General features: G+C 42.0%; 2 protein-coding genes across 4 annotated transcripts; both read right to left on the bottom strand.

The window, feature by feature from the left end:
• Positions 1 to 8,777: 8,777 nt before the first annotated feature.
• LOC109872305 (transcription factor HES-1-B) lies at positions 8,778 to 10,780 on the bottom strand. Its single transcript, XM_020463495.2, has 4 exons — positions 10,135 to 10,780; positions 9,924 to 10,019; positions 9,694 to 9,781; positions 8,778 to 9,520 (listed from the first exon to the last, which is right to left on the bottom strand). Exons 1-4 carry the CDS (start codon positions 10,240 to 10,242, stop codon positions 9,012 to 9,014), a joined length of 801 nt encoding a protein of 266 aa, XP_020319084.1. The 5' UTR covers positions 10,243 to 10,780; the 3' UTR covers positions 8,778 to 9,011.
• A 14,513-nt stretch (positions 10,781 to 25,293) lies between these two features.
• Positions 25,294 to 67,121, bottom strand: LOC109872169 (probable cation-transporting ATPase 13A3). 3 transcript variants are annotated; one of them, XM_020463293.2, is made up of 33 exons: positions 66,801 to 67,121; positions 56,798 to 56,874; positions 56,202 to 56,378; positions 55,242 to 55,421; positions 54,915 to 54,985; positions 54,665 to 54,748; positions 54,125 to 54,194; positions 53,442 to 53,576; positions 52,978 to 53,050; positions 52,361 to 52,492; positions 51,942 to 52,109; positions 51,053 to 51,210; positions 50,466 to 50,654; positions 50,043 to 50,104; positions 49,136 to 49,286; positions 44,032 to 44,154; positions 43,908 to 43,925; positions 43,614 to 43,767; positions 43,320 to 43,440; positions 42,986 to 43,110; positions 42,487 to 42,653; positions 42,080 to 42,220; positions 39,602 to 39,681; positions 39,364 to 39,406; positions 38,654 to 38,763; positions 36,559 to 36,655; positions 36,383 to 36,455; positions 36,008 to 36,185; positions 35,387 to 35,568; positions 34,939 to 35,027; positions 34,725 to 34,805; positions 34,308 to 34,409; positions 25,294 to 28,936 (listed from the first exon to the last, which is right to left on the bottom strand). In XM_020463293.2, exons 2-33 carry the CDS (start codon positions 56,846 to 56,848, stop codon positions 28,757 to 28,759), a joined length of 3,765 nt encoding a protein of 1,254 aa, XP_020318882.1. In that variant the 5' UTR covers positions 56,849 to 56,874; positions 66,801 to 67,121; the 3' UTR covers positions 25,294 to 28,756. The 3 variants fall into 3 exon arrangements, with proteins under 3 accessions (XP_020318882.1, XP_020318883.1, XP_031662669.1); XM_020463294.2 differs by lacking the exon at positions 34,308 to 34,409; XM_031806809.1 differs by lacking the exons at positions 25,294 to 28,936; positions 34,308 to 34,409; positions 34,725 to 34,805; positions 34,939 to 35,027 and having other exon boundaries at positions 35,454 to 35,568; positions 36,008 to 36,093.
• Between the last annotated feature and the right edge of the window lie 4,968 nt (positions 67,122 to 72,089).

Here is a 72,089-nt window from a genome sequence, read left to right as displayed (position 1 = left end):
AGTCCTTCACTTATAGGCTAGTTAGTGCTGGGCACCATACTTCACACAGCAACTCTTCAGCTGGGAGGGTGGGGATTGTATGGAAGGGAAGCGGGATCTCAAAGTGGGGGCATTATCTCCCAGGACACACAATGTCCAGATGACACAAATGTGCTGAAAGGTTTCCCACAGAGTTTAGGACAGCCAAGGAGAGGAGAGTGGCTGAGAGGGAAGACCAGAGTTCAGGGGACAAAGGGGAGAGGTCGTCTGAGATCTACAACCTGAGGAGAGGGTTTTGGTTATGGCCGTCATTTGTGGTCAGAGGCTTTGAGACGATACACAACTGGGGCAGTTATAGCCTCTGGGGCAGTTGTAGCCTCTGGGGAAGTTGTTGCCTCTGGGGCAGTTGTAGACTCCGGGGCAGTTGTAGCCTCCGGGGCAGTTTTAGACTCCGGGGCAGTTGAAGACTCCGGGGCAGTTATAGACTCCGGAGCAGTTATAGCCTCCGGGGCAGTTGTAGACTCCGGGGCAGTTATAGCCTCCAGGGCAGTTGTAGACTCCGGGGCAGTTATAGCCTCTGGGGCAGTTGTAGACTCCGGGGCAGTTGTAGACTCCGGGGCAGTTATAGGCTCCGGGGCAGTTATAGACTCCGGGGCAGTTGTAGCCTCTGGGGCAGTTGTAGACTCCGGTGCAGTTGTAGCCTCTGGGGCAGTTGTAGACTCTGGGGCAGTTGTAGACTGGGGCAGTTATAGCCTCTGTGGCAGTTATAGCCTTTGTTGTGAGACTGTAATTTTAACAGGTTCAAGTCAGGACATCATAGAGATAAGACCCAATTTTATCAACAAGGTCATATATCAATTCACTCGTATAAAAGACAATAGGTCTACATTACAGGCTAAAACAATTTTGCAAGGCAGTCATGTTTTATATCTACAATGTTTACCCTCATCATCTCACTTACAAAGTCAGTTGTCGACCGATTCTGTCAATGGCGGATTGAGAGCCAGCCCTGTGGATTCAGTGCCATTTTAAACATTTAGGTTATTTAGCAGATGCTCTTCTTAAGTGCCTTGCTCAAGGGCACATATACCTATTTTTCACCTAGTCAGCTCAGGAATTCAAACCAGAAACCTTTCGATTACTGGCCCAATGCTCTTAACCACTAGGCTACCTGCCGCATTCTACCACAGGTCTCTCCCTCATACTCATGCACCATGATACAATGATGAGCCCCATCCCCCTAAACACAAACAGGCCTATTTACCCTTCATTCATGGAGGTTAATATTACTCCCACTTTATGTATCCAAACGTCCAAGGCATGAGACCATGAGTGTCGCTGACCAAATTAGGAACAGCTGATGCTGATGTGAAGTGGACGAGGAGAGCAGGCCCAAATGGTAATCTCTTCTAGCTGCACCGCTCTTCACCCAGTCTCCTCTGTGGGAGGATAACAAGAGAATTTAAGCTTCTTATCATCAAATTACAATTATTGAGGAGGAATGAATCTGCATCCCTGGACAGAGGGACCTGAGGGACCTGCTCTTATAACGGAGATCCTGGTTTTGTTTGTGACACTTGGGACACTCCAGATGGAGTGTTTGTTATTATGCATGCAACCCATGCTTTGTTGTATCTCAATGGAGATTCCCCATTTCAATATTTTTATTGTTGTTTTCAATTATACACTGAGCAAAAGTATAAACACAACATGTAAAGTGGGTCCCATGTTTCATGAGCTGAAATAAAATATCCCAGAAAAGGTCTCTCAAATTGTGTGCACAATGTGTTTACATACCTGTTAGAGAGGATATTTCCCTTGCCAAAATAATCCATCCACCTTACAGGTGTGGCATATCAAGAAGCTGATTAAACAGTATGATCATTACACAGCTGCACCTTGTGCTGGGGACAATAAAAGGCCACTCTAAAATGTGCAGTTTTGTCACACAACACAATGCCAAAGATGTATCAAGTTTTGAGGAAGTGTGCAATTGGCATGCTGACTGCAGGAATGTTCACCAGAGCTGTTAACAGAGAATTTAACGTTCTTTTCTCTACCAAAAGCCGCCTCCAATGTCATTTTAGAGAATTTGGCAGAACATCCAACCGGCCTCACAACCACAGACCACGTGTAACCACGCCAGCCCAGGACCTCCACATCCAGCTTCTTCAACTGCGGGATCGTCTGAGACCAGCCACCCAGACAGCTGATGAAAGAATTTCTGCACAAACTGTCAGAAACCGTCTCAGGGAAGCTCATCTGCACGTCGTCCTCACCAGGGTCTTAACCTGATCCTTAACCTAATCCTTAGTTGCTACATCCAATTTTGGACTTATAAATGATATACACCCATTGATTATTGAAGAATATAACTTATAAATAATGTCTCATGAGCTTAGTTCAAGAGTCGTACCCCATCAAAACCCAAAATATAAACTTGTTTTACTCCAATGTTTGTAAGCAATGTAAACACTATAAAGCCTAAAAACATGGTTAAAACTACACATTTGATATCATGGATGGTCAGTCCTTGCATCCATAACGCTGTCTATGAACTTGAAAGTGGTTACATTTCTCCAGAACCATCCCTCATCTTTTTACTGAAACAGAGACTGTGGAGCTGTAAGGATTCCAGCATTACAAGACTACGAAGTCTGTGGAGGAGTGATTGACATGTTGGTGGCTTCTGAATAGGAATATCCACAGCCTGGTCCCAGACCTGTTTGTGCTGTTTTGCCAACTCCTGGTGGTCATTGTCGTGCTAACACCATATGAGTTGGACACAAACAACACAAACGGATCTGGGACATAGGCTATAATTACCATGCTTCAGGTGAGGATCCAACAAACAGATACAAAATCATATGATTATATTTTCAGAGAATGATAACATGATCAGAAAGTCCTGTTTCTAGTCAGGATGCCTTTTGGACCACAATAAGCCAGGATGCAACAGGCCTGCAATATTTTGGGCCAGGCATTCACAAGTCCACATAAACACCCCTAAAACCCCCTCTAAACCACACCTTGGGTCAGGGATACATACACACCGCTAAAATCCCCATACAACTTTTTGCAAGCCTTCTCAATGGTCACCCTCAGATGCCTCGCACGTGGTCCTTCAGTCTCCTGTCTGCCTGCCCCGTCAGAAAGACCGACAGCCTAAAAGGCCACGGTTGTAACTGAACCATCCTGAGTTATGGGGCTGTCTTACTTTGAAGGGACACCTGCCGTGAAAGTGTATCTTTATGGCACTGGCCGTAACCCCAAATGGGCAGAGAGCCAAACGTAATAAGAACAGGAGTAGAAAGGAGCCCTCAAACGAGACCGGCAGACACCAAAGCCAACATCTTTGAAGATCTGGTAGCTAGTGATAATGTGCAGTAGTCATATCCTTGATTTCAGACATGTGACATCATTCCACAGCAATGGTTGTCTCTACAGCGAAAAACTCAACCATTGATATGTCAGATTGTCATGTTGCCACTTGACAACATTGTTTAAAAGCTAAGTAAACACAGCATAGGACCTTCAAAAAGTGTCTCAGAGGAGGAGTGCTGATCTAGGATCTGTGTTTGCCTTTTGGATAATAATGAACAACATTATATGGACACTAATAGTCACCGACGCATTATGCATGTACAGCTAGAGAAATCTAGGCATTCATACCCAAGCATGAAAGGGTTTTCTGGCCTGTGATGGTACACATTCATGTATCTGCACAACCTTCATGTCCAAGTATGTAAGTCCTTAAGAATAATTATCTTGTTTTCAATAACAAGCTCATAACTCAAAGACAAGAGAATAGGATGTGTTGACGAGGGGCCATTCTCTAGTTCACAAGTATCTGAATTCATTCACCACTGATGTCAAGTGCATAATCTATGCATTTGTTTAGCGTCACCATTGCATGTGAACTATTTGCCCATAGAGTTCACCCTTGGAAACATTGTTACAGCCCCCAAGAAAAATACAGGCCAATTCACCATAGAGGCAGTCACAGCGGAGGTTTCCGATACATGTCAGGAAGATCAGTTTCCCATAGCAGGGTTCCTGTCACCATGTCACTGTCTTTGTGACCAACAACTCATCCATCACAGATTACACTGAGGGGCCAGGCCAAGCTAACTTAAAGCTTGTCATACTCCCTTTTAGAAGGTATGGGAAAAACGAGCATCAAACCCAGGGGGCGAGATGGAAGGCCTGGAATAGAAGAAAAGAGGCAGGAAGGAGGGGAAAGGAGAAGAATGACTGGCTGGGCCCATGTCTTAGCTAGCACTGGTAAACAGTGTTGATATTTCTCTGAGTAGAGTGACCCTCAGCTGTTGTTAAATCTCGGGCCGGCCTCCACCCAACACCAGTCCAAATGCATCCATTATACTTCAGGTGGTCCACAGGAAGGAGTTGAGAGAGGAGCTGACGATTGGCTAGAAGAAACTCAAACCTGAGCAGAGACTCAGTAGTAGCCCTCTTGTCTCTGAAGAGAGTAGACTGGCCTTAGAGGAGTCTTGGGACCTACTCAACAATGAGCCTCTAGTCCCAGCTTGGTGAAAGTGACAGCATGGTCCTCCCCCCTGTGGACCATTAAACCTCTTCCTGGATAAACAAGAGCAGGGTCCTTTATGAAGAGTGAGAGGGCCACACAGAGAGGAGTCATTGAGCTATTGAGGGGCCTGCCTTTGTTTTTGTGTTGTGGGGCCCTTTCTCAAAGGCCAGTTCTGATCAGGGAGGCTCTATTTGGCTCTTAGGGCTCTTACACATTGCCAGGATGGTACGTTTTGGTCAAACAGAGATGTACTGTAAACTTAATTAACTGCATTATGAGCAGGAGCGGGTTTGACTGACATTATTTGGGAAGAGAGAGGGATTTTGCTGTGTTTCCAAGTTGAAAATATGTTGAGTTAGAAAGTTGTTTGATAATGAAAATACCTTTTATGATGGAACATAATTATGTTACTGAGCCACCAAAGTTGAATAAAGCTAATCTATTTAACCCAAAGTCTTAAGTGTGACAAAAATGCCCAATTGCCCTGTATCACTTCAAATACTACACATTGGAAATTATTTTCAGACAAGTTTGTAATGCAGACCAATGTCTGCACTCTTACAATAAGACCATGGAGGTAAATTGCAGATTTTTTAGTTTTTTTTATAGATCAATTCAATCACATACACTCAGATTATTGCTCTCTCATTTTCCACCAGCTCTACCTTCTTCATGTTGTCAAAATAGTGTCCTATAGTGACAGAGGGATTAAAATATTTCAGACTGCATGTTGTATTGGAGCTGTCCAGTCCAAGCCTGGTCCCAGATCTGTTTGTGCTTTTCTTGCCAACTCATATGGTCATTGTCATGCCAAACAGAGTTGCAAGGCAACACTAACAGATCTGGTTCTAGGCAACACAAACAGTTCTGGTTCTAGACTAGTCCAGTCCTGTGAGGCAGAGTGACAGGCACCTGTGACCCCTGGTCAAGCTCTCCTTATGGCCCTCTGTGGGAGCATTCAACCCTGGACACACACTGGACACACACTGTGCTTGTCACTCCATTAGCTGGGTGCCAGACCGTTAAATAGACAGCAGCGCTATTACCCGCCTGTCGCTAAGATAAGCCGCCAAGATCCCATGTGCAAACATGCACTTCCTGTGTGTAAATCAAATAGGGATTCAGGTCACTTTGAATAATTTAGCTATTAGTCTGAATTGCCTCCATCCAGTTACATTCAAAATGCATTGTGATTTTTGGGTGTATCCCTTTAATCTTAATGACAAGCTTGACTCACAGTCACGAGTGTCAGTCATAATTTGAGCGGAGCATTGTCACACCTTGGGGAGCAAAACGCAAGTTACCTTGTTTCTGTATAATTTCTTACCACTACCTATGTAAAAGCATATCTAGTTTGAAAAGCACATAAGAACACTCCCGAACCTCATAAATTTAATGTAGTATACTTAAGCAATGAGGCCTGAGGAGGGGCTGTTCTTATGCACAAAGCAATGCAGAGTACCTTAGCCGTGGTATATTGGCCATATACCACAAATCCCTGTGGTGCCTTATTGCTATTATAAACTGGTTACCAACGTAATTAGAGCAGTTAAAATAAATATTTTGTCATACCCGTGGTATACGGTCTGATATACCACAGCTTTTAGCCAATCCGCATTCAGTGCTCGAACCACCCAGTTTAAAATGTAGCTTGACGTTACTTTTGTTGTCGTTTAGCCCATCACTCACACCCTAGATCTGTCCCCTCTGGTAACCTCTACCCGGAGCAACAGCATGCATGGAGGGGGTCACCATAAAGTCATTGCGTGGTCACATGTATATAGTCATTGGCTATTGGTAATAAGCTAGGAACATTTTGTCTGGCCCTCCCAACTCTCTCCCTACCTTCCCTCCAGAACCTTCTCTCCCTTCCCTCCAGAACCCTCTCTCCCTTCCTTCCAGAACCCTCTCTCCCCTCCCTCCAGAACCTCTCTCTGTTCTCTCTTCTCTCTCCACCCTCCCTTCCTCTGGAACCTTCCCTCCCCATGTTCAGGTCCTGTCCTGTATGTCAAGACTTCCTCTGTGGCAGGCAGCCCTGCTCATGTCCGACAGACTCTCCACCTCTCCCACCCCTAACCTGGCTGTTGCCTGCTGGGCTGAGAGTCATTCTCACGACCTCTCAGGTTCCTCACCTCATCTAGGAGTTATTTATTTCCAGCCGGGGGAGAGAAAAAAAGAAGTAGAAGACAGATGAGGCTAACAGGGATGAGATGGGAAGATAACACTAGAGTCAGAGCACTAGAACATGACCATGGGTTGGTGTACGTCTACAGTACCGGCTTGAATCTTAATTCATAGAACTCCTGCATGCCCCTTCACCAATCAATGTTAGCTCAGAGGTGAGGTTGGATGAGAAGGAAGATGTCAACAAATGGAAGTATTTGAGTTCGCTCGGCAGAAAGAGCTGTTCTGTGTTCGGTGCCATAGCCCAAGATCCGATAATTCTGTGTTTCATTTATTTCTGCCTTAATAGGGTATTCAATCACAGTACACCCACATGACAAAATACTAGTATACTATGGTTAAATACTATTGTATTGATTGTGTTGTTTTTTGTGGACTTTACTGTGGTTTTCACTATAGTGTTTTTGCAGACTAAAATCCCCCCAAAACACTACAGTGAATACTTTGCAGACATGACTATAGTATACTGTAGTATTTACTGTAGTGTTGCGGACATCACCATAGTATACTGTAGTATTTACTGTAGTGTTGCAGACGTGACTATAGTATACTGTAGTATTTACTGTAGTGTTGCGGACATCACCATAGTATACTGTAGTATTTACTGTAGTGTTGCGGACATCACTATCGTATACTGTAGTATTTACTGTAGTTTTTTTGCAGACATTAGTGTTGTATTTACTATAGTACATTTTTTACAATTATCTTTGACATAGTAGTGGGGGCTTTGTCCTCATCAAAATACTCAAATAACACATTTTCCTGTAAGTAAGTAGGTAGGCAGGCAGGCAGGCAGGCAGGCAGGCAGGCAGGCAGGCAGGCAGGCAGGCAGGCAGGCAGGCAGGCAGGCATGCAGCTAGGTAGGTAGGAGGTCTGAATGGATAGTTCAGAGCTTCTGCTCTTTTTTATAACCTATATGGAACAATATGTGATCTATACCTGTCATGTAGGTTTCTCACTTATGAGCTGAACAAATTGGGATGTAGGGGAGGGGAATGGGCAGGGTATATGCAAATTAATTACTGTAGTATATATTATAGAAATTACTGTAGTGTTTTTGCAGATATTACTATAGTATTTACTGTAGTGTTGTTGCGGTCTGGAGTATATTGTTGTATTTACTTTAGTATTCTACAGTATACTGTATACTATATACTACCGTTCAAAAGTTTGAGGTCACTTAGAAATGTCTTGTTTTTTAAAGAAAAAAAATTTTTTGTCCATAAAAATAATGTCAAATTGACCAGAAATACAGTGTAGGCATTGTTAATATTGTAAATGACTATTGTAGCTGGAAACTGGAGATTTTTTTATGGAATATCTACATAGGCGTACAGAGGCCCATGATCGGCAACCATCACTCCTGTGTAACAATGGTACGTTGTGTTAGCTAATCCAAATGTATCATTTTAAAAGGCTAATTTATCATTAGAAAACCCATTTGCTATTCCATGCTAGAAATTGCCAAGAAAATAAAGATCCCGTACAACACTGTGTACTACTCCCTTCACAGAACGCCGCAAACTGGTCTAACCATAATAGAAAGAGGAGTGGGAGGCCCCGGTGCACAACTGAGCAAGAGGACAAGTACATTAGAGGGTCTAGTTTGAGAAACAGACACCTCACAAGTTCTCAACTGGCAGCTTCATTAAATAGAACCCGCAAAACACCAGTCTCAACGTCAACAGTAAGGCGACTCCGAGATGCTGGCCTTCTAGGCAGAGTTCCTCTGTCCAGTGTCTGTGTTCTTTTGCCCATCTTAATCTTTTCTTTTTATTGGCCAGTCTGAGACATGGATTTCTCTTTGAACGCTAGTGTATATATATTCTATAGTAAGTACAACACATGATCAAGATATATTACTGTGTAGCATAGTACTCTACAATATACTACAGTTTACAACATAATTCTAAGTGCTGTAGTATTCTATAGTAAACTGTAGTAGATTTTCATGTGGGTATCATTAGGTCAAGGATAGACAATTATTTTAAATGTAGTTAAGAAGTCACAATTTTCAGGTGTTAAACATTGCAATTTCATTTGAAGAATTTATTGATTTCCTGAAGGAAGGCATTTGAGGGCATTTGAATAATTGTTGTATCACAACAATAAAACATGATCATGACATCACTGAAAATATATCTCATGGAAAAGTGTATTCTCCATCAAAGAACAACACCATGTGAGTAAGCATCACTCTTGACTATTGCTTTGAACAGCCTATACAAAAATATACAAAAACTCATATATCAGAAAAAAAATGTGTTATGGTGCATAAAAGTCCTTCAGTCTAATGACCCTACCATGGTCTCCACACGGAGTCTGCAGTGATGGGATGTGCAACAGGTGACACCGCCACCGCAACTGTTGGATTGCCATGTAGGGCGTTTGGCACACTCATTTGCGCAAGGGCCGCGCTTGGAATCAGAAAGGCGAATTGTCCATCTGTCGCTGAAACAATCTGAAGTCCGCTGTAGAATTTAGCCACTTCGGACGTGAAGTTGATTGGCGAGCCACTTTTGCAAGGCATGATTACATTCAACTGAGGCGACGCACTTGGGATTTGCACAATGGCTTGGCCAAGCGTTGGATGCGCTGGATGCGCAGGGTAGGTGAGGCTCTGGCGATGAGTTGAGTAGTTTACGGTGTTGATCTGTGACACACAACCGGCTAAGTGGCTGAGAAGTTGGGACATGACCTCCATGTTCATCCCTTCACGTGTGGACAGAAAACGGGTGACTTCACTCATGCACTCGCTGAATCCCGCTCTGTATTTGCCAAGGACTGATGAATCCGTGCTTATAGCACCTGTAAAGTGAAATAATATGATGTATTTGAGGATATATTGTTCAGAAAATCCTTTAAATGTAATTAAATAATACTCAGTAGGTCTATCAATAGGTTTGATGGACTTATGCATATAGTACCTTGGGAACAGTCACAGATGCAATTTAAACATGCACGTCTAGAATGAAACCTACCAGTCATTTGAAGACGCTGCATATTCCTTAGGTGCTTCACAGTCATCTCAAGGATGTCTGCCTTCTCCAGCTTCGAATGCCTGGAGTTCTAAATAGACATAAAGAAGAATATTACACATGATTAATAATCTATTTGAGCGTCATTCCAATCCATCAAATTAACATAATTATTGAAGGATATGTCGTAGACATACATTTCTATGATTATAAAAAAATGTTTTTAAACGTACATCTTTCTTTAGAGCATCCAGTATGAGGGTCTTGAGCTGTCCAAGGCTTTCGTTGATTCGCGCGCGTCTTCTCTTCTCCATAATTGGTTTAGAAGACTTTAAATAAAACAAAAGAACGCCATGATTATTAGACATGTAACGTAACTTATTAACAACAATTGACATGTAAAAAAAGGAATCGTTTTATTTCTGTGTTTTTCTGTAGGCCTACCTTTCTGTGCTCTGAGGCAGTCCTTGGTTTATCCGGATTTCCATTTACGCTCGACGGGGTGGCTGCAACAGAAGATGGGGAAGTTTTCTCCAAAATATCAGCCGGCATCTTAAATTTTTAATATCCCACAATCGTCCAGTCAACTTCAGCAAATCATTTGTCCCAAAATTGTTCAATAAAGTCCAGCCTATTGAGAAATATTCAAACACCGGTCATGTACTTTTTTCCTGACCAACGCTGTTCGTTACAGGTGTTTATTACAACGTAGCTATTGCTGAGGCTGCATCCTGCAGTTAACGACCTTCCAGTACGGTGTTGATAACAAGTCAACACTGTCACTTTCACCTACGGTCATATTTATAGAGGAAGCTGCACGCGAATGGCTCGTGTGAATCGTCCCAATGTTGAATTCTCCAACCTTCTACCAATGAGCGCGCGGGACACGTTGCCAGGGAGTCGGTTGGCTCGTGCAAGGAGGCCCTCCATTGGCTATCTGGTGTCTTGGGTGTGATAAGGTGGTCCACGGCACACAATACAGATAGGCTACTACGTGATCAGAAACTTCCAACAGGTTCAATTTGATGAAACGTATTGATTAAATATGAAGGTTTCAGTTGCCATATTTATTAGTAATAGTCAATTAATGTGAATAAAATAAATGTATTGGCCCTTTCCCCAGTTTAATTGATCCTAGAACAAAAACTCAAAATAACAATACGTTTTTGTTGTACACTATTGACAACCCTCCCCTCAGAGGGTTGAAACACACACACACACACACACACACACTCTTTGGATGTGTTTACACAGACAGCCCAATTCTGATATTTATGCCACTAATTGGTATTTTGACCAAACAGATCAGATCTTTTTCCCAATTAGATCAGAATTGGGCTGCCTGTGTAAACACAAAATTTATCCCGCACACAAGCGCACTCCCCTACATACAGTGACAAGAAAAAGTCTGTATTTATGCATAAATTGGTCATAAAATTTGATCTGATCTTCATCTAAGTAGACACAGTCTGCTTAATCTCTAATAACAGACAAACAATTATACGTTTTTATGTCTTTACTGAACACACCGTGTAAACATTCACAGTGGAGGCTGGGAAAAGTACGGTATGTGAACCCTTGGATTTAATAACTGGTTGACCCTCCTTTGACAGCAATAACCTCAACCAAACGTTTTTTTGTAGTTGCGGATCAGACCTGCAAACAGTTAATAGGAATTTTGGACCATTCCTCTTTACAAACTGTTTCAGTTCAGCAATATTCTTGGGGAGTCTGGTGTGAACTGCTCTCGAGGTCATGCCACAGCATCTCAATCGGATTGAGGTCAGGACTCTGACTGGGCCACTCCAGAAGGCATATTTTCCTCTGCTTAAGCCATTCCGTTGTTGATTTACTTCTGTGTTTTGGGTCATTGTCCTGTTGCATCAACCAGCTTCTGTTGAGCTTCAATTGGCGGACAGAGCCTTACATTCTCCTGCAAAATGTATTGATAAACTTGGGAATTAATTTCTCCATTGATGATAGTAAGCTGTCCAGGCCCTGAGGCAGCAAAACAGCCAAAACCATGATGCTCCCTCCACCATACTTTACAGTTGGGATAAGGTTTTGATGTTGGTGTGCCTTTTTTTTCTCTCCACATAGTGTTGTGTGTTCCTTCCAAACAACATAATTTTAGTTTCATCTGTCCACAGAATATTTTGCCACTTGTGGAACATCCAGGTGCTCTTTTGCGAAATTCAGACATGCAGCAATGTGTCACGCCCTGGCCATAGAGAGGCTTTTATTCTCTATTTTGGTTAGGCCAGGGTGTGACTAGGGTGGGCATTCTATGTTCATTTTCTATTTCTTTGTTGTTTGGCCGGGTGTGGTTCTCAATCAGAGGCAGCTGTCTATCGTTGTCTCTGATTTTGAACCATACTTAGGTAGCTTTTTCCCACATGGGTTTTGTGGGTAGTTGTTTTCTGTTTTTGTGTCTGCACCAGACAGAACTGTTTCGTTCGTTCTCTTTGTCGTTCAGTTCTATTATTAAATCATGAACACGTACAACGCTGCACCTTGGTCCTCTTCTTCAAACAGCTGTTACAGAACTACCCACCACCAAAGGACCAAGCAGCGTGGCCAGGGACAGACGGCGGTGCCGAGGATGGAACCAGAGCCAGTCAGGGTGAAATTGGAGGTGAGCGAAGGAAGCAAAGCAGAGACAGTGAAGGAGTTGATGGGGAGATTGGAGGAGAGAGTAATGAGAGAGTTGCTGTGTTGGTGCATGAGGCACGACATCCGCCCGACGGAGCGTGTCCTCGATTTGATGTCACCTGAGTCAGCTCTCCATACTCGTCCTGAGGTGCGTGCTAGCTGTCTGGTGAAGCCTGTGCCAGCCCCACGCATCAGGCCTCCTGTGCACCTCCCCAGCCCTGCACGTCTTGTGCCAGCTTGGCACAACAGATCCAGTACACATTCTTAACACGGTGCGCTAAATTCCAGCTCCCCGCATCTGACGGGCTAGGGTGAGGATCCAGCCAGGACGGATGGTGCCAGACCTCCAGTGCGTCTCCTCGGGGCAGGATATCTAGGCATGGTTTCCCCAGTTCGCCAGGAGATCCCAGTGCGGCCTGTTCCAGCTCTCTGCACGTGCCGGGCTAGAGTGGGCATTCAGCCTGGAAGAGTGGTGTCAAGGCTACGCACCAGATCTCCAGTGCTTCCTCACAGCCCAGTCTATCCTGTGCCTCCTCCACAGACCAGGCCTCCAGTAGGTCTCCCCAGCCTGGTGAGTCCTGTGCCTGTGTAGTGTCCGGAGCTGCCAGAGTCTCCCGCCTGTCCGGAGCTGCCAGAGTCTCCCGCCTGTCCGGAGCTGCCAGAGTCTCCCGCCTGTCCGGAGCTGCCAGAGTCTCCCGCCTGTCCGGAGCTGCCAGAGTCTCCCGCCTGTCCGGAGCTGCCATAGTCTCCCGCCTGTCCGGAGCTGCCAGAGTCTCCCGCCTGTCCGGAGCTGCCAGAGTCTCCCGCCTGTCCGGAGCTGCCAGAGTCTCCCGCCTGTCCGGAGCTGCCAGAGTCTCCCGCCTGTCCGGAGCTGCCAGAGTCGCCCTCCATTCCAGACTCGCCCTCCAGTCCTGAGCCGGCAGTGCCGCCCTTCAGTCCAGAGGTGCCCTTCGTTCCAGTGGTGCCCTCCAGTCCGGGGCTCTCTACGAGGGCTTTCAGTCCGGGTTCGGCGGTGAGGGTCTCCGCTCTAGGGGCGTTACCTAAGTGGGCCGGACCAGAGGTGGAGCGGGGACCACGTTCCGCACCAGAACCGCCGCCGTGAGAAGGCCCACCCGGACCCTCCCCTTTAGAGTCAGGTTTTGCGGCCGGAGTCTGCACCTTTTTTGGGGGGGGGGGGGGGGGGTACTGTCACGCCCTGGCCATAGAGAGGCTTTTATTCTCTATTTTGGCTAGGCCAGGGTGTGACTAGGGTGGGCATTCTATGTTCATTTTCTATGTTCTGTATTTCTTTGTTTGGCTGGGTGTGGTTCTCAATCAGAGGCAGCTGTCTATCGTTGTCACTGATTGAGAACCATACTTAGGTAGCTTTTTCCCACATGGGTTTTGTGGGTAGTTGTTTTCTGTTTTTGTGTCTGCACCAGACAGAACTGTTTCGGTTTCGTTAGTTCTCTTTGTTGTTTTGTTAATCAGTGTTCAGTTCTATTATTAAATCATGAACACGTACCACACTGCACCTTGGTCCTCTTCAAACAGCCGTTACACAATGTTTTTTTTGGACAGCAGTGGCTTCTTCCGTGGTGTCCTCCCATGAACACCATTCTTGTTTAGTGTTTTACACATCATAGACCCGTCAACAGAGATGTTAGAAAGTTCCAGAGAATTCTGTATGTCTTTAGCTGATACTAGGATTCTTCTTAACTTCATTGAGCATTCTGCACTCTGCTCTTGCAGTCATCTTTGCAGGATAGCCACTCCTAGGGAGAGTAGCAACAGTGCTGAACTTTCTCCATTTATAGACAATTTGTCTTACCGTGGACTGATGAACATCAAGGCTTTAAGAGATACTTTTGTAACCCTTTCTAGCTTTATGCAATTCAACAATTCTTAATCTTAGGTCTTCTGAGACTTATTATTGGACCATGCTGGTCATTTATGAACATTTGAACATCTTGGCCATGGTCTGTTAATCTCCACCCGGCACAGCCAGAAGAGGACTGGCCACCCCACATAGCCTGGTTCCTCTCTAGGTTTCTTCCTAGGTTTTGGCCTTTCTAGGGAGTTTTTCCTAGCCACCGTGCTTCTACACCTGCATTGCTTGCTGTTTGGGGTTTTAGGCTGGGTTTCTTTACAGCACTTTGAGATATCAGCTGATGTACGAAGGGCTATATAAATAAATTAGATTTTTGATTTTCTCTCTTTTGTTCAAGGCAGGATTCACATCAGGCAATGCTTCTTGTGAATAGAAAACTCATTGTGTTTGTTTTTAATAGGGCAGGGCAGCTCTAACCAACATCTCCAATCTCGTCTCATTGATCGGACTCCGGGTTAGCTGATTAGTGATTAGCCTAGGGGTTCACAGAATTTTTTTCAATATAGAAGAAAAATACAATAATTTGTGTGTGTTATTAGTTCAAGCACACCGTGTTTGTCTGTTGCTGTGACTTAGATGAAGATAAGATCAAATTTTAGGACCAATTTATGGAGAAATCCAGGTAATTCCAAAAGGTTCACATACTTTTTCTTGCCACTATTTACTATATCACTTACTGAGGTCAGGGATTGATTTTTCAATTCTATTACATTTCAATTCATTTCTCGACTTTTTTTTACCCTTGGTTCAAAATAAAATAAATTCACAGAAATGCATTTACATTTTCTCTAATTGAAGAGTAACTAGTCAATGTTCTTGATTAACATCCTCATTGTTTTTAAGAAAGAAAGCCTTTTCAGGTCATCGTGCCTTCAAAGACAATCTCTCTGCAAACTACCATCACATTTATGTGACTAATAGATACCAAGTTGCACTCAATGACCTTCACGTCTCAGTTTTAACATGCAGAAGAAATTAACTATCACCCCAGAGTACAAGGTTATCAGGTTGCTCTTATTATCACCTTCTTGACAGACTTCAGGTGCCCTAACGTCTCATTTTAAAGCTCCTAAAACCTCTCAGGTCAAATGACCCCAAAAGGTCAGGGCCCACATCACAGAAGAGGGAAACAACAATACAGGTCTGAGCGCCTTCTCTATTTTTCAAAGAAGCTAGTCATCTGTAACTTCAAATACTTTGTTAATAATGTGAATATAAATAAAGACCCCAGTACTGACCTCGAAAACACTTCATTGTCTTCATTTTTGGACACATAAGGAGCCAAAAGCCAGGGGCATCCGCCATGTAATCATGTTTTTTCTGTTCATGGACACTGTTTTACACCCAATGTGTAAAATTACCAGTCCCCCCCCCCCTCCCCCCAAAAAACATGATTCAACGCTGATACGAGGATTCTCACAGGTGCCTTTCTCTGCGAGTATCTTCTAAAGACTACATGGTGTGCAGAGAATATTTAGGTGTCCAGAGGTGATGCTATTTTTTTTCAATGTACACAATTCTTCTTTCTTTCACAAACAAGGGCTATGGGTTCTGGGACAAGACAACAGAGAGAGGGAGGGGAGGCGGCAATGTGTTTCCCCTTATCAGCTCCATGCTCAGTAAGCCTGCTTGTCTGGCTGGAGACGTGCCTTTATTGTGCACTGTGATCTATACCAGTGCTTTATGGCACACTCCAGATCAGTATCAGTGTGGGAAACACAGAGGAGAGAGAGGCACAGAGGCCCAGGCCGCCATGGGAGAGGGTTAGAAAGCTATCGAGGGCCAACAGTGTCTGATAACAACCCACAACAGAAGGGCGGTTGAGTTAGACTGATTAGATTAGAATAACCTTCTGGATATATTTAAAGAAAATATATTGCTACTTTAACTTACGCATGTTCTAAACATTATGGCACTTTGTTCACGTCAATGACTGTTGATGATGATTGACATGTTGTGTCCACAACATTACATTTAAACAAAGACAGCACCCTGGGGCTGTTTGCTCTTGGCCACTTTTTTTTTTACACTAACCTATCTTCACATTTACCTGCTTTGAGATGGACCGCTGCACATATTTCCAAGACTAAATGGGCAGTGGAATGACCATCTCAATCACCAAATCCCAGGAATTGACCGTTTTAACTGAGTGGCGCAGCGGTAAAAGGCACAGCATCTCAGTGCAAGAGGCGTCACTACAGTCCCTGGTGATTGGGAGTCCCATTGGCCCAGTGTCGTCCAGGTTTGACCGCCATTGTAAATAAGATTTTGTTCTTAACTGAGTTAAATAAAGGTTACATAAAAAAAAATGTACTGGGCTGTGTGACACCGAGAGCAGGGACAGCCAGATGGGTATAGAGGGATCACTTAAACATCTCAGCCAGGCCTCCGCTTGTTCTCCCCACCTCCTCCCTTTGAGACCTTCTTAAAGAGGAGGGCCTCTCATAGCAACTCCTGGCAGTGGCCCGCCTGCCTTTTGTTCCCCTCCCCAACAGAAGTTTCTGCTCCAGAAGCCTTAGACAAGGCCCCCATTAATTGTGAGTCTGTGTGGAATACACACGGGACAATGAGCCCAACAGAGTGTTCGGCCCTCAGACAAGGCTGGAAACAAATGGTACAGGAATCCGGCAGAATAGAATCATCCTGGCTGATGTCACTGAATACATTTACCTACCTCAGAGACTATTCAACACCACGCTTTGTTTTACTTGGACAAAAAAGGGGGGAGGTTTCGATAGTGGGAAAGTAGGAGGGAGAGGCTCTGTGACGGGAAATCACTGATCTCCATGGTCACCATCCGTCCCAAAAATATGGTAGAATTTATTGGAGATGAAAAGGAGAGGCCATAAGATTAAAGATTAAGGCTCTCTTTCCCGCCCTCTATGATAATCAGATACAAAGAAAGCAACCCTAACGCACAGGGGTGGTTTTATTTAGCCAGACACGCTCAAATGTTGAGTAACCTTGCCTGAGACCTGAAGACTTGTGTTAGATCTTAGAGCTATGCATAGCCTTTAGCTCAAAGGGCTAACCATCCTGTGGCATGATGCAGAAGAACTGTGTTCGAACCCAGTGGGTCACACCAACCAAATAAAAAGACCGGAGATCCAATCTCCTGTTCGTCAACAACCGGAGCATTTTCAAGTCTGCTCATCCCAGGTCAATAAACAGGAAGGATGCTTAGCTCTGGAAAATGAGTTGAAGAAGAAAAAGGGGACCATAGCAACAAGCATTTTGCAATTGGTCAGACCACAACAAGCCGCCATCTGTCATCTTCCTTAAGCTTTAGGTCTTAAAAAGCCAGCATTTAGAGAGCTTCAACTTGGAGCAAAGGAAATGAGACTGACGTCTTATTGAACTCTAGGTCCTTCCTTTCAAAAGGAATTGAGGTCCTCCTTCTTCCTCATCAAATTGAAAAGGTAGGTGTAGGTTCTGGTTAACTATGATGTCTTTCTCTCTATGGAACATAGGAATTGTATTTATTTGTGCCATCGTCGTTCAAACACATTCCTGCAACGCCATAGTTATCATGTAAACCGTTCCACTAACTTTTTACTGTTTAAAACAGGTTATTTGGTTTTCGACTATATGGCTGTCCTAAGAATAGTAAAAACCCCTTTACTGGCTCAAATAGCTGACCAATCAACCTGTTACCAACCCTTCGTAAAGTTTTGGAAAAAAAGGTGTTTGACCAGATACAATGCTATTTTACAGTAACCAAATTGACAGACGTTCAGCACGCTAATAGGGAAGGACATGCAACAAGTACAGCACTTACACAAATGACTGATGATTGTCAGAGAAATTGCTGATAAAAGATTGTGGGAGCTGTTTTGTTAGACTTCATTGCGGCTTTTGACATTATCGATCAGTCTGCTGCTGGAAAAACATATGTGTTATAGCTTTACACCCTCCGCTATACTGTGGATAAAGAGTTACCTGTCTAACAGAAGACAGAGGGTGCTCTTTAATGGAAGCCTCTCCAACACAATCCAGGTAAAATCAGGAAATCCCCAGGGCAGCTGTCTAGGCCCCTTACTTTGTATGAGGATGGCTCAACACTGTACACGTCAGCTACTACAGTGACTGAATTGACTGTAACAGTTAACAAAGAGCAAGTCTAGCAAGTTGAGCTCGTCGAGCAAGTTGAGTTAACAAAGAGCAAGTTGAGCAAGTCGAGGAGACTAAACTGCTTGGAGTAACCCTGGATTGTAAACTGTCAATGGTCAAAACATATGATACAACAGTAGCTAAGATGGGGAGAATTCTGCCCATAATAAAGCGCTGCTCTAACTTCTTAACAGCACTATCAACAAGGCAGATCCTACAGTCGTGTGGACAGGTGCCACAAAGAGGGACTCAGGAAAATTGGAATCGGCTCAGAACAGGGCACCACGGTTGGCCCTTGAATGTACACAGGGAACAAACATTAATAATATGCATGTAAATCTCTCTTGGATCAAAGTAGAGGAGAGATTGACAGCATCACCACTTGTCATTGTGTGTTACTGTTTTTATCATGGAGGGCTACTTTGGAAACAAGCATTTTAATTAATACTTTCAGGTGATATCCTCTAGGTCCACATTGTACATTTTGTTGAAAACAGTTGAAGTCGGAAGTTTACATAGACTTAGGTTGGAGTCATAAAAAAAAAATGTCAGCCTCTCCACAAATTTCTTGTTAACAATCTATAGTTTTGGCAAGTCAGTTAGGACATCTACCTTGTGCATGACACAAGTAATTTTTCCAACAATTGTTTACAGACAGATTATTTAACTTACAATTCAATGTATCACAATTGCAGTGGGTCAGAAGTTTACATACACTAAGTTGACTGTGCCTTTAAATAGTTTGGAAAATTCCAGAAAATTATATCATGGCTTTAGAAGCTTCTGATAGGCTAATTGACATCATATGAGTCAATTGGAGGTGTATCTGTGGATGTATTTCAAGGTCTACCTTCAAACTCAGTGCCTCTTTGCTTGACATCATGGGAAAATCAAAAGAAATCAGCCAAGACCTGAGAAAAGAAATTGTAGACCTCCACAAGTCTGTAATGAATATATTATGTTTTAAAAATGGTTTAACTGACTTAATTATTCCGGACCCTAGGAAGAGTAGCCGCTGCCTTGGCAGGAACTAATGGGAATCCATAATAAATACAAATACACAGAATGGCAGCTTATGTTTTTGTCAGTACCCAGCCAGTACCCAGCCAGTACCCAGCCAGTACCCAGTCAGTACCCAGCCAGTACCCAGTCAGTACCCAGTCAGTACCCAGCCAATACCTAGCCAGTACCCAGTCAGTACCCAGTCAGTACCCAGCCGGTACACAGTCAGTACCTAGCCAGTACCCAGTCAGTACCCAGTCAGTACCTAGCCAGTACCCAGCCGGTACCTAGCCAGTACCCAGCCGGTACCTAGCCAGTACCTAGCCGGTACCCAGTCGGTACCCAGCCGGTACCCAGTCAGTACCTAGCCAGTACCCAGTCAGTACCTAGCCAGTACCCAGTCAGTACCCAGCCAGTACCCAGGCAGTACCTAGCCAGTACTCAGTCAGTACCTAGTCAGTACCCAGCTTCTCCAAGTCCATATCCGTGAGTGTGTCTGCTGAGGGATTTATGATTGTGAAGAAGGCCATTCTTACCAGTGAAGATGACTCACAAGACCCCTATTTTGGCCACTTACGCTTTGAAAGAGACTTCTGGGACTGCCCTTTCAGCACTTGAGGACCTCTAGCTGAGCCCCCCCCTTCACAAGGTAGATCAGCCTCACTGGGGGAGCTGTCCTGAAGGATGCCCTTGTCCCCGGGCCTCCCTCCCTTCTTCACCTGCCGGCTTAGTGTCTCATCACTTAGCTATGCACATAATCCCTGGTTAGTGCATGTGAGCCACTAGGCCTGGGCTCTGGCTCCCGGCCTCCCGTTCTCACATGCTTGCTGGGTGGCTCCATGGTGACCATGGCAACTCTCATCTTCTCATGACACTTGGGCCTCAGTCATAGGTCTACATTCTCTGGTCCCTGGGCGTTGTTTTCAGTCAGCTTTCTGTCTCTTTCTGTCAACCCCCCCACCCCCCCCCATCTATGTCCATTTGTATCTCTGACTCTTTATTTAACTATTCACCCCTGCAGTTTTCTCCTGTTCGCATGCTATGCTCAAAGCCTGCGAGAATGGTCAGGGTTAGTGAAGTTATAAGTGATAGTTCACTCCAAAATGTCAGTTTGTCAGTGGTTTACATACCTCAAAATAGGTCTAATGTTGAGATGAGTCCATGCCGTGTGTGTATATGTCGTGATGCAATGCTAGTTGTAGCATTTGGAACGTGCATTTGGTAATCCATGCCGTGATTGGGAGTCCCATAGTGCGGCGCACAATTGGCCCAGCGTTGTCCAGGTTTGGCTGGGGTAGGCCGTCGTTGTAAATAAGAATTTGTTTTTAACTGTCTTGCCTAGTTAAATAAATCAAATAAAAATGTGCCATCCCATCCATTTAAAATGTAACCGTTTTTTTTTGTTGCCCACACTGAACTTTTTTTAGCATGAGGACAATGTTGGCCACAGTACAACATCAACTACTGGTTTACTTTAATGCAACTGGTCGTCAAATGAAATTCGGACCAATTTTTAAAATTTTGAGTCGGAGGTGTAAAATGAGAGCGTAAAACATACTGCAATCATTCATTGTGGCCCCTAAGTGCAGATCAGTTTACCCAACGGCTAGCCTTAACTATTAGGAGGGGGGGGACTAAAAACCATCAGCCCTTGAGCAGGGTAACCTACAGCTCTGTTTGGACCCACACTAACAAGTGTCAGTGATACCAGCCTGTCCTCCCCCTATGTGAATGCCATGTGAGAGGCGGCCCCATCCCTGCCCTGCCGCCTGAACACAAGGCCCTCCATTGACTTCTAACCTGTCGAGGGACATGAGGAGACAAAAGGGCCCGGGGCGGGGCCCGTCCCTCCAACAAGGCGGTGAACAAACGCTAACACGGCTGCAACTGTCCACCCCCTGAATCACTGAATTCATTAACCAACCGCAGAACCCATTCAGGCCCATATCCCCCTGATAACAGAAGGGGACAGAGATGGCCATAAAGGATGGTGGCAGGAGCCTTGCTAAGGGGACAAGAGGGAGGAGAAGAGGCTTTGTGTCCGTCTGCTGGCCTACAGATCGTTGCAGGCCCGCTACCAGACATGGGCGTCTTTGTGTCATTGGTACAATGGGGCTAACCATAAGTGAGCAGCGGGCTAGCCTTGTGGCCCGAAAATCAATCACTGTGATGGCCTTATGAGCGGGCCCATAGTTCCAAGTGAGGGTATCTTACTGTGACTTTTGATACTCTTATCCTTGGAATAATGGGACCAATGTCGTCCAATACGTTGTCTCAAGATTGCCCAAAAGCACCTTGAAGAACCTGGATGATCATCAAGACTCTTGGAAGAATGTTCTATGGACAGATGATTCAAAAGTATAACTTTTTGAACAACATGTGTCCTATTACGCCGGGTGAAAGCCAAACACTGCATTCCACAGTAAGAAATTCAGACCAACGGTCAAGCATGGTGGTGGTAGTGTGACGGTTTGGGATGCTTTGCTGCCTCAGGATCTGGACGACATTTCTAAATAGAAGGAACCATGAATTCTGGCATCGGTCAGTCATGTAACTATAGGCAGGACATTCCACAAGGCGTCCCAAGCCTCCAACTTTGTGAGAACAGTGAGAAATAAAGCCTGTGTTTGTGTGTGTTATTTAGGTCTTTCTATCCATCTTCATCTGTTACTGTCTGGAAACAAAATAATACAGGAAAGACTTACACCAAACATCTAATTCCACATGTGAGGCAACACCAGCCAGAAACCACACTGCTCTAAAGCAAGAGATCCTCATTCCAAAATGCCACTGTTGACCAAAAAGATGATCTACAAGTGGACACATCAATTCATGACTCCTCCACCTCCTCATCCCCATCACCATGAATATCCCTCAATGGCCTCTTCTTGCCCTGATCTCTGGGAGATTCCATTCCTTTCACTGGCACTGAGCAGCCAGGCACCCCTCTCTTCTCTTTCAGGGTCCCCTTCTAAACTCTAAATCCACCCATTCACTGCTATGGGCCCTGATCTCCACATGAAATACACTGTCTGGGCTTTAAAGCACCACATGAAATACACTCTCTGGGCTTTAAAGCGCCAGGCAGCGAGGTGGCTGGGAAAGCTCATAATTGATCAGTAAGTGTGATCAGTAACTTGTGACCGTGGTCAGCCCCCCATGAAGCCCACAGGAGTGTTTTAATATACAGATTTATTGGCAAATGGAATGGTTGAGTTAAGTTGTCAGAATGGAAGAAGGCATTTAAGCAATCCTCTGTACAGAGCAAACACAAGAGAAAATATCAATATTATTGTAGACATTTTCTGCAAATCACACATTCCTTGTGAGTTGTATCACAAAGGAAAGGAAGGAATTAAAAGTAAACAATCGTTACAATTAATTTTCTTTCTTTTTTTGTGGTTCTGACTATCAGTAAGGCATTTAAAGGATAGTTTGTTTTCTTACCTTGAAAGTTGTATATGGAAAAGGAGACTGCAATCCACACTGTGGTTTTCTTAAACTAGCCACTGCCATCAAAGGCTAATAGTAGCATATTCAGACAAAAAATCAATGAACGTCAATCTCCCCCGTTTATTGATGCCCAAATCATCTTAAAATAATTTCAAACCAAGTCGTTGAACAATAAATTCTATTTAACAGATGATTTGAGCATGACATTTAAAAAAGGTAAGGAAACAAATATGGAACTATTTAATTTCACTGAACTATCCCTTTAATACTTCTGGTGAGACCTTTACAGAGAGATATATTCCAAGTAATTGTTGACAAATGTTTAGGTCAATATTAACAAGCTTGGATGTTCACTACCGTTCAGAAGTTTAGGGTCACTTAGAAATGTCCTTGTTTTTTAAATAAAATCACATTTTTGTCCATAAAAATAACATGAAATTGATATGAAATACAGTGTAGACATTGTTAATGCTGGCAGCTTCATTAAATAGTTCCAGCAAAACACCAGTTTCAACATCAACAGTGAAGAGGTGACCCCGGGATGCTGGCCTTCTAGGCAGAGATGCAAAGAAAAAGACATATCCCAGACTGGCCAATAAAAATAAAGGATTAAGATGGCAAAAGAACACAGACACTGGACAGAGGAACTCTGCCTAGAAGGCCAGCATCCCGGAGTCGCCTCTTCACTGTTGACGTTGAGACTCGTGTTTTGCGGGTATTTAATGAAGCTGACAGTTGAGGACTTGTGAGGCGTCTGTTTCTCAAACTAGTCTATCTAATGTACTTGTCCTCTTTTGCAGTTGTGCACCGGGGCCTACCACTCCTCTTTCTATTCTGGTTAGAGACAGTTCGCGCTGTTCTGTGAAGGGAGTAGTACACAGCGTTGTACAAGATCTTCAGTTTATTGGCAATTTCTCGCATGGAATAGCTTTCAGTTCTCAGAACAAGAATAGACTAACGAGTTTCAGAAGAAAGTTCTTTGTTTCTGGACATTTTGAGCGTGTAATTGAACCCACAAATGCTGATGCTCCAGATACTCATCTAGTCTAAAGAAGGCCAGTTTTATTGCGTCTTTAACCAGCACAGCTGTTTTCAGCTAAAGGATTTTCTAATGATCAATTAGCCTTTAAAATGATAAACTTGGATTAGCTAACACAACGTGCCATTGGAACACAGGAATGATGGTTGCTGATAATGGGCTTCTGTACGCCTATGTAGATATTCTATAAAATACAGCTGTTTTCAGCTGGAACACAGGAGTGATGGTTGCTGATAATGGGCTTCTGTACGCTTATGTAGATATTCTATAAAATACAGCTGTTTTCAGCTGGAACACAGGAGTGATGGTTGCTGATAATGGGCTTCTGTACGCTTATGTAGATATTCTATAAAATACAGCTGTTTTCAGCTGGAACACAGGAGTGATGGTTGCTGATAATGGGCTTCTGTACGCTTATGTAGATATTCTATAAAATACAGCTGTTTTCAGCTGGAACACAGGAGTGATGGTTGCTGATAATGGGCTTCTGTACGCCTATGTAGATATTCTATAAAATACAGCTGTTTTCAGCTGGAACACAGGAGTGATGGTTGCTGATAATGGGCTTCTGTACGCTTATGTAGATATTCTATAAAATACAGCTGTTTTCAGCTGGAACACAGGAGTGATGGTTGCTGATAATGGGCTTCTGTACGCCTATGTAGATATTCTATAAAATACAGCTGTTTTCAGCTGGAACACAGGAGTGATGGTTGCTGATAATGGGCTTCTGTACGCTTATGTAGATATTCTATAAAATACAGCTGTTTTCAGCTGGAACACAGGAGTGATGGTTGCTGATAATGGGCTTCTGTACGCTTATGTAGATATTCTATAAAATACAGCTGTTTTCAGCTGGAACACAGGAGTGATGGTTGCTGATAATGGGCTTCTGTACGCTTATGTAGATATTCTATAAAATACAGCTGTTTTCAGCTGGAACACAGGAGTGATGGTTGCTGATAATGGGCTTCTGTACGCTTATGTAGATATTCTATAAAATACAGCTGTTTTCAGCTGGAACACAGGAGTGATGGTTGCTGATAATGGGCTTCTGTACGCTTATGTAGATATTCTATAAAATACAGCTGTTTTCAGCTGGAACACAGGAGTGATGGTTGCTGATAATGGGCTTCTGTACGCTTATGTAGATATTCTATAAAATACAGCTGTTTTCAGCTGGAACACAGGAGTGATGGTTGCTGATAATGGGCTTCTGTACGCTTATGTAGATATTCTATAAAATACAGCTGTTTTCAGCTGGAACACAGGAGTGATGGTTGCTGATAATGGGCTTCTGTACGCTTATGTAGATATTCTATAAAATACAGCTGTTTTCAGCTGGAACACAGGAGTGATGGTTGCTGATAATGGGCTTCTGTACGCTTATGTAGATATTCTATAAAAAATAAAAGATAAAAGCTTTTTCCACCTACAATAGTCATTTACAACATTTACAATGTCTACACTGTAATTCTGATCAATTTGATGTTATTTTAATGGATTTTTTTGTGTGCTTTTCTTTCAAAAACAAGGACATTTCTAAGTGACCCCAAACCTTTAAATGGTAGTGTATACTAGACAATACATCAGTTGTAAACCATGTACAAATTGAAAAAACAGATTAAAATTAGCTGTTAATCTCAGAGAATATAAAATACAATAAAAATGTGATTTCTTTTCAAAATAATTCCCTTTAATAAAAGCAGCAATTAGGTCAGGTGCAATGGTTTATAAATGTTACAAAATGTTACATCACCTCATTCCCACCCGTCACCTCACTTGGATACTCTAGGTCCGCTATTCTACAGAGATCAATTGTTTCATATGAGGAGATGGTACAGAATGTCACCTTTTTATTTGAGGGTATTCTCATACGTATCCGTTTTATCGTTTAGAGATGAAAGCCCTTCATGTATTTAGTCCACCTATTTGAACGTTTCAAGTATTTGACGCCTTTAAAATGGGAGGACTAGATACATGAAGTGCTTTCATTTCTAAATGGTTAAAGATATATATGAAAATACCTGACAATAAAAAGGTGCCATGCTGTACTGTCGCCTCATATGAAACATTTGATCTTAGATCCAAAATGCTAAAGTATAGAGCTGAATTAAAACGTTTTAGCTTCAGCGTCCAAATAAATACGTACAGGAATGTACGTGCACACACACCCACCAGGTTTTTTTCTGGAGCAAAATTAGGGTTAGGATCGTGGCTGTGACGGGGGCGTGGTGAATAGTGCGGTTGCCGACTGAACATTTTAGAGGCCCTCTTGGCCGCAGAAAAAAATGTCCTGCAATTCTACACATATGTCATGATGTGAGAGAAGAATAATTTTCAATATACATTTTCAGCAAATCTACACATTTTGCCATGTCTTATGTGTTGTTATGCTATCGGAGTGACTCAAACATAACAAAATCAAAGGGGGCCCCATGCCATGACAAAAATACTGAATGCATAATTTTTCTAATTTTTGATTCTCCCTAACGGGCTAGATTTTATTTGGGGTGATTGTTAGTTCTCAAAGATCATCATATTTATATATATATATATATATATATATATATATGGTTTAAGTCATTTAAGTTTACACTGAAAATGTTTTCCCATCCCAATAATTTTTTATTAAGTCTTGCCCAAGACTTTTCTATGCAGAAAAAACCCTGCACACACACACAGGCATCAGATCAACTCAAGTGTTCAGGTTTCACAAGAGTCACGGACACTCACATACTTCCACAGGAAGAATTACATTCATAAAGCGTAGCAAATTCTCAGAGAAACACAGCAATATATTATTGGTGCATTGGAATGTTATTCAATCTTGGCAAATACAGTAGTACCACTCACGCTTAAAACACACACACAGTGCTTTCAAAATGCATAATCTGGGTGTGTTGATAAAAAATATTTAAAAATCCCTCCATTTCCCTCAGTACGGTCCTGTTCACACGTTCTCTTTAACTCTTGACATTTCGTTGGAGCAGCAATCAAGGCAGGTGAGAAAGTGTTAGTGGACGATTCCATAGTTCTTAGTCTTTGTGAAGCTGAAAAATCAACCAGTGGTGAGTGCAAGGCAAGCCCTGTATTGGAAAGACATAATCTCTGGGCCTCGACACCAAGGCTAAACTAATAGCAAAAAGAGGGTAATATGTGCCCAGTATGGGGCAACCTGTCAGTAGTCACATTGCTGGGGTTCTATGTGTGGTTTGGGGGTTATGGGTAAGGACAGAGCAGTTAAGGTCTAGTTAGGGTCAAGAAGTTGACAGGATCACAGTCTGATTGCAAGCTCATGATGTGATTTCACATGATTCTTTTTGTTTAGTCCTGGATATGGGGCTAGTTGTCCAGGCAATGGAAGGTTCTAGACTCGATATTGGTTATAAACCAGGTCAGTTGTCCAGGCAAATGGAAGGTTCTAGACTCGATATTGGTTATAAACCAGTCAGTTGTCCAGGCAATGGAAGGTTCTAGACTCAATATTGGTTATAAACCAGGCCAGTTGTACAGGCAATGGAAGGTTCTAGACTCGATATTGGTTATAAACCAGGTCAGTTGTCCAGGCAAATGGAAGGTTCTAGACTCGATATTGGTTATAAACCAGTCAGTTGTCCAGGCAATGGAAGGTTCTAGACGCGTTGTTGGCGCGTTGTTGGTTATAAACCAGGTCAGTTGTCCAGGCAACAGAAGGTTCTAGACTCGATATTGGTTATAAACCAGTCAGTTGTCCAGGCAATGGAAGGTTCTAGACTCGATATTGGTTATAAACCAGGTCAGTTGTCCAGGCAATGGAAGGCTCTAGACTCGATATTGGTTATAAACCAGGTCAGTTGTCCAGGCAATGGAAGGTTCTAGACTCGATATTGGTTATAAACCAGGTCAGTTGTCCAGGCAATGGAAGTTTCTAGACTCGATATTGGTTATAAACTAGGGACGGGACGATATCAGTATTGCGATACTTGTTATTATCTTGGATAGGAAAAACAAAGCAGATTTAACTTCTTTAGGAAAACAGCCCTTATGTTGGAGTCACATTTATTTATTTTCCTAGCTATAGATGGGTTAGCTGACAATGTCACGAAAACGATGCACACACATCAAATGGGGCAGAAGTCTGCGTTGTTGTGATTCTGGATGGCTAGATAGATACCAAAAATTACAAGAAACTGCCATGTGGGGAATCGCAAGTGACTCATTTCAGCTAGTTTCATCTTCTTGATACCATGTCTTGTTTTGAGGTGTTTTGACTGATTTCATGTCAATGCTAATATGGCTCAAATTCGCTAGCTAGCTAACAACTTTTACAATGTATTTGAGAGACAAGTGCTCATTGTGCAAATGGATTTTGGTTTTCAATAAACATTGGAGAATAAATATAGTTGACATGTTGTCAACAATCTAAGCCAACCCATCTGTTTTTCCTCATAGTTACGCACGCGTCCGTTTTGTTACTCAACAACCAACCTGCCTATTGCAAACAATATTTTACTTACAGCAGGTTTTTAAAATACTTAAGAGTTTGGTCTGCTTCATGTTTTCATTTTTGCCATGGAAAAAATATTGCTATACTGGTATCATCACAGCCCTACTTGTCCAGGCAAAGGAAGGTACTATACTTGATACTGGTTATAAACCTGGTCCGGGGAATGGAAGGTTCTAGACTAGGTACTGTATGCCTCCCCAGTTGCACAGTGGTCTAAGACACTGCATCTCAGTGCTAGTGGCATCACTAGAGACCCTGGTTCGATCCCAGACTGTATCACAACTGGCCATGATCATGAGTACCATAGAGCGGCGCACAATTGGCCCAGCGTCATCCGGGTTAGGGGAGGGTTTGGCCGGGGTAGGCCGTCATTGTAAATAAGAATTTGTTATTAACTGACATGCCTGGTTAAATATATTTTTTTGCAGCTATATGTGGGTGTGGCCATGTGTCACATGCTGACAGTGTGGTGGCGGGTGCTGGTGGTGTAGGTGACGGTAGCAGGTTTGGGGGGCCAGTCGGGGTCCTCCTGCAGCTCCTGGGCGACTTGCATGTAGCGCACTCTGGGGGTCTTCCCCTTCCGACAGAACAGCCAGGAGAGGAACGCCGTGCACCAACGCTCATTAGCAGACTAGAAATAGTACATACACAAATCAAACAAGAAAACAGCAGACCACAGTAGGGTGATTCCTCACCAAACTAGGACAAAACAAAAAGACTTGGTTTGGGGGATTTTCACGAAATTTGGCGACATAGAAAGGTCTTTTGGAGGAAGGATTTGACACAGTGGGGTGTGAAATTACTGACACCCTTGATAAAGATGAGCAATAATGACTGTATGAAATAAATCATTCAAATACTGAGCTATATTGTATGTTCCAAAAAAGTAAGTAATATTTTTTTTCTCCCCAAAAGGTAGGGGTCAAAATGATTAACACCCCTAAAGATTCTAATGAATAAAGTAGTCAAAAGTTAAGTATTTGGTCCCATATTCCTAGCATGCAATGACAACATCAAGCTTGTGACTCTACAATTGTGTAGGATGCATTTGCAGTTCGTTTTGATTGTGTTGCAGATAATTTTGTGCCCAATAGAAATGATTAGAAAATAATGTATTGTGTCATTTTGGAGTCAAAATGAAACAAGAAACAAGAATATTGTTTCTAAACACTTCTACATTAATGTGGATGCTACCATGATTACATCTGAATCAAAGTTGTGAATTGTGAATAATGAGCAGTGAGAAAGCTAGAGGGTCAAAGATCATACCCGCAAGACATGCTAACCTCCAGTTATTGGTAATTGGGAGAGATTTGAATTACTTATTTTATAGTCATTATTGTTAATCTTTATCAAGGGTGTCAATATTTTCAAACCCCAATGTCTATTTGACATTTGTATCTTAAAGCATGATTGAGAAATAATTAATTGAAGTTGGAATAATTATTATTACCCAGGCCTCCTTTAAGACTCCATAATGTTTCATCTGTACGGGCTACAAAGCAAAAAATGGGTGTCATATGAAGCTTTACTGCTTGCTATGTAATATGAGTAGTATTTTGATTTTAATAACAATTAATTACATTCATGAATATTAAAAAATATCAACTTTAATATTTAATAAATATAAACTGGGTGGTTTGAGCTACATTTAGAGTTATGATCCAATTTGTTACATGCTGACCAGACCGGACACGTCGCGTGCGTCGCAAATTAAATGTAGAAATCCATGTTATTAAATTATTGCACCCACACTGCTCGCGCGCGCCAACGAGCGTCTGTGAAAACAAGGGCTAAAATAGAACTCATTCCTATTACTGACGCAGATTGCGCTGAAAGACCTGCCTCTCCCATCTCCTCATTTGTTTATAGAAGCAGGTACCCACGTGCCATCTCCTAATACAATGAAAGTTTAGATGCGATCACCATATAAGTTAAACGATAAAAAAGCCTGGAAGGAGGAGAGATGACTAGAAACGATTCGGTTGGCCGTTTTTTTTGTCGGAGTAGAGGTCCTTGTGCATTTCAGGTAAAATAACAACTCAATGTTTATATCCCAGGACAAACTAGCTAACAACAGCAAGCTAGCTAAATAGGACAAATTAACGTTAACTAGCAAGTGCAAGCTAACGAGCTAAATTGCCATACATGATTAATGATTTTCGACCTGTCCCCAAATTAATGTAATTGGTTCAGAGTTTGTTTTGATATTTTAACCTGCCTGTCGTGATCGCGTTTGGTGTGGGGGGCAAAATAAATGTGCGCACGATGGCGCACGCGCGCAGCCGGTTTGGGTTCCATGTTAGCGTTACGCTACAGAGTGAATGTGAAAATGGATTCTAAATGGTCGCCCTCTGCTGGTGATTTGCAGGATGTGAAATGATGCAAGTAAAAGGAGGGCTGTAATTGGTTAGATTGCCTACTATGCCAATTTCTCTGTATAAAATGGGCCATAACTTAGAGCAGTGGTACTCCTTATTTTGTGGCTTGCGGTGATTTTCCTATTTTCCATTCATAATACGTAACAATGATACAATTTCAATTCAATGTGATTAATGCAAGCCTGAATCACTTTATTGAATATATATTGTTCCCTGGACGGCAGATAGATGGCAGTATGCTGTTGAACAGAAAGGCCGAAATAGAACGTAACTGCTCAGCTACAGCGACCAACACATCAGTTTGCTACTAGCTAATTTTGCACTCTAGTAGACATGGATCGATTTATTGTAAAAAATATATATATATATATATAATAAAAAAAAAAGAAGAAACGTAAATCTACTGACAATGAAAATGAGGTGAAAGTGCTGGAGAACAACGTGACAGCTATGCACGAACAACCACCGGAGAGCCAGGAAAATCAGGAAGATGGCAGCGGGGAAATGCAGCTAGCTAACATGGCTAGTAACGTGGGTCCGGGGGCAGAAAGAAGCATACGGTCGATTCAAGAAGAAAACAGAAAGTTCCAAGAGAAATTGACTTTTTTTTTGTACTGTATAATGGGACTAGCTCACTTAGTCTTATTTGTCAGACGGCAGTCAATTGTTTTAAACGAGCAAATTTAGAGCTACATTTCCAGTCACATCATGTCCACTTTGACAAAACATATCAGCCACAAAGCAACCTAAGAAACAAAATAGCACAGCTCAAAGGACAACAACAAATGATGGACAGATATGTTGCAGCGAAAACGACAGAGGCAACATGAGATGGGTGGATACTAGCGGTATCTGCTCAAATCTGGCATCACTATACTGCTAAAATCTGGCATCAGATATTTTCGCTCATCCAGGCTACCTGCCTCCCCATGTGTACGTATATATTTGTGATGTGCTGTACATCAAATCAATTGCATGTGCTCTATTGCTCAGAATTTGCTCTCAATTGATATTATTGGAAGAAAAAGTACAACCATTTAAAGATCTGTGCGGCCCTCTGAATGATTGTCTCAACCCAAAGTGGCCCACTTACAAAACATATTGATTAACACTGACTTAAGAGTATATTATGTTCAACAATATATTGAACAATTAGTCAAATATTTTCAATATTGATGTTTATATATTTTTTTATAGGCTGACCAATGTAAAATTGTTATGGAAATGAAAATACTACTCATATCACAAAGCCAGAGGTAAAGCTTCATACAACACTTTTTGGCTTTGTAGCACCACATTATTACTCAATTACGCTTTCAGATACAAAAGGTCAAATATATGTCAACAATCCTTCCTCCGAAAGGAACCTTCTATGGATTATATTTAGTAAAAATCCACCAAATCATGGTCTTTTTCCCCCTAGTTTTGTGAGCAATCACCCAGTATCAGCATAGACCACAGTTGCCTTTAGTCGAGTACAATTCTACACATGTTGCTAATCTCATGTTATTTGACACATTTTGCAATGAGGCTAAGAGAACATTTTGTTGCTTCAAAGCTAATTTCCAGCAATTCTACACATATTGGCGTCGGGCAGAGACAAAAATGCGCCGTTTTATAGTTAATAGCATGCTATTCTACACATTTTGCAATGAGGCTAAGAGAATTTAGATTTTTTTTAAGCAAATGTCCTGTAATTCTCAACATTTTTGCTATGGCTTATGACCTGTTCATATGCTTTCTGGGGAGGGGGGATTGGAGACCTCCAGGGTTCTGGGGAGGGGGGGTGGATTGGAGAACTCCAGGGTTCTGGGGTGGGGATTGGAGATCTCCAGGGTTCTACGGGGGGGGGGGGGGGGGGGATTGGAGACCTCCAGGGTTCTGGGGGGGGGAGTGTGTGGTACGCCAGTGGTTACTTTTCAAATGCTACAGAAAGTATTTTTATTCCTAGTAATAATGCATGATACAGAGCATTCGGTAAGTATTCTGACCCTGACTTTTTCCACATTTTGTTACGATACAGCCTTATTCTAAAATTGATTAAATTGTTTTTTTCCCTCATCAATCTAAACACAATACCCCATAATGACAAAGCAAAAACAGATTTTTAGAAGATTTATTTAAAAAAATAATTAAAACTGAAATATCACATTTACATAAGTATTCAGACCCTTTACTCAGTACTTTGTTGAAGCACCTTTGGCAGCGATTACAGCCTTGAATGTTCTTGTGTATGACGCTATAAGCTTGTCACACTTGTATTTGGGGAGTTTCTCCCATTCTCTGCAGATCCTCTCAAGCTGGGGCGGCAGGTAGCCTAGTGGTTAGAGCGTTGGGCCAGTAACTGAAAGGTTGCTAGATCGAATTCCCAAGCTGCCCCTGAACAAGGAAGTTAACCCACTGTTCATAGGCCATCATTGTAAATAAGAAATAAGATTTTGTTCTTAACTGACTTGCCTAGTTAAATAAATCAAAAGCTCTGTCAGGTTGGATGGGGAGTGTTGCTGCACAGCTATTTTCAGGTCTCTTCAGAGATGTTCAATCGGGTTCAAGTCCAGGCTCTAGTTGGGCCACTCAAGGACATTCAGAGACTTGTCCCGAAGCCACTCCTGCATTGCCTTGGCTGTGTGCTTAGGAATATTGTCCTGTTGACCCAGTCTCCAGACCAAAGAGTTCAATCTTGGTTTCATCAGACTAGAGAATCTTGTTTCTCGTGGTCTGAGAGTTTTTAGGTGCCTTTTGGCAAACTCCTAAGTGGGCTGTCATGTGACTTTTACTGAGGAGTGGCTTCCATCTGGCCACTCTACCATAAAGGCCTAATTGGTAGAGTGCGGCAGAGATGGTTGACTTTCTGGAAGGTTCTCCCATCTCCACGGAGAAACTCTAGAGCTCAGTCAGAGTGACCATTGGGTTCTTGGTTATCTCCCTGACCAAGGCCCTTTTCCCCCGATTGCTCAGTTTGGCCAAGCAGCCAGCTCTAGGAAGAGTCTTGGTGGTTCCAAACTTCTTCCATTGAAGAATGCTGGAGGCCAATGTGTTCTTGGGGACCTTAAATGCTGCAGGAATGTTTTGCTACCCATCTCCAGATCTGTGCCTCGACACAATCCTGTCTCGGAGCTATACGGACAATTCCTTCAACCTCACTGCTTGGTTTTTGGTCTGACAGGCACTGTCAACTGTTGGACCTTATATAGACAGGTGTGTGCCTTTCCAAATCATGTCCAATTAAATGAATTTACCACAGGTAAACATCTCACGGGTGATCAATGGAAACAGGATGCACCAGAGCTCAATTTCAAGTCTCACAGCAAAGGGTCTGAATAATTATGTAAATAAGGTATTTCTGTTTAGTTTTTTTTATAAAGTAGCAAACACTTTTAAAAGCCTGTTTTCGCAAGCCTGTTTTCACTTTGTCATTTATGGGGTATTGTGTGTAAATTGATGAGGAAAATGTTTTATTTAATCCATTTTAGAATAATGCTGTAACGTAACAAAATGTGGAAAAGGGAGGGACAACTACTATGGGTCATAGTGGGGGGGGGGGGGGGGGGGGGCGGCAACTACTCGATCTACAAAGTGAAAGAGAACAAGATAAAGGGGCAAAGCCTAAACATTCCCAACCTGAGGTGTGAGAGTAGCGGAGGTGACGGCCATGCCATCGCTGCCCCCCTGCTTGTCTCGACTGAACACCAGCTTCCATAAGATGATGTCAAGGACCAAAGTCTAAGGAAGATTTCATTGGGCAGGAGTGAAAACAAAATGGCTGCTGATCGTCCATAATTAGGGGGTGATGATCAGGTTATGAGCAAAGACAAGGATGTCACTCAGAACAACAGTCAAAAATAAAAGCACACATTAATTAAGAAATATTGATTCAATGTGGTTGTTATATTTGATTATTGAGGGATTGTATCAATTGATTGGATTGGTGTCATTTAATAATCACAAATGTCTACATGCAAGATTCTCAACAAGCTGAATCCTGTAGAGACAGATTGTAGGGTGAATACACATGAAGTTCCCTATAGCATACTGTACCTCCAATAGGAAAGACACAGCAGCGTTCACTAGGACAATGATGACCACTGTTATGCGCCATTCATGGGGAACACACACAATCTACGGGGAAAGAGCGCAATGGGATGGGGTTAGCTAGTCTCAAGACAAAAGCGTCACAAGGCAAAGCATACACTACACCACATCATGCCAGGCAACGGCAGCCATTTTGGGTCGACCATTTTGTCTCACTCACCTCCAGGAAATTGTCGATGGCAGGAACAGGATACAGCATGATCATGAAGAGGAATATGTACAGAGCCATACAGGATAGCATGAACGGCCCTATTGACATTGGTTCAAACAAAATGAGGTCACCAGTAACTAGGCCATTTTGCTGCTCATATGGACAATTTAATATAATTAGTGTCAGGGTCAATTACATTTAAATTCCAGTCAATTCTGGAAGTACACTGAAATTCCAATTCTCTTCCATGCTTTTCAATGAAGAACATTTGGAAATTAAAATTTAATTTGGTTAACTTTCTGAATTGACTGGAATTAAAGCCCAGATTGACAAATCAATACAGTAAACCATAGCTTTATAGTAAATGTTAGCTCTATGTCAAACAATAACATTAGCATCTTAAATCTGCTGTTACTGTGGATTCAAACACAGTTGACAATACACAAGTGGAGCTTACAGTTTTTATAGCTTGGCTGTCTGAAAGGTTTTCCCTTGGAGAAGATGATGGCCACTGCCAGGTACTGGAAGGAGGAGACGTAGAAGAGTGTAGTGTTCTCATAGTTCCTGATGTTCTTGTGGTCGACATGTGACGTTATGTTGGGACCATGGGTGAGATTGGCACTGGAAACATTACAAGCACTGTTGAAGAGAAACTTGGGTTAGCATGAAGATAACTTTCTTGGACATAAGTCTGTGTCTTGGACACAGCTATTGTACCTCAGATTGTTTCCAGGATTTGCCAAGACCGCAACTGTCATCCAGAGCAAAAGTTAAAGGGTCTATTGACCTTTAGATGGACTTCCTAGATGGACTGGTGGAGTACCCCTTATCAATCCCTTAGAACCCCAGATAACTTTCTTGGACTTCTGGATTGAGTTGTTGGACCATCTGAGGTTGTGTCCTACAATTCTTTTTTGGACCTTCCATATAAAGTAAGTGTCTCAGATCATTTTGTTGGACCATCAGATAATATTTTGGATCATATATATGGTCCAGATGACCTTTTGGACCATCAGATAAATAGCCAAATAGGTGTCCCAGATTCCTTCCCCCACAGCACAGGTAGTGCAGTACTCACTCTGAGAGGGGCGTCCATTTCTCGTACCAGTTCTGGCCCCGGACCCAGAGGAAGGCCAAGATCTGGAAGGCCAGACAGGTGAGGATCTGGGTCAGCACGGAGAACAGCAGAGGGCCTGAGATTAGACTGGACGGGGGGCGCTGCGCCACCAGAACCTTCCACGCCGGGTTCAGACTCACTTACAATAAATAATGAACAATAGGAAATCAATAAATGGCAGTACATTTTTTATCAATTTTAGTCATTAATTTCAGTGATACAGCAATTAGGATGTGAATATTTGAGTCCCCATGAAGAAACTATCAATGCCTGCTTGGATACTCAACTCAAGTAATGCTGGTTAAAACATTCTGGAGACAGGTTTCTATTACTCACTTGTGAAGGCAATGATCAGAATGATAGCAACGTCAATGAAGAGGAACTGGAAGTCTCCCAGGTTGCTGAGGATCTAGAACATGGAGACACAACCCCTTAAAACTGATCTCAAACCAGTCATTACCTTATTCATCAGTTGATCATAGTAGCTAAACTGATCTGGGACCAGTACTCACAGAGTAGAGGAGCGTAACACTGAGGTACTGGATGATGCTGTACAGGGCCATGAACTTGAACACACAGAAGGAGGTGATGAGAGCAGCTCTCCCCTCTCTGTGGAGAAACAACAGGCCATCATTCAGACTGGCAACTCTGAGACTACTTTGATATAGCACTTCAAATACTTCAACAGATACATTTTATTCCACAGACAGATATTTGACAGGTACAGTGACTTGCGAAAGTATTCGGCCCCCTTGAACTTTGCGACCTTTTGCCACATTTCAGGCTTCAAACAAAGATATAAAACTGTATTTTTTTGTGAAGAATCAACAACAAGTGGGACACAATCATGAAGTGGAACGACATTTATTGGATATTTCAAACTTCTTTAACAAATCAAAAACTGAAATATTGGGCGTGCAAAATTATTCAGCCCCCTTAAGTTAATACTTTGTAGCGCCACCTTTTGCTGCGATTACAGCTGTAAGTCGCTTGGGGAATGTCTCTATCAGTTTTGCACATCGAGAGACCGATTTTTTTTCCCATTCCTCCTTGCAAAACAGCTCGAGCTCAGTGAGGTTGGATGGAGAGCATTTGTGAACAGCAGTTTTCAGTTCTTTCCACAGATTCTCGATTGGATTCAGGTCTGGACTTTGACTTGGCCATTCTAACACCTGGATATGTTTATTTTTGAACCATTCCATTATAGATTTTGCTTTATGTTTTGGATCATTGTCTTGTTGGAAGACAAATCTCCGTCCCAGTCTCAGGTGTTTTGCAGACTCCATCAGGTTTTCTTCCAGAATGGTCCTGTATTTGGCTCCATCCATCTTCCCATCAATTTTAACCATCTTTCCTGTCCCTGCTGAAGAAAAGCAGGCCCAAACCATGATGCTGCCACCACCATGTTTGACAGTGGGGATGGTGTGTTCAGGGTGATGAGCTGTGTTGCTTTTACGCCAAACATAACGTTTTGCATTGTTGCCAAAAAGTTCAATTTTGGTTTCATCTGACCAGAGCACCTTCTTCCACATGTTTGGTGTGTCTCCCAGGTGGCTTGTGGCAAACTTTAAATGACACTTTTTATGGATATCTTTAAGAAATGGCTTTCTTCTTGCCACTCTTCCATAAAGGCCAGATTTGTGCAATATACGACTGATTGTTGTCTTATGGACAGAGTCTCCCACCTCAGCTGTAGATATCTGCAGTTCATCCAGAGTGATCATGGGCCTCTTGGCTGCATCTCTGATCAGTCTTCTCCTTGTATGAGCTGAAAGTTTAGAGGGACGGCCAGGTCTTGGTAGATTTGCAGTGGTCTGATACTCCTTCCATTTCAATATTATCGCTTGCTCAGTGCTCCTTGGGATGTTTAAAGCTTGGGAAATCTTTTTGTATCCAAATCCGGCTTTAAACTTCTTTACAACAGTATCTCGGACCTGCCTGGTGTGTTCCTTGTTCTTCATGATGCTCTCTGCGCTTTTAACGGACCTCTGAGACTATCACAGTGCAGGTGCATTTATACGGAGACTTGATTACACACAGGTGGATTGTATTTATCATCATTAGTCATTTAGGTCAACATTGGATCATTCAGAGATCCTCACTGAACTTCTGGAGAGTTTGCTGCACTGAAAGTAAAGGGGCTGAATAATTTTGCACGCCCAATTTTTCAGTTTTTGATTTGTTAAAAAAGTTTGAAATATCCAATAAATGTCGTTCCACTTCATGATTGTGTCCCACTTGTTGTTGATTCTTCACAAAAAAATACAGTTTTATATCTTTATGTTTGAAGCCTGAAATGTGGCAAAAGGTCGCAAAGTTCAAGGGGGCCGAATACTTTCGCAAGGCACTGTACTTGTGCCAAGTAATTTATAACAACTGTATAAGGACTGTCAAATAAAGAGACATTTGATATTGTTGATGAAAAGGGATGCCATTTCCTCTATAGGTTTATTCCAAGATTCCTGCCTTCCAGGGAGTTGTCTCTGGCCACTGTGCTTCTGCGTTGCTTGCTCTTTGGGGTTTTAGGCTTGGGTTACGGTAAAGCACTGTGACAACTGATGATGTAAAAAGGGCTTTATAAAAAACATCTGATTGATGCTACAGTACCTAATGAGGTTGGGCACACAGGAGATGTTGGCGGTGGAGGAGGTGAAGGGGGAGGCGACCGAGGCCTCCAGCTCTGACAGAGAGATCCCACTGTGAGCTCTCTTTAGGGCCTGGAGATAGCAGAGGGAGGAGGGGAGGTCACTCGATGTGCTCCAAATAATTGCTTGGAACATTGGTTGTGGGTTTAATTCCCATGGAGGCCAGGTGAAAGGTAATAGCCTGTCTGCTAAAATACATTTTATAGCAGAGTTAAAAGAGGGCGGCATTACAGGAAAGAGACGTCTGTTCCTAATAGTGGCGTCAGGAGAATAGTGTCCTCTTATGGAATCTACTGACTAATGTCATACTGCTTGAACTGTGTACAGTTTGAAAACAGCTGATCCTATGGTCTGAACAGTGACCCTGATCATAGCAACACTAATCTGCCCCATTCAAGCATTTTCTTTTACAGCAAATCAAATCAATATATGCCATTTAGCAGCTGCTCCTATGCAAAACAACTTACAATCATGTGTGCATGCATTTTACATAAGGATGGTCCCGGGAATCAAACCCACTATCCTGGTGTTGCAAGCGCCATGCTCTAACAACTGAGCTACAAAGGACCACATTAATTGTAGTAAAACATGCTTTTAAATTATGAGAGGAAAAACACCGAGTACATCTCTTCAGAACAGTAGTACACATAAAAATGACAACCCCATACTTACGCCACAGTCATTGGCACCATCACCACACATCCCTACAGTATAGCTGCAAAGGGCAAAAAAATAAGAGGCAATTAAAGCCAAGTGGTCAACATATTATTTCGCTGGATGACAGAAATGTAGCATAATGTAGTTTCCCAGTAAGCACAAGACGTGATTCCAAAAGGACATATTTTCATCCAAAAATAACTATTTTGAACGCCTTGTGCTTGTAGGGGTTAGTGCTGAAGAGGAGACTCACTCCACACTCTGTAGGACCTCTACCAGCTGAGTCTTCTGGTCAGGAGCCATGCGGGCGAATATTGTGGCATGCAGTGCCAGCTACAGCACCACCCAGTGGACAGACAGAGCATAACACTAGCATCAAATAACGTGGTATTAGTGTGACGAAAGCTGCGTTTACACATGCAGCCCAATTCTGATCTTTTGCCCAATTAATGACAAAAGAGTTGATCTGATTGGTCAAAAGACCAATGAGTGGAAAAATATCTGAATTCGGCTGCCTGTGTAAACAGAACAAGTTCTCATTTGCAACTGCGACCTGGCCAAGATAAAGCATAGCAATTCGACACATACAACAACACAGAGTTACACAGGGAATAAACAAAACATACAGTCAATAATACAGTAGAACAAACTAAACAAAAAGTATATTTACAGTGAGTGCAAATGAGGTAAGTTAAAACCTGTTGAAACTAGGGGGCACTATTTTTATTTTTGAAAAAAATACCTTCCCAAAGTAAACTGCCTATTTCTCAGGACCAGATGCTAGAATATGCATATAATTGACAGCTTAGGATAGCAAACACTCTAAAGTTTCCAAAACTGTAAAAATATTGTCTGTGAATATAACAGAACTGATATTGCAGGCGAAATCCTGGGAAAAATCCAATCAGGAAGTGACCCTTATTTTGAAACCCCTGTCTTTCTATGCATCCCTATTGCCCATTGAAAGGGATATCAACCCGATTCCTTTTTCTACGTCTTCCCTAAGGTGTCTACAGCCTTTAGACGTAGTTTCACGCCTTTATGTTGAAGAATGAGCGTAAACGAACACATTGCGTAAATGGCCAGCTGATGGCTCTGAGTGATTCTTGCGTAAAAGAGAGAGGTAGCCATTTTTCCTCCCGGTCCTACTGAAAAGCCAACTGTCCCAGTTGATATATTATCGAATAGATATTTGAAAAACACCTTGAGGATTGATTATAAAAAATGTTTGCCATGTTTCTGTCGATATTATGGATATAATTTGGATTTTTGGCGTTGTCGTGACCGCTATTTCCGGTGGATTTCTGAACATAACGTGACAAACAAACGGAGGTATTTTGGGTATAAAAAGAATCTCTATAGAACTAAAGGAACATTTGCTATCTAACTGGGAGTCTCGTCAGTGAAAACATCTGGAGATCAGAGGTAAACGGTTAATTTGATTGCTTTTCAGATTTTTGTGACCAAGCTTCCTGCTGCTAGCTGGACATAATGCTATGCTAGGCTATTGATAAACTTACACAAACGCTTGTCTTGCTATCGCTGTAAAGCATAATTTCAAAATCTGAGACGACAGGGTGATTAACAAAAGGCTAAGCTGTGTTTCGCTATATTTCACTTGTGATTTCATGAATATGACCGTTGTGCTATGCTAATTAGTGTAGTTGCTGACAATTCTCCCAGATCCGGGATGGGTAGTTCCAAGAGGTTTTAAGGCAATAAATAGGCAATGGTGGCAAAGTAATTACAATATAGCAATTAAACACTGGAATGGTAGATGTGCAGATGATGAATGTGCAAGTAGAGATACTGGGGTGCAAAGGAGCAAGATAAATAAATAAATAAATACAGTATGGGGATGAGGTAGGTAGATCGATAGGCTGTTTACAGATGAGTTATGTACAGGTGCAGTAATCTGTGAGCTGCTCTGACAGCTGGTGCTTAAAGCTAGTGAGGGAAATGTGAGTCTCCAGCTTCAGAGATTTTTGCAGTTCGTTCCAGTCATTGGCAGCAGAGAACTGGAAGGAAAGGCGGCCGAAGGAGGAATTGGCTTTGTGGGTGACCAGTGAGATATACCTGCTGGAGCGCTTGCTACGAGTTGGTGCTGCTATGGTGACCAGTGAGCTGAGATAAGGCGAGGCTTTACCTAGCAGAGACTTGTAGATAACCTGTAGCCAGTGGCTTTGGCGACGAGTATGAAACGAGGGCCAACCAACGAGAGCGTACAGGTCGCAATGGTGGGTAGTGTGTTGGGCTTTGGTGACAAAGTTTGTGGAGTAGAGTGTTGGAGACTATTTTATAGATGACATCACTGAAGTCGAGGATCGGTAGGATGGTCAGTTTTACGAGGGTATGTTTGGCAGCATGAGTGAAGGATGCTTTGTTGCGATATAGGAAGCCGATTCTAGATTTAATTTTGGATTGGAAATGCTTAATGTGAGTCTGGAAGGAGAGTTTACAGTCTAACCAGACACCCATGTATTTGTAGTTGTCCACGTATTCTAAGTCAGAGCCGTCCAGAGTAGTGATGCTGGACGGGCGAGCAGGTGCGGGCAGGGAACGATTGAATAGCATGCATTTAGTTTTAATAAGGGTTTACCATCTAGGTATTACAAACCCAGCTCAGTTAAGGGAGGCACTGAACACTAGAATGTAGCAATTTAGTACGTCTGTCATCGTACAGTCATTTAATTTCTATTGTCCAAACAGAGTGATGGAGTTTGGCACTGACCTTTTGGACTAGGTCAGGGAAGTGTTCGGTGATGACAGCAAAGGACCTGCCACTCATGGCAAAGTGGTATCCCTGCTCCTGCTGCTTGTGCTGCTCACCATAAGCCACATGGCCCAAATCCTCAAGGCTGATTTCCACTGACTGGGGAACAATAGAGAAAAGGGCGACATGAACGGCCATGATGGATCATCAGTTGCAACAACATCAATGAGGAAAGAAACTGTGTCCTTAGGCTACAGGACATGTAATATACTGAATATACACATATTGCATTATTCACCCAGGGAGTACTTTTTAAGCAAGTCTCACTTTGTTTCCAAGTGAGACTTGTTTAATAGACTCATATCCTGTCTTTATAGAATAGTTTAATATCAATCCACGTCTTTTAATTAGGTTTTTCCCCTCACCTCAACACGGTTGTCTTTGCTGGTGACGTGGTTCTCTGTGTAGTGCCAATTGATCGTAGCAGGATGGATGTCTTTGGGAGGTGTGGCGTCTGCTACGATGACCCTCTCATGAGGGGTTATCATCCCACAGTCTCTGGCTACTGATATAGCGGTTAGCATATTATCGCCTACAGTCAGACAGAGAGAGATGACAACGAGATGCAAAACAAGTTAAATGACTAACATGTAAGATGCTCAACATTTTCATTGTTATCAGTGTAGGGGTGGCAGCCAGTCGTAGTTAGCTTAGTCATTCCAAATGACATAACAGCAGTTTATATGGCTTTGCAGTACTGATGGTTGCTTCAGTGTAAAGTGCTGGTGGGACTATGGTATTGAATATTGGTAAGATTGGTACATGCTACAGTACAAAAAGGCACAAGCAAACCTAAACAATCTCTCAGAATACTGACAACATTTTGTATTGTAGATGAAGACTGTATATGATTGGCTTATTCACCTGTAACCATCACAGTGCGGATGTTTGCACGTCGCAGGTCTTTTAAAACCCCAGAAGTCTCTTCCTTTAGCTTGTTTTGCATGATTATGAGCCCAAGGAACTCCATATTGGTCTCTATGAGATCTCTGACAGGTATAGAAAACAGATCAATCAATTAAAGAATAAGAATTTATCCCACATAATCCAGCAAATATTTTAAAAAGTTACACTATTTGTGAAAGGGGGAAGTTCACAAATTCACACATTCAAATGTCTTGAATCTTCTAACAAGAAATAAGTCAGTTCTCACTCCTGTGATTCTATTCAACACATTGCATTAAGCACATTGTACTACCTGTTGAGGTTCTGGACCTTGTGCCAGGAGAGTTTGGCCTCCAGCTGGCGATGGGCCAAGGCTATGACTCTGAACCCCTGCCTGGTGTAAAACTCCAAGGTCTCTGTGAAGCTCTCTGGTACTAGAGTAAGAGAAAATAATAATTAATTGGGTTATAGTCTTATTAGCCAGCAAGCATGTTCATGTAAATGTGTAAGCCTGTCTTGACAGTGTACATACAGGCGGGGTACTGGAATAGAAGTACATGTTCTGGCAAACTGCTGCCTGGAAAGACTGAATAAAGGTCTAACTAACTTGTGTCCTCTGCGCAGAGGCTGGCCACAACCTCTGGCGCCCCCTTGAGGTAGGCGTCCATGCGCTTCTCCCCCAGCTTCCGGACCACCACACTCATCCTCTGTAGAGCCGAAGAGAAAGGAAACTGGCGGACGATCCCAATCTCATAGGACAACTGAGAGACCGACAGCACAAGATCAAACAAAATCCCTTCAACCGTTCAACTTTTCCCATTCATAAACAAATCCATTCACATACAAATCAATATTCAGGAAAGAAAAGAAAGATGCATTTGAAAAAGCCCTCAGCGCTTACCGTCAGCTCAGACAGCTCCTAAAAACACAAAGGAGAAAAGAAGGTTTAAAGAACATAGTTAAGGTATATCTACCAGATATTGAGATGTAGCAAGGTAGGAGAGAGCATACTATGGATACTGTACCATGTTTTGTGCTAGATTGACTTCCTGGTTGACCTCTGGGAGCACCTGTTTGGGTGGCCGCACCACGGTGGGCATTATGGGATTGTGGAGGGCTGTTTCTTCCTCTGTTGGCTCCTCTAGAATCTGAACACGACAAACATTGGTGTTAAACAACATTAGTGACCCATTTGAAACCTGGCAGCCCCTTCTGACAGGCTAAACATGATTTAGACAGGTAACCCGGGGTCCAGTCTGCCATCTTGCCAAGGCAACGATGTAATATTGCTGAATGTAGAAACAGTCTGGCACCAGTGGTAGGGATTTTGTGCTTATGTTAGCATGTCGGGGTGGCAGATAGCCGAGTGGTTAGACCATTGGACTAGTAACCGGAAGGTTGCAAGATCGAATCCCTGAGCTAACAAGGTCAAAATCTGTCGTTCTGCCCCTGAACAAGGCAGTTAACCCACTGTTCCTAGGCTGTCAATGAAAGTAAGAATTTGTTCTTAACTGACTTAAATAAAGGTCAAATATATATATATATATATATGTTTATTTTTTATTTTTATGTAGCATCTTCCAGCTATTCTGTTACCATAGCTCTGTTACCATAGCTCTGTTACCATAGCTCTAACAGAAAGAATCCCACTGCTGCCACTAACTGTCAAAATGTTTTGTGTTGTTGTCATGACATACAAAGATATGAAGAATGTGTCAGAGCATGTTTCAGTCAGCAACAGTACATATACAAGTTGGAACATTTCCTGTGTAATACCAGTATGTGTAACACATTACTACAGTATTATTACAGAAATGCAGTTAGCGTGTAGCATTGTTAGCATAACTACACTGAACAAGTGTACGAGAGATTATCATTCCAATGTTGTCTTGGACCCTCTTTTTCCACAACTCTTCATTGGAATCCCCATTGACTTGGCTACACTGAATAACAATATAAAACACAACATGCAACAATTTCAAACATTTTACTGAGTTACAGTTCATGTAAAGAAATCGGTCAATTGAAATAAATTCATTAGGGCCTAATCTATGGATGTCACATGACTGGGAATAAATTCATTAGGGCCTAATCAATGGATTTCACATGACTGGGAATAAATTCATTAGGGCCTAATCTATGGATTTCACATGACTGGGAATAAATTCATTAGGGTCTAATCTATGTATTTCACATGACTGGGAATAAATTCATTAGGTCCTAATCTATGTATTTCACATGACTGGGAATAAATTCATTAGGTCCTAATCTATGTATTTCACATGACTGGGAATAAATTCATTAGGTCCTAATCTATGTATTTCACATGACTGGGAATAAATTCATTAGGGCCTAATCTATGTATTTCACATGACTGGGAATAAATTCATTAGGTCCTAATCTATGTATTTCACATGACTGGGAATAAATTCATTAGGTCCTAATCTATGTATTTCACATGACTGGGAATAAATTCATTAGGGCCTAATCTATGTATTTCACATGACTGGGAATAAATTCATTAGGTCCTAATCTATGTATTTCACATGACTGGGAATAAATTCATTAGGGCCTAATCTATGTATTTCACATGACTGGGAATAAATTCATTAGGTCCTAATCTATGTATTTCACATGACTGGGAATAAATTCATTAGGGCCTAATCTATGTATTTCACATGACTGGGAATAAATTCATTAGGGCCTAATCTATGTATTTCACATGACTGGGAATAAATTCATTAGGGCCTAATCTATGTATTTCACATGACTGGGAATAAATTCATTAGGTCCTAATCTATGTATTTCACATGACTGGGAATAAATTCATTAGGTCCTAATCTATGTATTTCACATGACTGGGAATAAATTCATTAGGGCCTAATCTATGTATTTCACATGACTGGGAATAAATTCATTAGGTCCTAATCTATGTATTTCACATGACTGGGAATAAATTCATTAGGGCCTAATCTATGTATTTCACATGACTGGGAATAAATTCATTAGGTCCTAATCTATGTATTTCACATGACTGGGAATAAATTCATTAGGTCCTAATCTATGTATTTCACATGACTGGGAATAAATTCATTAGGGCCTAATCTATGTATTTCACATGACTGGGAATAAATTCATTAGGTCCTAATCTATGTATTTCACATGACTGGGAATAAATTCATTAGGGCCTAATCTATGTATTTCACATGACTGGGAATAAATTCATTAGGTCCTAATCTATGTATTTCACATGACTGGGAATAAATTCATTAGGGCCTAATCTATGTATTTCACATGACTGGGAATAAATTCATTAGGGCCTAATCTATGTATTTCACATGACTGGGAATAAATTCATTAGGTCCTAATCTATGTATTTCACATGACTGGGAATAAATTCATTAGGGCCTAATCTATGGATTTCACATGACTGGGAATAAATTCATTAGGGCCTAATCTATGGATTTCACATGACTGGGAATAAATTCATTAGGGCCTAATCTATGTATTTCACATGACTGGGAATAAATTCATTAGGTCCTAATCTATGTATTTCACATGACTGGGAATAAATTCATTAGGGCCTAATCTATGTATTTCACATGACTGGGAATAAATTCATTAGGTCCTAATCTATGTATTTCACATGACTGGGAATAAATTCATTAGGGCCTAATCTATGTATTTCACATGACTGGGAATAAATTCATTAGGTCCTAATCTATGTATTTCACATGACTGGGAATAAATTCATTAGGTCCTAATCTATGTATTTCACATGACTGGGAATAAATTCATTAGGTCCTAATCTATGTATTTCACATGACTGGGAATAAATTCATTAGGGCCTAATCTATGTATTTCACATGACTGGGAATAAATTCATTAGGTCCTAATCTATGTATTTCACATGACTGGGAATAAATTCATTAGGGCCTAATCTATGGATTTCACATGACTGGGAATAAATTCATTAGGTCCTAATCTATGTATTTCACATGACTGGGAATAAATTCATTAGGGCCTAATCTATGGATTTCACATGACTGGGAATAAATTCATTAGGGCCTAATCTATGGATTTCACATGACTGGGAATAAATTCATTAGGGCCTAATCTATGGATTTCACATGACTGGGAATAAATTCATTAGGGCCTAATCTATGGATTTCACATGACTGGGAATAAATTCATTAGGGCCTAATCTATGGATTTCACATGACTGGGAATAAATTCATTAGGGCCTAATCTATGGATTTCACATGACTGGGAATAAATTCATTAGGGCCTAATCTATGGATTTCACATGACTGGGAATAAATTCATTAGGGCCTAATCTATGGATTTCACATGACTGGGAATAAATTCATTAGGGCCTAATCTATGGATTTCACATGACTGGGAATTCAGATATGCATCTGTGGGTCACAGATACTTTTTTTAAAAAGGTAGGGGCGTGGATCAGAAAACCAGTCAGTATCTGGTGTGACCACCATTTGCCTAATGCAGCGTGACACATATCCTTCACATAGAGCTGATCAGGCTGTTGATTGAGGCCTATGGAATGTTGTCCCACACCTCTTCAATGGCTGTGCAAAGTTGCTGGATATTGGTGGGAACTGGAACACGCTGTCGTACACGTCGATCCAGAGCATCCCAAACACGCTCAATGGGTGACATGTCTGGTGAGTATGCACACCATGGGAGAACTGGGATATTTTCACTTCCAGGAATTGTGTACAGATCCTTGTGACATGGGGCTGTGCATTATCATGCTGAAACATGAGGTGATGGTGGTGGATGAATGGCGTGACAATGGGCCTCAGGATCTCGTCACAGTAGCTCTGTGCATTCAAATTGCCATCAATAAAATACCATAACCCCACCGCCACCATAGGGCGCTCTGTTCACAACGTTGACATCAGAAAACTGCTCGCCCACACGATGCCATACACCGCTGTCTGCCATCTACCCAGTACAGTTAAAACCAGGATTCATCCATGAAAAGCACACTTCTCCAGAGTGTCAGTGGCCATCGAAGGTGAGCATTTGCCCACTGAAGTTGGTTACGACGCAATCAGATCAAGACCCTGTTGAGGACGACGAGCACACAGATAAGCTTCCCTGAGCCAGTTTCTGACAGTTTGTGCAGAAATCCTTCGATTGTGCAAACCCACAGTTTCATCACCTGTCCGGGTGGCTGGTCTCAGACTATGTTACAGGTAAAGAAGCCGGGTGTGGAGGTCCTGGGCTGGCGTGGTTAAACGTGGTCTGGGGTTTAGAGGGCGGTTGGACATACTGCCAAATTCTCTAAAACGACGTTGGAAGCGGCTTATGGTAGAGAAATTAACATTCAATTATCTGGTAAGAGGTCTGGTGGATATTCCTGCAGTCAGCATGCCAATTGCACGCTCCCTAAAAACTTGAGACATTAGTGGCGTTGTGTGGGACAAAACTGCACATTTTAGAATGGCCTTTTATTGCCTCCAACACGAGGTGCACCTGTGTAATGATCATGCTGTTTAATGAGCTTCTTGAAATTGTACGTATACTTCCGCTCCCCCTCTCTGGCACTCGTTGTCACCAGTTGACTTATTATCACGCACACCTGCAACCATAGTTACGCACCCCTGTGCCTCTGGACTCCTCACCTGGAATCCATCACTTCTATGATAACCTCCCCTATATCTGTCACTCCCTTTGGTTCATTCCCCAGGCAGTATTAGTTTTGTTTCTCATGTTCAGACGCTACTCTTGTTTTGTATTGTTCCATGTTTTTTGTATTATTAAATTCACCCCCTGTACTTGCTTCCTGACTCCCAGTGTCTGCATTACACCACATCTGTCAGGTGGATGGATTATCTTGGCAAAGGAGAAATGCTCACAAACAGGGATGTAAACTAATTTGTGCACAACATTTGAATGACATTAACATTTGAGCTCACAAACAGCTTTTTGTGCGTATGGAACATTTCTGGGATCTTTTATTTCAGCTCATGAATCATGGGACCAACACTTTACATGTTGTGTTTATAATTTTCTTCAGTATATAACAGAAACTACTGTAGGTTACAATATCCACACAGGAACAGAGACAGCGTTGGAAAAAAAACATTGCGACCGACTGACCCAGCCTGTAGCGTTGAACATCTTGAGGTCCATTGGGTCTCCGGAGAGTTCTCCCTCTAGCTTGGTCAGAGAGTGGCAGGTGGCCATGCAAGACACAAACGAGGACCTGACTAGTGTCTCATTGGCTGGGTCATCCTCTGGGGGAGAGAAACTGAGAGAAAGAGGTAGATTGAAAGCTGATCTAAGACCAATTTAGTGTTTTCCACCCATAGGGGGTTGCAGCTCAGTAAACGCGTGTAAATTGTGGGTTTCTGATTGAATAGCTTTAAAAAGGTAACTACAACATTATGTAAATGTGTAACTATCTCTATCTCTCTAAAATGACAATCTGCAGTTTGCTACATCAATTTTTGGCCCTACAAATTAATATGTACCCATTGATTGTTGAGGAATTTAAATTCAAAATACCTCATGAGCTTAGTTCAACTGCTGTACCCCATCAGAACCCAAAATATAAGCTTGTTTAACTCCAATGTGTGTAAACAAAGTAAATGTAAACAAACACTGTATAGCCTCTAAACATGGTTACAACTATCATTTTTGATATCATGGATGGTCAGTCTGCATCCATATCTGTCTATGAATTTGAAATTGGTTACATTTCTCCAGCCCCATCCCTCAGCTTCAGCTTTTTACCAAAACAGTGGTAGGCTTTGTTATTGTTTCAACTGCTGATTGCCCCTTTAACATAGTGGGGGTTTCACAAGGGGACTAGTGGGGTCACAGAGAAAGGACTGGGGGAAACAAAGGAGCTGTGGTATTCATCCACTGACTTCCCTATAACAATGGAGGGGTCAGAGACAGTAGATAACTGATACATGGTAGAAGAGAACATCGCTCCTTAGCCATGGTAGCCATGGTAGCCATGGTGAGAAACATGGACACCTCATATCCCTCCCATTCTCACCTGCCATTTTCAACTCTCTGGATCCCCCAAAGGTCCAAACCATCTTCAGTGAGAGTACCAGTCTGTGTGAGGAGCAGGACAGTTACACAGAAATATACTGTAGCTTCATTCTACAACTGTCTGCATTTCCTACTTGTGTGCTAGCTAAAGATTTCTGAATACTTTATTTTAAAATCACAGAATCATAGTTTTACGAAAACATACTACTAGATAGAGCAATATGTTTCACTAGTGATTATAACAGCCTGATACTTGGCATGAAGTTTTGATAGTTTGTGTTTCGGTGGCATAGTGGGTACCTTGTCGAAGCAGACAAGGCATAGTGGGTACCTTGTTGATGCAGACAAGGCATAGTGGGTACCTTGTCGAAGCAGACAAGGCATAGTGGGTACCTTGTCGAAGCAGACAAGGCATAGTGGGTACCTTGTCGAAGCAGACGAGGTTGAGTTGGCCACAGATGTTGATCCTCTGGGGACTGATGCAGAAGATACCCACACGTTTCAGCCGGCGCTGGGCATAGACGATGCCAGCTGTCATGGCTGCAGGCAGCGCCGGGGGCACCGTGATGGTGATAATGTCCAGAGATTCAACCACTATGGTTTTGGCTGGAACCTGTTCAAAGAGAAGAGAAGAACCTTCTAATAAGTTTGGCTGGAACCTGGACATGGAAAATACTCAATGAAATGGACAAACTGCAGACAGGGAAACAACACTATTGCTGGACTTAACTGTCTCCATACTGATATTTTTCTATTTTACTATGAGACGGTCATATTCTTCCAAAAAAGAGAATTGGTTGGGAATGGACCATGCATGTTTAAATAATGGTCAATTCATACATTGTCAGAGGACTATTTTCACTCATTTAATACTAAGCCAAAAACACAGGATGGATACTACACATTGATTGTGGAGTGGGTAGGTGTGCTCTTTGAGTACTAGTGAAAAAATAACTACACAAATGCAATCTGTTTTCAATGCCTGAACAGACAAACTGCAAAGTGCAGTACCTGGTTTATGATGCTGAGGACGATGGTGTAGATGAAGCCAATGCCGGCCACTCCCACCAGACAGAGCAGGAAGAGATAGGCATCTCTGTACAGCTTGAAGTCAGTGGGCTTGGGGTACAGGATGGAGCGCACCAGCTGGCCCTTCTCTGTGCTGAAACCTGACAGACAACAAATAACAAATAACCTAAATAGCATTTGAATTGATGAGCTGCAGAGTGCCATATTACCCCTTTAATTGAGTACATTTATCTCACATCCCAGTGGAAGCTGGGAGCCCATCCTCACCATGTCTCTCTCCACTGTTGTATTCAGGGAAGGTTGGTTTAAAACTGAATGCACACAAACACTTTGAGCTAGACCTATAATAACTTTACAGCCCTGTATAGGTCAGTTAACCTAGAGTTGGGGGCCCATGCACTAATAGACATATGCTATATTTAAGCAATAAGGTATTATACCACAACTAAGGGCTGTTCTTAAGCATGACGCAACGTGGAGTGCCTGGATACAGCCCTTATATACCACAATACCAGCCCTTATATACCACATATACCATATGCCAATATACCACAACTAAGGGCTGTTCTTAAGCATGACGCAACGTGGAGTGCCTGGATACAGCCCTTAGCCGTGGTATATTGGCCATATACCACAAACCCCAGAGGTGCCTTATTGCTATTTTAAACTGGTTACCAACGTAATTGGAGCAGTAATTTTTTGTTGTTGTCATACCTGTGGTATACGGTCTGATATACCACTGCTGTCAGCCAATCAGTATTCAGGGCTCGAACCACTCAGTTTATAATAGGTAATAAATGTGTATTAGGTGTATTAAGGTCAATGAAAAACAGCTCTATAACAGAAGACTGGAAACAATAAGTGGTCTCACCAGTCCTGACCACCACGGCCTTGACCAGTTCCCCGGTGTAGAAGCGGGTCTGAATGATGTGAGTGCCACAGAACAGTGTGTGTCTCTTGTGTTCCTCTATGCTATAGACGCCAGCCCCATCTTCTCCTGAGCTGGGTAGGCTGGTCTTGGTGACAGGCACACTCTCACCTGCAGAGGACCAATAGAAAGATATTATAGGTACACATAACCTGATTACACTACAATGGAACCATAGCAGCTTTTATTATGGCATATGGGGCCTGTTTTCCGGACCCAGATTATAGCTAGTCCTGAACCGAAAAGCACTTTCAAATTAGTTTTCCCATTGAGCATGGTTTTTAGTCCAGGACAAGGCTTAATCTGGGTCCGGGAAACTGGCCCACAGTGTTCAAATTAAAGGATGAACATTTTATAGTCACCTGTCAGCATGCTCTCGTTGACGATGCAGTTTCCATGAACCAGCACGGCGTCACAGGGCATGATCATTCCATTGGACGGGATGACGATGACATCACCGGGGACCAGCTCTGTGGACATGGCCTCCTCGACATCTGTGTTCAACACAACACCACAGGGGTATACTACAAAGCAGGAGCCAGCTAACTGTGATTAACAACCAGAAATAACTATGGATTTTCTGCTTCATTAAGAAAGCTAAACTAAATAAATAAAAAAGTTCTATAATAATATTTAGGCAAGTTAGTTGGCTAACTCCTTGTTCCGGTTTGTAGTATACCCCTCTGGTCAGATGGCGAACCCATAACAAGCAGCATAGTCCATAAGGAGGACTTGTTTTTCCTTCACAATCAACAAAAAATGTAAATAAATAAATAAAAAGATGTAATAAAAGATGTAGGATGAAATTATATCCATTATCAAATCATCATCAAGTACACATTGTCAATGTAATACTTCAAAAGTGTAACCGAAACAATGGAAAGGAGGAAGTCACTAATAAAATGCAATAATAGATTAATAATAATGAATACACTACATTAATCTCTATAGAGCCAGTCTTAGCAGGCCTGTTACATACCTAGAGTCCCTCTGCACACTGAGACACGTACAATACTGTGTGTCGCCACCATGTCATGCAGCATGATGTATTGCTGTAAGCAGAGAAAAAGGGGATCCATTAAAAGAAACACAAGCTAAACAACACAGAAGTCATCTATTAAAAACAACAACAAAAATATGTTTTAAGTGAGAATAGGTTTGTACCCGAAAAAAGAAAATTCACGAGCACCACAATGCCTTTTCGACCCATTCTCTACCAAGGTTTTCCAGCACACAGCTTTGACCTACTACAGTAGCTATGTTGCTATTATACTTCAAACTATGTGTAGGCAGGTTGCTTAGGATTCAACCCCCCCCCCCCCCCCCCCATTCTGTCATTGCCAAGGAACGAGTAACATTTAACTTCGATAACTCAGATTGAGAGGCAACATGGCTGCCACTTCCGCTACATGAAGAAGTGCTTAGTCTAGGACGACCACCCACCTTCTTGACGGTGTACAGCGAGGTAGCTATGGATATGACAGACATGAAGACTATGGCAGCGGCGTAGTAGTAATACTGTTCAATGCTCCACAGAATCACGCTGAAGAGCTGGAATATGTAGAACGGATTCAGGACCTGAGGATGAAAGAATTAATATGGGGGAAAAAAGTGGGAAATTATTGAGCTAGTTTCATCCTATGCAGTTTTATTGTCAAATGTATGATTGTTTTATTGTCAATTTATCCCATTATAATTTTAGATAATGGATTGTTATTATCAGATGAGTCATTGGAAAATAAGCAGTGTTTACTCTAAGGCAGTGGTTCCCAACTCCGTCCTTGGGTATCAACAACAGTACATATTTTTATTGTAGCCCCGGACAAGCACACCTGATTCACCTTGTCAACTAATCATCAGGCCCTCAATGAGTTGACTCAGGTACGTTTGTCTGGGGGGCTACAACACAACTATGTGTGCTGTTGGGTGTAATTCGAGGACTTGAGTTGGGAACCACTGCTCTAAGGTACAGTAGTTATTCCTAGCCATGTGACCTGACCCGTAAAAACTCTGGGGCCTAGTTGAAGACTATAAATAGGCTCCAGGGTTTTTCCAGGTCAGCTGATCAAGAAAAACTCCAGGTCATACTTGTTGTTGTGTGAGAGAAGATGTATCCAGTAACCTACCTCTTTTATGAGTAGCTTGAACACAGATGGCACCTTAACTGCTATCTCATTCACTTCAAAGAACAGTCTCCTGTTGAAACCGGATTGAAAACCATTAGCATTTTTGCCAGCTTTCTCACACGCCAAAGGGCCAAAGTGTTCAAACACCGGTATGCACTGGATGCTTGTGCGGACTAGCCAGTCTTAGCTGTACATTCAGAGATAAATTCCAACATTCAAAAGAGCCGTTGGGCCAAATAAGATTCAAGAACCGGTGGTGTGTGCAATAGTGCCTGTAGGAACAGGGATTATTATGCCTATGTGCAAGGGAGAGGTGCAGAAGAGGAGGCTGGTGGGAGGAGCTATAGGAGGAAGGGGCTCATTGTAATGGCTGGAATGGAATAAATGGAAAGGTATCAAACATATGGAAACCACGTTTGACTCCGCTCCTTTCATGCCATTTTGGCCATTACAATGAGCATGTCCTCCTATAGCTCCTCCCACTGGTCTCTTCTTATGTACTGTGTATGGAAGTAGAGGGTTGTGGGTAATGTAGGCTACCTGTAGTCCTGAAGTAGTTTGCTGAGACCAGAGCTGTGGTCAGTGTGGATGCTGGAACAAGTCACCCTGACATCCTCCAAACCTCTAGAAGAGCAGCACACACAGTCACCTCCATGGTAATACTGTATACTTACCACCTTTCATATAAGGATGATAGAGAATGTCCATGTTTTAAAAGTAGCTGGACAATTACACATGTATGGGGGTTACTGAAGTCTTATGTAATGTGATTTTGCAATAGGGCTCTTACTTAAACACTTCAAAATTCTGAAGCAGATCATTCCAGTAGTATTTTGTGCTGTGGTGGGTGAAGTAGCAAACCTGATAGAAAGAGAGATGTAGTCAGAACACCAAGCAATGTTCAGAAATCAACCGAGAGGGCTTTGGATCTGTATCCATCACTTCATGCGTCTCAATAATCTTGGATACCTTCCTCCCCTCGTGTCCTTTCCTCCAGGACCACAGATCTGTACATTTCACCCATCACTTGTCTTGAAGGAAAGGACATGAAGGGAGAGAGCCATTCAAGACAACTGGGACACTGTTTGTTAATGAATATCAGAGGCCATTGCCTTACCTGAACTGGCTGGATATGGATGTATTTTCCCTGAAGCTCATCTTGGAGGGCACTGAAGGAGTGTATACTGTCCCCATTAGGTATGTGCAGAGGGCTTAGGAGATCGACACCGTCAAAGGGTCTCTTTCCAGGAGCTAGCATCACATGTACCTTGGCCCGGAACCATCTCCTAAACTCGTCCTGTTAGAATTTAACCAATGTCAAGTCATTTCCAGTTAACATTGTCCCCAGGATAAATTGCGCACAGCACATGGACTTCGAGCTTGGGGAGGATGTGAATACCATCCATTTGATGCTGTAAGACAGTGATATTAGTGATTAAGCAGACTGACTCTTCAGTAGAGAATTGGTTATTGTAAATTACAATTTGTAATGTAGTCTCAAGCCAATGTTATCTTATATATATATATATATACACACACACTACCGTTTAAAAGTTTGTGGTCACTTAGAAATGTTCTTGTTTTTGAAAGAATAACACATTTGTTCATTAAAATAACATCCAGCTTCCAGCTTTATACGTACTATATAGTTTTTACAGACGCAATCTATTTGACAATAGTTGTATGTTGTTTGTTTTTAGTTCTGGCCTTCCTCTATTTCTGATGTTCATCCAGTTGTATTTGCTATATCTTTTTAACTGTGCTATTATTTCAAATTTTTACAGACACAGTATGTTTTACATTAGTTATCTTGTTATTAGTCCCACCCTTCAGCTCCATTCAATCCCTCTCATCTATCTCTTAACACCATCCACATTGGATTTCTATTTGCTATATATTTTTCATCTGTGCTGTGATGTTTCACAAAAGTTATGAACCTTTCTATTCTCACAGTTTCTACAGATTGTAAATTAAATAAATGTTTTTGCTAAAGGTTTTATTATATTATGGATCGATTGACTAGGACTTTTCAAATCACCCAATGAAAGGTTATCTTTGGTGAGTAAGATTAGTGTACCGTGGATCTTAGCAGCAGTGTCTGGGACTCCCTGATGAAGGGGGTCCGTGTGCAGGTCCCTCTCACTCCCCACTCAGGCAGCCAGTAGAGCACCAGAAACAGCAGCCCCCCAGTGCACACCGCCCCAACGGCCACCAGAACCATCTTCCAGGGGCACGGCCGGTAACCCCACACCTCCTATAGACACACAATGAGATTGTGGCACATGTTGGGTCAGAGAGCAAAATTTGGCTGTAACACCTCTTGGATGGAAGCTCAGCTACTCTAGCCCCTATCCCAGGCACTTCTTAAAGGATCCGCCCCCTTTTTTCCAATGTTCACCTAAAATGACATACCCAAATCTAAGGAAGTATTAGATCAATATTAGCTAGCTATATCATGCCACCTGCTATGCTATGCTAGCACAGCGGTAATCAGTATGGTATATATAAGGCTAAGCCTAGATGGCCTTTCACTATATATGCTTACACGTAGTATCCAGTCATCTCTGATCTACATAAAGACCCTAGCTGGGCCAGGGGTAAGATCTTAGGGTCTTGATGGAGTTATGGTTTTTGGACAGGCATGCATGATATGGTGTTTGTTCAGTCACTCACCATCTCGTCCTCCAGGCCCTGGTTGATGATCTTCACGTCTTTCTTCTCCATCCTGTCAGAAGTGTTTAAAGGTCCCACTGAAACAACAGGGAACATCTTACTCAGCGTCTTGGAACTGTTTGCCATTGTAAATATTCCTGTTTGGGTAGCATGTTGGATTTTGTCTCATTATGTTTGAATTGAAGCTGCGGTATTTTACTTGAAACGAAAGGATCCAAAAACCTGTTCTACCATGGCCCTATCACCTTTGCCTGTGGCAGTTTAGGCCCGGAATGCTGTCAAGCCATTTTTGACAAATGCGTGCATTTAATGTGCTATACATTGCAAGATGGCGCCGAGAGATGGCAGCTTCCCTTCAAGTCCTTAGGAAACTGTGCAGTATTTTTTCAATGTATTATTTATTACATTGTTGGCCCTGAAAACCTTAAGTGTTATTACATACAGCCGGGAAGAACTATTGGATATCAGAGACGTCAACTTACCAGCACAACCAACACTACGACCAGGAATACGACTTTCCCAAAGCGGATCACACAGTATTTGAACTGATTCCAGAGGCCGACCCAAAACGTCAGAGGAGAGGGTGCCGGAGCGGTCTTCTAGTGAGGCTTTGGATGCGCGCACACCACCCACCGCTTCCGAGTATATTACTAGCTAATGTCCAGTCCCTGGTTAACAAGGTAGATTAAATTATGGCAAGAGTTGCTTTCCAAAGAGATATCTGGGATTGTAACATACTCTGTTTCACGGGTGACATGGCTAGCTGGGGACACACTGTCGGAGTCCGTATAGCCAACAGGATTTTCCGTGCATTGCGCTGCCAGGAACAAACATCTCTCTGGTAAGAAGAAGGGCGGGGGTGTATGTTTCATAATTAACGACTCATGGTGTAATTGTAACAACATACAAGAACTCAAGTCCTTTTGTTCACCTGACCTTGAATTCCTCACAATAAAATGCCGACCGTATTATCTCCCAAGAGAACTCTCCTCGGTTATCGTCACAGCCGTGTATATCCCCCCGCAAGCGGATACCAAGACAGCCATCAAGGAACTTCACTGGACTTTATGCAAACTGGAAACCATATATTCTGAGGCTGCATTTCTTGTAGCTGGGGATTTTAACAAAGCTAATCTGAGAACAAGGCTACCTAAATTCTATCAGCATATCAATTGCAGTACACGAGTGAGTAACACACTCGACCACTGCTACTCTAACTTCTGCGATGCATACAAGCCCCCCCCCCCGCCCTACTTTTGTCAAATCCCCTCCCCTAGGCAGAAACTAAAACAGGAAGCACCCGTGCTTAGGTCTATCCAACGCTGGTCTGACCAATCGGATCCCACTCCTTCAAGATTGCTTCCATCACGTGGACTGGGATATGTTCCGGGTAGCCTCAGACAATAACATTGACGTATACACTGACTCGGTGAGTGAGTTTATAAGGAAGTGTATAGGAGATGTTGTACCCACTGTGACTGTTAAAACCTTCCCTAACCAGAAACCGTGGATTGACGGCAACATTCGCGCAAAACTGAAATCACGTACCACCACATTTAATCATGACAAGGCGACTGGAAACATGAACGAATACATACAGTGTAGTTATTCCCTCCTTAAGGCAATCAAACAATAAAACATCAGTATAGAGACAAAGTAGAGTCGCAATTCAACAGCTCAAATATGAGACGTATGTGGCAGGGTCTACAGACAATCACGGATTTCAAAAATAAAACCAGCCCCATCGCGGACGTTGACGTCTTGCTCCCAGATAGATTAAACAAATTACTTGTGCGCCTTGAGGACAATAGTTCCACCGACACGGCCCGCTAACATAGACTGTGGGCTCTCCTTCTCCCTGGCCGACGTGAATAAAACATTTAAACGTGTTAACCCTCGCAAGGCTGCCGGCCCAGACGTCATCCCTAGTCGCGTCCTCAGAGCATGAGCAGACCAGCTGGCTGGTGTGTTTACGGACATATTCAATCAATCCCTATCCCAGTCTGCTGTCCCTACCATTGTTCCTGCTCCCAAGAGAGCTAAATGACTAGCGTTGCAAAGTGTCGGAAACTTTACGATACATTTCCTGAATTTTTCTGGAAATCTTCTATGGGAAGTTAAGCCCTGGAATTTGTGGAATTTTGCTTAAATGAATCAAATCAGTTTGCTTATAACAGTGAACCATTTTTGTGGGATACACAAGGCAATTCTAGGTCTTGTGGCATATCTTGGTTAAACTATTCCCAATGCAATGGGATCGCAACCCTCTGCATGCACAGTGCATTATTCCATCACATGTGTAGTGTACTTTTCCCATCACATGTACAGCTGATTCTCAAGATCTTGCACACTAATGAGATGCTATTAAGCCCACACTACTACACTGTCTGAGCCAAGGACTACAAGTTTTGATTACAATACTGGGTGGAGTGAATATATTTTATGACATACATAATTTTTTTGTTAACGAGTAAATAGTAGCCTACAGCAAAGTGTGTTTAAATCATTTCTAACTTGTGGATTTTAGCATGCTTGAGCCTGCTAACTGAGGAGTGTTAATTCACCTGTTTCCATACATGTTTCATTTTAAAACATGTATCTTACAAAGGACTTGTTTTAATCTAATTGCTTAACTATTAATCTGCACATGGAATTGTATTTGTTTAAAAAAAAAAGTAATTTTCTTCTAATCTTTACAGGAAAATGCCATCTGATGTGTGGAGACATTTCACTGCAGCTAATGTAGAAGAAAAAGCTGTGTACATTTGCAAATACTGTTCCAAATCATATGTGAAAAATGCAACAAAGATGCAGAATCATCCGGTCAAGTGCATAAAGTGCTCACATCACACCCATTGTCTGCGCTGCTCATGAATTGAATCTGCACCTCAAGGACATCATGGCACTGAAAATAAAGGATACATTCTACAAGAAAGCCAAGGAAATGGTTAGGTATGTGAAGGGTCATCAAGTTATAGCAGCAATCTACCTCACCAAGCAAAGTGAGAAGAATAAGAGCACCACATTGAAGCTGCCAAGCAACACCCATTGGGGTGGTGTTGTCATCATCTTTGACAGTCTCCTGGAGGGGAAGGAGTCTCTTCAAGAACTGGCCATATCACAGTCTGCCGATATGGACAGCCCCATCAAGAGGATCCTCCTGGATAATGTATTTTGGGAGAGAGTGGTAAGCAGCCTGAAACCTATAGCAGTAGCCATTGCATGGATTGAGGGAGACAATGCCATCCTGTCTGATGTTCAGACTCTGCTTGCAGATGTAAGAGAATAAATCCGTACTGCCCTGCCCACTCCACTGTTGCTCCAAGCAGAGGAAACTGCAGTTCTGAAATACATCAAAAAGCGTGAAGACTACTACTGCCTGAAGCTCATACATGCCGCAGCGTACATATTGGACCCCAAGTATGCTGGCAAGAGCATCCTGTCTGGTGTAGAGATCAACAAGGTCATCACTACCGTGTCTCGCCACCTTGGCCTGGATGAGGACAAGGTTCTTGGCAGTCTGGGGAAGTACACTTCCAAGCAAGGGCTTTGTAATGGAGATGTAATATGGCAGTCGGCCAACATATCTCATCAGCCACCTGGTGGAAGGGACTTTCCCACCAGGCTCTTTCCCTGGTTGCCTCTATCATCCTCCAAATCCCACCAACATCAGTCGCGTCAGAGTGCAACTGGTCCTTGTTTGGGAACACACACACACCAAAGCACGCAACAGGCTGACCAATACAAGGGTTGAAAAAGTGGTCGCCATCTGGGCAAATTAGGCTTTTTGAGCCTGACAACGAGCCATCCTCAACGAGGTTGGACAGTGACAGGGAAGATGATGCCTCAGAGTCTGATGTTTAAGAGGTGGACATTGAGGACGTCCTGGGAGAAGACATGGAAGCCTGAGAGAAAGACAACCAAAACTTTAGTTTCTAGACCATCATTTTACAGATGCATGATGAAAACGTTTTTGGGAGATGCGATGGATCATTCAATATTCCCTTTCTTTTGTTGGTCAGTGAAATCATCCCATGTGAAGAGTCAACTAATTTAATTGAACTTCAATTCGTAACAATTTTTTCCTTTTATTTTCATTGAATCATTTGCAATTGTCTACTTATGATAAAAAGTAAAAGGTTTATGTTTCTGTCTCCATATTTATATGGAAAATATATCCAATGCAAAAAACATCTACATGTAAATGGTATTAATATTAATTCCCATATATTCCCATACATTCCCGTTAATTCCCACAGAAAGTTTCCACCTCTGAAGATACCCCAAAATCTGCAATCCTATAAATGACTGCCCCGTAGCAATCACTTCTGTCATCATGAAGTGCTTTGAGAGACGAGTCAAGGATCATATCACCTCCACCCTACCTGTCACTCTAGACCCACTCCAATTTGCTTAACGCCCAAATCGGTCCACAGACGTTGCAATCGCCATCACACTGCCCACTGCCCTAACCCATCTTGACAACAGGAATACCCATGTAAGAATAGGTACAGCTCAGCATTCAACACCATAGTACCCTCCAAGCTCATCATTAAGCTCGAGACCCTGGGTCTCGACATCGCCCTGTGCAACTGGGTCCTGGACTTCCTGACGGGCTGCCCCGCAGGTGGTGAAGGTAGGAAACAACATCTTCATTCCGCTGATCCTCAACACTGGGGCCTCAGAATGGTGCGTTCTCAGCCCTCTCCTGTACTCCCTGTTCACCCATGACTGTGTGGCCATGCACGCCTCCAACTCAATCATCAAGTTTGCAGACGACACTACACTGGTAGGCATGATTACCAACAACGACAAGACAGCCTACAGGGAGGAGGTGAGGGCCCTCGGAGTGTGGTTTCAGGAAAATAACCTCTCACGCAATGTAGGCAAAACAAACGAGATGATCGTGGACTTCAGGAAACAGCAAAGAGAGCACCCCCCTATCCATATCGACGCGACAGCAGTGGAGAAGGTTGAAAGTTTTAAGTTCCTTGGTGTATCACTGACAAACTGAAATGGTCCACGCACACAGACAGTGTGGTGAAGAAGGCGCAAGGGCGCCTCTTCAATCTCACGAGGCTGAAAAAAATTGGTCTTGCCACCAAAAACCCTCACTAACTGTTACAGGTGCACAATTGAGAGCATCCTGTCAGGCTGTATGACAACTGCCCCGCCCACAACCGCAGGGCTCTCCAGAGGGTGGTGCGATCTGCACAACGCATCACCGGGGGCAAACTACCTGCCCTCCATAACACCTACCACACCCGATGTCACAGGAAGGAAAAAAGATCATCAAGGACAATAAACACCCACGGCACTACCTGTTCACCCCGCTTCCATCCAGAAGGCGAGGTCAGTACAGGTGCATCAAAACTGGGACAGAGAGATTGACAAGGCATTCTGATTGGTAAACAGCCACCACTAGCACAGAGAGGCGGTTGCCTATCTACAGACTTGATATCATTGGCCTCTTTAATAAATGGAACACTAGTCACTTTAATGCCACTTTAAGAATGTTTACATATCTCGGGTTACTCATCTCATCTGTACTGTATCCTTCACTGTCTATTGCATCTTAGCCGCTCGGTCACTGCTCATCCATATATTTTATACTACTATGTTCTCATCCCATTCCTTCACTAGATTGTGTGTATTAGGTTTTGTTGTGGAATTGTTAGATATTAACTGTGAGATACTGTCGGATCTAGAAGCATAAGCATTTCTCCACACTCTCAATAGCATCTGCTAACCATGTGCATGTGACCAATAAAATTTGATTTGAATAACTAACATTATTGACTGACAAACTAATCTCAGACCTCCATTAAGAAAGGCTGTCAGCTCTTCAACCCTGTCTGTGTCAATAAAGACGAATGGGTTCAGGACACCCCCGCCTCGCTCTCAGAAAGCTAAACACCTTCTTTGCCCGTTTAGAGGAAAACAGAGCCGCCAACGTGGGCCACGCCGCTCACGAGGACTATGTGTATTCTCAATCTTTTGACACAACTGTCTTGTGAAGAGGGCACAACAAGTCCTCAACTGGCAGCTTCATTAAATAATACCCACAAAAAAACTAGCTCAACGTCAACAGTGAAGAGGCGACTCCAGGATGCTGGCCTTCTAGGCAGAGTTGCAAAGAAAAAGCCATGTCTCAGACTGGCCAATAAAAAGAAAAGATTAAGATGGGCAAAAGAACACAGACACCAGACAGAGGAACTCTACCCTAGAAAGCCAGCATCCCAGAGTCGCCTCTTCACTGTTGACGTTGAGACTGGTGTTTTGCGGGTACTATTTAATGAAGCTGCCAGTTGAAGACTTGTGAGGCGTCTGTTTCTCAAACTAGACACTAATGTACTTGTCCTCTTGCTCAGTTGTGCACCGGGGCCTCCCACTCCTCATTCTATTCTGGTTAGAGACAGTTTGCGCTGTTCTGTGAAGGAAGGAGTACACCGTGTTGTACCAGATCTTCAGTTTCTTGGCAATTTCTCACATGGAATAGCCTTAATTTCTTAGAACAAGAATAGACTGACGAGTTTCAGAAGAAAGATCTTTGTTTCTGGCCATTTTGAGCCCGTGATCGAACCCACAAATGCTGATGCTCCAGATACTCAACTAGTCTGAAGGCCAGTTTTTTATTGCTTTTTTAATCAGGACAAGTTTCCAGCTGTGCTAACATAATTACAAAAGGGTTTTCTAACGATCAATTATCCTTAAAATGATAAACTTGGATTAGCTAACAACGTGCCATTGGAACATAGGAGTGATGTTTGCTGATAATGGGCCTCTGTACGTCTATGAAGATATTACATTAAAAATCAGCTGTTTTCAGCTACAATAGTAATTTCAAACATTAACAATGTCTACAGTGTATTTCTGATCAATTTGATGTTATTTTAAAATGGACAAAAAATTTGCTTTTCTTTCAAAAACAAGGAAATGTCTAAGTTATCCCAAACTTTTGAACAGTAGTGTACATATATATTTATATTCCGGACTCTGACATTGCTCGTTGTGACATGTCTTCATTTCTTGTTCTTTCTTTTGTTTTTTTGTTGTTTTGGATTATGTGTATATTGTTATTGTATTGCTAGATATATTGCTGCATTGTTGGAGCTAGAAAGATGAGCATTTCACTGCACCTGCGATAACATCTGCAAAACGCTGTACGCGACCAATAAACTTAGATTTTCATAAAGTTGTTGCAGCTTGTAGATTTTGCATTCCATCAAGAAGAGGTTTTAAGTTGACGCCCTACTCCCTTAGACCAGAGGGAACATGGTTCAAGTAGGCTGGAGAGAGGTAATACAGTCTTAACCAATCACGATAGCAACAACAAAATCATATAGTTGGTGTGAAGAGGACATGTAAAATGAGAGCACTTTTGGTGTAAACATTCTGACAGTGATAAGGGTGTTTTCCCTAGCTTCTTTACATTTAGTTGATGATTAGTCAGCTCTTCTTTACAGACGCCAACTACCAACAATAAAGGCAGGCTTTTGGCAGTGGAAGAAGCTTGAAAGAATGTAAACACACTACTTAAGTTATTTTCACCTTCGTCCTTACTAAAAGCTGGTGATCTGACTCTTCTGTTTGGTCATTTCATTTAATCAACATTAAGCATTTCTACTTAAATAGTGGACCATTCTGTATCAAAAGCATTGCTAACTATATTTTAAGGCTGGATGTGCTCAATGTCGGTCTATTTCAAACAGTAACACATTACAATACAGTAATAGCCTGTATGGCAGAGCTAAGGAGAAAATTACTCCAAACGTCACTTAAAATGGTGATCCGTGTGAATCGTGACTACATTTTTGTGTAATTTACGATTCACAGTCAGAACATTATCAAATACACTGTATAAAGCCCCTTTTACACCCGCCATTGTCAGTCCAAGTGCTTTACAGATACCCAGCCTAAAACCCCATAGAGCAAGCAATACAGAAGCAGAAGCACATGGACAGGAAGAACTCCCTAGTTGGCAGGAACATACAGTAGGAAGAAACCTAAAGAGGAACCAGGCACCGAGGGGTGGTCAGCCCTCTAAGGGCTTTTCCGGATAGAGATTTAATTTAAAGAAATGTTAAACATTTTATTTAACCTTTATTAAACTAGGCAAGTCACTTAAGAACAAAATCCTATTTACAATGACGGCCTACCCTGGCCAAACCCGGACAACGCTGGGCCTCCCAATCACGTCCGGATGTGTTACATCCTGGATATGAACCAGGGACTGTAGTGATGCCTCTGAGCACTGAGATGCTGTGCCTTAGACCGTTGAGTACATGTGGCCATTAAGGCCAGATTGCTTTTCAAGATGTTCAAACATTCATAGATGACCAACAGGGACAGATAATAACCATAATGGCTATAGAGGGTGCAAACTTTTCACAACCCTTAACTTTAAGGTCGGGTTAGGGTTCTAAGTATATAGCCTACAAAAGAAGGGGATCTTTGGCCGGTAAGGTTTTGTTCATTTGCCTATTATAAGTTACGTGAACATGCAATGGATAACTGATCAAAAACCATGTCTACTACCCTGATTTGATAAGAGATGGACTTCCAACTTTATTTCACCAGTTAAAGTAATAGATGGGTAATTCCACCAATTTGGTGTAACTTGGTCAAAAAAAAACATTTGTTAACATTCTGTCATAAAGAACCCATGTTCAACTTTACATGATAAGGTTAAAATTTTTAAAATGACGAGAGTAAGTGCCAAATAAAGTAACAGGGATGATGATTTCTTCTTAAAGAAGCCAGAAATCCCCTTGTGACAGGGGGAATGAAAACTTGTTGTGTGCAACAGGGAGTGGCAATTGAATGCAGGCGTCACAAAAAAATGAAACTGTTGAAACATTTCTAGCCTGTGAATCTATAGGTTACAGGGTTGATATTTTATGCTCGACCCACTCAGTTTTCCACCACAAAACACCAGTCCATTGACAAAAAGAGTAGAACCAGTGTTTACTCTATGATTTCACTATTAGATGTTTCTTTTGAAAACAATATTGTATATATATATTTTTTTTATTTAACCTTTATTTAACTCGGTTAAGAACAAATTCTTATTTACAACGATGGCCTAGGAACAGTGAGTTAACTGCCTTGTTCAGGGGAAGAGGAAGGAATAGCTTCACCATATTAAAATGACAGTTCAGTTCACCTAACAGGGTTGACCTTAAAATGAGGGACAGACGTAAATGAACGACTAATCACATGAAATGAATAATAAATCTTCAGAAATTACTTTGTCAGAGCAATAAAATAGCATGCTTTACAATGATGGTGAACATGGAGAAAGTTGGGGATTCAAATCTTCCTAGAAGTGACAGAGGGTTGGGGGAACAAGCCTTTATTCATATAAAAATATATATTTTCTTGAATTATCCATGAGGTCTATAATAAAGGGCACTTCATTTAATATAACAGGCTTGGTGCACAAGTTGTACTTAAAATATCAAAGAGACGCAAAAGGCACTCTTTTCGTGGAACGACCCAGCAGTGATGGTGGTCTACTACGTTACAGTAGGAGATAATACCAACCACTTTAAATCTAGCTGTAACTTTCCCTAGCTATTGTACACACCAGTCACTGTTAGGGGCAAAATTGTTTATTTTTGTGGCTATTATTTAAAATAGTTTCAAGTAAAATAATAAACATTATCATCGTAATTTCTAGACAATTTGTCATCTATTTTAAATACTCATTCAATAAAGTATTTGAAAGTCCACACATGGTAAATACTGAGTTTAGATAAATATTTACCATTAGGTTACTTCACTACTGGTATATCCCACACAAGAAAAGTTAGAGCTTTCTGGATTCCTTGCACGACAGTTTGAGTGTAACGTTATCTGTTCAAACATTCCCCCATAGTACATGCTACAGTTGTAACGTTGTAACAGGGCTGTATGACGTAAGACAACATGTTTTTATCTCGCTGGGTCTTGTTATATGTTCGATATTTTTTATTTATTTATAAACATTTAAAATACTCACCAGAACCCTCTGGCCTCTTACTATCAGAAATCACTCATATTGCGGGAAAAATACGGATTCAGAATTTCACCGCGCACAATGTCTTCTACAATTTATGTGGCCTGTAAAGTGTCCACAGAAAGGGCGCGTGTGCAATATTGACAATGTGCTGTGGTATATTCCATGCGCATACAAGACCGTCCGAAACTGGTTCATTCACGACCATTGAGGAGGAAGTGAAAAACAGGACGTGAGGACACATTTTGCGTACGCCTATTTTCTCTCATTATCTTATTCTTTCCTATCGCCGTCAAACCCCCCTGTGATAGTTAAAACCAGACGGAAGAGGAAGCGAGAACTTACCATTTTTTCTGGTTCATATACAGTCAGTTGTCGCGTTCAAGACAACTGGGAACTCGGGGGAAAAAAACGTGGTCCGATTGACACAAATCGTTTTGAACGGTCATCCAACTCGGAATTCCAAGTCGAAACTCAAGCGTTTCTAGAGCTCATACTTTCCGACCTGAAGATCACTGACATCATATGATTTTACCTCGTTTTTTTCCGAGTTCCCAGTTGTCTTGAAAGCACCATATGACCACGTTTACATGCACACCAGTATTCTGTTTTTGAGTTGATGCATATGAACATTGTTGTATTTATTTCTTCCATCTTGAGAAAATGTTAACGTGTGCTTAGGGACCTTGTTATGTAGCCTAACCCAGATTTTATTTTCCAGCTACATAAAAGCTGAGAGTATTTAACTTTAAACCAAAATATATATCCAAGACAAACTGAAATACTATAATTTTCAAGGCTTTTCATTTCCTTAAAACCTGTCAGCGTCGCCACTCCACGAGAGAAGCAGAAATGAAAGAGAAAACCTTACCAATGTCAACTAGATTGTTGATTATGCATTCATTCTATGGATTTATGACATCATTCTGGTGAGCAAGGCTTTATTTGATATTCTAGAGCACCAGGTTATGACAGAATATATGCTGCATGTATCTAATTATAGACAAGTTGACTAACAAATAGCCTACCTAATGTCGGAAAAAATAAACAGAAAAATAACTATATGACTGAAGCTTAAAACCTTTTTTTTCCCACCTCCTGTAAAAAGAAATATTCTGCCATCCCTAGGCAGTGTCACGCCCTGGTTTTAGTATTCTGTGTGCTCGTTATTATTTTGGTTAGGCCAGGGTGTGACATGGGGATTTATGTGGTTTATTTTGTCTGGGGTTGTTTGTAGTAATAGGATTGTGGTTAGAGTAGTACTCTAGGTAAGTCTATGGTTGCCTGGAGTGGTTCTCAATCAGAGGCAGGTGTTTATCGTTGTCTCTGATTGGGAACCATATTTAGGCAGCCATATTTTTTTTAGGTCTCTTGTGGGTGATGGTTCCTGTCTTTGTGGCACAAAATAGGACTGGTTTAAAAAAAGTAATAAAAATAAATAAAATATTTATTTCTTCTCTCTCCTCACGTTTCTTGTTTTGTAGATGTTGTATTTTCATCTTTATTAAAGATGTACAAAACTAACCACGCTGCAATTTGGTCCGCCTCTCTTTCCCCAGAAGAAAACCGTTACAGGCAGATTATGAATATTCTGTTTATTCATGGATACCACAGGAATACTGGTGAGCGGGATATCAAAGGGGCATGTAAAGATCTTATCCCGAAAACGACCTTAAAGGTGCACTATGCAGAAATCACTCCACCATTTTCTGTTTGCTAAAATTCTAATTTGAGTTTGTGGCAAACAAGCAAGTAGTGTGGAGAATCATTGTACCGTCTAAACTGCCGTGGAAATATAATTTCCATAACCCAAAATATTGTATTTTCAGCTGCTTGAAACTGGTATACAAAGCCTAAAGAACGGAAGCAGAGAAATTGCAAACACAGAACAGATATACCGCTTTTTAGACTTGCTTTCAAGAGAATGACAGATCTATAACTCACATATGTGAATTTGGTCAGATCAGCCAAAAAGTTACATATTGCAGCTTTAACCAGGATATGAGCTATTATCCGGAATACTGCGTGGATGTTACCGTGGTCAATGAAGTAGGTAGACCAGACCCAGCTGCTATGCATTGGTGTCTATGTGAGAGTCACCCCTTAACTTTTTACTGTAGTCGGCTAAATCAGGGTCACACAGAGTGATTCTTGGTGGTCTTAAACAAATCTACTTTGAAACAAAAGTATACACCTCACACACATGGTTATGGGCTTAAAAAGAAGAAGAAACATGAACCATGTCAGATTTTAAGGTTTAAATGTATTCCATTTTAAGTTTGCATCCCAATATTACACTTTATATACATCACAGAAGACTGAAATATAACAAAACTGTTTGACATAGAAACACCAGATTTGCATCAGTAAAAAAAAAAAAAAACTTTTATTATGAAAAATATTATTACCATTCCACCCATGAGGCCAAAGAGGGTGCTTTCGGTAATTGACTCCAGCAAAGGAATTATATATGTCGACTTTTTTTCAATGGTAAACAACCTGAGTAAGACATCTTAATTTATCCACCATCTTTGGTTAAAACAGACCTCAAAGACTGGGCTTGCATCATCCATCTCAATGTGTTACATCTACTTGCATGCAATACTTTTCTGTCTTGGGGGGAAATAAGAAAATGTTCCAATTCATTCTGAAATCTTTCTTCCATCGGTTTACACTACCCTATCATGCCTATCCAAGAGATGGCAGTGTTCTACAACATTTAACCATGATCTAAAATCGATTGATATCAAATAACAATGTGTGTAATATTCCAATCATTACGGTCACATACATTTTACACCAGGTTGGACATTTTTGACTAAGAAAACATTAGCAAAATGGGCACCTACTGAAACCTACAGTATATATATATACACAGTATATACTGAACAAAAACATACATGCTACACGCAACACTTTCAACAATGTTACTGAGTTACAGTTCATATAAGGAAATCAGTCCATTTAAATAAATTCTTTAGGTCCTAAACTATGGATTGCACATGACTGGGCATGTGCAGCCACCCACTGGGGAGCCAGGCCCACCCACTGGGGAGCCAGGCCCATCCACTGGGGAGCCAGGCCCATCCACTGGGGAGCCAGGCCCATCCACTGGGGAGCCAGGCTCATCCACTGGGGAGCCAGGCCCAGCAAATAAGAATACATTTTTCCCCACAAAAGGGCTTTATTACAGACTAACCGGTGCCCCCGCACATTGACTCTGTACCGGTACCACCTGTATATAGCCTCGATACTGTTATTTTCACTGTCATTTTACTGTTTATTTTTTTATTTCTTTACTTATCTATTGTTTACCTAATACCAATTTTTTACTTAAAATTGCACTGTTGGTTAGAGCTTGTAAGTAAGCATTTCACTGTAAGGTCTACTACACCTGTTTTATTCAGCGCACGTGACAAATAAACTTTGATTTGAGAAATACTCCTCAGTTTCATCAGTTGTCCGGTTGGCTGGTCTCAGATGATCCCACAGGTGAAGAAGCCGGATGTGGAGGTCCTGGGATGGCATGGTTACATGTGGTCTGCTGCTGTGAGCCAGGTTGGATGTACGGCCAAATGATCTAAAACGACATTGGAGGCGGCTTATGGTCAAGAAATTAACATTAAATTATCTTTCAACAGCTCTATTGGACATTGCTGCAGTCAGCATACCAATTGCATGCTCCCTCAAAACTTGAGATATCTGTCGCATTGTGTTTGTGTGACAAAACGGCACATATTAGAGTTGCCTTTTATAGTCCTCAGCACAAGGTGCACCTGTGTAATGATCATGCTGTTTAATCAGCTTATTGATATGCCACACCTGTCAGGTGGATGGATTAACTTGGAAAAGGAGAAATGCTCACTAACAGGGAAGTAAAAATAAATAAGCTTTTTGTGCAATTGGACATTTCGGGGATCTTTTATTTCAGCTTATGAAACATGGGATCGACACTTTACATGTTGCATTTATATTTTTGTTCAGTATGTATATACATGTACAGTACCAGTCAAAAGTTCGGACACACCTACTCATTGAATGGTTTTTCTTTATTTTTTAAATCTATTTTCTACATTGTAAGACAATAGTGAAGAAATCAAAACTATGAAATAACACATATGGAATCATTTAGTAACCAAAGAAGTGTTAAATAAATCACGATATATTTCATATTTGAGATTCTTCAAAGTAGCCACCCTTTGCCTTGATGACAGTTTTGCACACTTTTGGCATTATCTCAACCAGCTTCATGAGGAATGGTTTTCCAACATTATTGAAGGAGTTCCCACATATGCTGAGCACTTGTTGGATGCTTTTCCTTCACTCTGCATTCCAACTCATCCCAAACCATCTCAATTGGGTTTAGGTCGGGTGATTGTGGATGCCAGGTCATTGGATGCAGCACCATCACTCTCCTTCTTGGTCAAATAGCCCTTACACAGCCTGGAGGTGTGTTTTGGGTCATTGTCGACATGTTGGAACCAAAAATCTCAAATTTGGACTCATCAGACCAAGGGACAGATTTCCACCAGTATAATGTTCATTGGTTGTGTTTCTTGGCCCAAGCAAGTCTCTTCTTATTATTGGTGTCCTTTAGTGGTTTCTTTGCTGCAATTCAAACATGAAGGCCTGATTCACACAGAAGCATTTATTTGGGCTGCAATTTCTGAGGCTGATAACTAATGAACTTATCCTCTGCAGCAGAAGTAACTCTGGGTCTTCCTTTCCTTTCACTTTTCCTTTCACTTTTGGCATTATCTCAACCAGCTTCATGAGGAATGGTTTTCCAACATTATTGAAGGAGTTCCCACATATGCTGAGCACTTGTTGGATGCTTTTCCTTCACTCTGCCTCATGAGAGCCAGTTTCATCATAGCGCTCGATGGTTTTTGCAACTGCACTTGAAGAAACTATTAAAGTTCATGAAATTTTCCAGATTGACTGACCTTCATGTCTTAAACTAATAATGGACTGTCATTTCTCTTTGCTTATTTGATCTGTTCTTGCCATTATATGGACTTGGTCTTTTACCAAATAGGGCCATCTTCTGTATACCACCCCTACCTAGTCACAACACAACTGACTGGCTCAAACGCATTAAGGAAAGAAAAACTACAAATTAACTTTAAACAAGGCACACCTGTTAATTGAAATGCATTCCAGGTGACTACCTCATGAAGCTGGTTGAGAGAATGCCAAGAGTGTGCAAAGCTGTCAAGGCAAAGGTTGGCTTTGAATAATCTTAAATATTTTACATTTAACACTTTATTCCATATGTGTTCATTATGTTGT

This window comes from Oncorhynchus kisutch, linkage group LG27, assembly GCF_002021735.2.
Source record: "Oncorhynchus kisutch isolate 150728-3 linkage group LG27, Okis_V2, whole genome shotgun sequence".
NCBI lineage: Eukaryota > Metazoa > Chordata > Actinopteri > Salmoniformes > Salmonidae > Oncorhynchus > Oncorhynchus kisutch.
Note: the sequence above shows the minus strand (reverse complement) of the source record. Positions and strands in the feature narration are given on the sequence as shown.

Excerpts from the sequence above, each read along its gene's own strand:
- LOC109872169 (XM_020463293.2), bottom strand. The coding sequence starts at position 56,848 with ATGGAGAAGAAAGACGTGAAGATCATCAACCAGGGCCTGGAGGACGAG. Across the intron at positions 35,569-36,007 it reads AAATGGACGCCCCTCTCAGA|TGCTTGTAATGTTTCCAGTG; the intron begins GTGAGTACTGCA and ends TCTCTTCAACAG. Across the intron at positions 35,028-35,386 it reads ACAGCCAAGCTATAAAAACT|GGCCGTTCATGCTATCCTGT; the intron begins GTAAGCTCCACT and ends CAATGTCAATAG.
- LOC109872305 (XM_020463495.2), bottom strand. The coding sequence starts at position 10,242 with ATGCCGGCTGATATTTTGGAGAAAACTTCCCCATCTTCTGTTGCAGCC. Across the intron at positions 10,020-10,134 it reads CTGCCTCAGAGCACAGAAAG|TCTTCTAAACCAATTATGGA; the intron begins GTAGGCCTACAG and ends TTTTATTTAAAG. Across the intron at positions 9,521-9,693 it reads GCAGCGTCTTCAAATGACTG|GTGCTATAAGCACGGATTCA; the intron begins GTAGGTTTCATT and ends TTCACTTTACAG.